At 42.6% G+C, this 72,089-nt stretch overlaps 1 pseudogene; it reads right to left on the bottom strand.

Moving 5' to 3' along the window:
- Positions 1–25,340: 25,340 nt before the first annotated feature.
- On the bottom strand, positions 25,341–64,038 carry LOC143386021 (WAS/WASL-interacting protein family member 3-like; annotated as a pseudogene).
- Positions 64,039–72,089: the final 8,051 nt, after the last annotated feature.

The following is a 72,089-nucleotide window of genomic DNA, read 5'->3' as shown; positions in this document are numbered from 1 at the left end:
CTTTGCCCAACTCTTTCAGTACTTATAGGACAAGAGCAACCTGTGTGGCCCATCAGGTCTCCATCTCTCCCACAGTGCAGGAACCTCATGCACCTTTCTTTAATGTTTTTAGTTATAGATGGACACAATAACTTTATTTTGTTTATTTAGTATTTTTTTGTATGTGGTGTTGGGGATTGAACCCAGTGCCTCACACACACTAAGCAAGCACTCTACCACTGAGCCACAACCCCAGCCCTCAAACTCCTTTCCTAAGAGGAAGTGTTGTGGATAGACACAATACCTTTATTTTATTCATTTTTATGTGGTGCTGAGGATCAAACCCAGGGCCTTGCACATGCTAGGTGAGCGCTCTATTGCTGAGCCACAACCCAGCCCCTGAAGTCTTCCTGTTGAATGGTTCCATTGAAAAGGCTAGTGGCCCGTGCTTCAAAGCCATCATATTGCTTTTAAGTAGAATCAAAGACGTTTTGATCTATAACTTCATTTCAAAAGCCGATCCCCTTCAAAATATAGCTTAAAAAATCCATCTCCACAAAATGAATGTTGTCTTTCACTAAACATTCAAATTAAAAAAAAACACACAATCATTTCTTGGGCTTATCGATTTCTTGTCCTGTGATCCCAGCAGTAGTGTGATTGATGGTAGTAGGGTTAATGCTCTCAGTACTCCAAATGGTGATTCCTAAAAGCAAATGTCGAACATAATTCAGCCCTCTAGGAAAGTAACATCTATGGAGCTGTTTATGAGAACTTAAAAAAAAAAATCCTTAGTATAAATGATATCAAAATCACCAGTTTAGGCTAAAACAATTTTTAAAATTTTTTAAATTGTTTATAATTTGACTCCTGTTGTACGCTCTGAAAAAAATGAATGGAAAAAGACCAGTGCTCATCATCCAGGAGTGCTTATTTTGGAAGTGTAAATCAGTGAAGCAAAACATCCTGGGTGCACTTAGCCCAGCACAGAGCCTGCCTCTAGGGACTGGGTTTTAGGAAGTAATGGCTCTATAGCAGCTTATAGTTTAGGCTGACTTGCTTTCTCCCACTTTATTGTTCAAGGATTTGGAAGCTTAGCATGTTCCTTGGGAACAACACTTGTGAATGGGCCTTGAGCACTAGCCCTGATAGCTTGATGTTTGCACTCTGAACACCACCTCAAGCTTAAAGGCCAAGTTGCTCTCCATGTGTTTGAAGCTCAGCCTGCAAATACAGAAATGGAGGAAACAGGGCTGGAGTTATAGCTCAGTGGCAGAGCACTTGCCTAGCATGTAGAGGCACTGGGCTCAATTCTCAGCACCACATATAAATAAATAAATAAAAGTATTGTGTCCATATTCAACTGAAAAAAAAAAGAAAGAAATTGAAGAAACAGAGCAAGTCTGTCAGCTGAGAGGATTTGTCACCTAATCTTCATTCATTAAGGGAGAGTGTACTCAGAAGGCAGTCCTTTCTGAGTTCATTTAGCTATACATATATTTATGTATATTCATGTATATATATATTTTCCTTATATTTATAAGGAAAATATTTCCGTATATTTTTCACACATACATCTAGACACACATATATTTATAAGTACATTCTCCCCACTTTTTTTGTACCAGGGATTGACCCCAGTCCTTTATTGATTTTTTAAAATTTTGAGGCAGGGTCTCAGTAGATTGCTTATAGTCTCGCTCAATTGCTGAAGCTGGCTTTGAACCTGAGATCTTCCTGCCTCAGCCTCCTGAGCTGCTGGGATTAAAGGCATGTGCCACTGTGTCTGGCGATTCCTTGTTCTGAAATAATTCATTATCATTGCCACGTATTTTTCTAAATGTTGAAAAAATGTTGAACAAAGAAGTATCTGATTTGCATTATAGATTTTGTGTGTCTGTGTGTGTGTGTGTGTGTGTGTGTGTATTTGAGTGAGTCAGGGTGGTATAAAGTGGGCTTCTAGGTGAAAAAGAGTCAGACTGGGGAGGAAGGACCTGTGGTTGCTATAGAGCATTTCTGTGGAGGAATTTCTAAATCTTGTCAGCACTACCTCTTCCAAAGGACGTTTCACTTCTCTTGTAGGTAATGCACATTTGGGGTTATTTAGAATGACGGGCCTGTGTATTTCATTTTGATTGTGAATTTAAGAGCAATAAAGTTATTACACATTTAAAATGTGATGATGCCAGTCAATATTGGTGGAACTAGAAAGGGGACCAAGATTGTGTTTCTTGCTTCAAAATTTGAATTCCTTCCTTCCTATAAAGTCTGTGTTCCAAGGAAGAATTTCCCATGAATTTCCATTTCCTGATTAAGTTTTCCTAAGTGTACTTGCTTTGTACTCTGCAAAGGGAGTAAAGTGCATCTGCAATCAGCTTTCCCTCACTACAAAGATGGATGTGGAGCACCCTGTACTCAGGACTTACGCTCAGAGTCAAGGCTGGTAAACGGGAGAGGATGAGTTCAATTTTTCCCAGATTTTTTCTCCAGCTGATGACCGCTCAGACAACTGTGCAGGCAAAGACAGCTTAGAAAATCAAGAAAGTGAGTTGGACTGTCCTTTAGGATTCTCCTTTTCACACTTTGCTTGTAGCTTTTGCAGAGCACTGGTCTGGATTTGGAAGGATGAAGAGGAGGGGTAGAGAATGGACTTTAGACATAAAGACTCACTTTTACCAAAATTCCCTGGTATCCAGGCAAGGAGACAACTTGTACTTATTTTTACACAATATTTTCTTACCATGGAGGTCCCTTGTTTTTACTGATGTTATTTTTTCTTTAAACATTGATATTATCATGTGTCCTTTGTGATACTTATTGCAAATAAGTATACTCCTCATAGCTCAGTATTTTCTCCTTATAGTTTCCTCTTTTCCACTAGTCTGCTGGGCCTTGAGGGCGGGGGTGTTATCTTTTATTCATCTTAAGATCCTCTTGTGATGCTTGCATAGTCCTTTGTTCCATGAACCTTTGTTGAGTAGAAGTGTCTTGAATTCTCTTCATCAACCCTCTCTCTGCCACCCAGTTACTGACTTAATCAGAATCCATATTTAGGTAAGTGTGTTGATTAGATAGTTTACCATGTTTTGTGCCAGAGAGGAAACTTTTCCACAACACCCACACTGGTCACATTTTATCTTTGCTAGTTGTATATGTATTTTGTAAGTCGAAATTTTTTTTTTTTTTTAACTCAGGGGCATTCAATCACTGAGCCATATCCCCAGCCCGATTTCCAATTTTGTATTTTATTTAGAGACAGGGTCTGAGTTGTTTAGCACCTGGCTTTTTTTTTAATATTTATTTTTTTAAGTTGTAAGTTGGACACAATATCTTTATTTATTTATTTTTATGTGGTGCTGAGGATTGAACCCAGGGCCTCACACATGGTAGGCAAGTGCTCTACGGCTGAGCCACAACCCCAGCCCTAATGCCTCGCTTTTTTGCTGAGATTGGCTTTGAACTCGTAATCCTCTTGCCTCAGCCTCCTGAGCCTCTGGAATTACAAGCATGGTATAAATTAAACTTTTGATCCATTAGAACTGGAGTCAGCAAATTAGATCCTGAAGCAGCTGCCCATTTTATAAATAAAATTTAATTGGAACAGACACACTCTGTTGGTCATCTTTTTATCACTGTGACAAAATACCTGAGATAAACAACTTATAAGAAGGAAAGATATATTTTGGCTCCTAGTTTCAATGGTTTCAGTCCATGGTCGGTTGGCTCCATTGCTTTTGGGTGTGTGATATGGTAGCACATCAACAGGAGAGCACATGGCAAAGACATAGCCCACCTCATGGCAGCTAGGAAATGCTTGTTTGGGAGGGGTGATGGGGAGGGGCCAGGGTCTCAATATCCTCTTCAAGGGCACGCCCTCAAGGATCTAACTTCCTTCTACTAAGCCCCACCTCCTAAAGGTCCACCACCTCCCAGTAGCACTGCAGGGGGGAAAACCAAGCTGACAACACAAGGGCCTTTCAGGATGTTCAGAATCCAAGCTGTAGCACTCACCTGTTATTTATGTGTTGTTTATGTCTGTCTTCATGCTGCACTGGTGAATTTGAGCCATTGCAACAGGGAAGTTAAAATGAGACCATATGGTCCAGAGGCAATACAGATTGAAGCAGCTTTCATTAAGATGTTGTGTTTTAGGGAAGAACTTTTTTCCCCAAATACTTTAGCAAAAAGACAGCATTGCACAGTGGCTAAGAACATAGCCTCTGGAATAACTAGTCAGGATTTGGAATCCCATTTCTGTCACCTAGTAGCTCTCTAAGCTCCCATTCCTATAACTATGCAGTGGGAATAATACCAGCCCCTACCTTTACACGCTTTTTGGGAGGATCACATGAGATGATCCAGGTAAGTACATGGTAGGCTTAACTATTATGACTAATTAATAAATGATTATTATTTTTTTGTGTGGTCCTGGGGATAGAGCCCTGAGCCTTGAGCATACGAGGCAAGCACCCTATACACCGAGCTAAATCCCCAGCCCTTAATTATTATTAATGAGGGCTCTCTCTGACCTACCAAGCAGACAGTTACCCCATCTCCTTTAATGTTCAGCTGTGTATACCATAGGTGACATAATCAGTGGCTTAGAGACGAGCACTCAATGCCTTCATTCAAAATTACAATAACTACATTCACTATTACAATAGCATGGGGGGGAATTTTTGGGCCAAGATGCCTTGACCCAAACCTTTTATATCAGAATCTTCAGGTGGACCTTGAATCTGTCAGGTACGTCTGATCCTCAGTATGAAAAGCCCTAGAAGACTGCCTACATCAATTGGTTCTCAGGTGTTTTTCAGGTGTTCCACTGACCACAAACCATTATGATTTTTGAATATCAATTGTTAAACCTTTGAATTCACTACCAAAGAATCTGCAGCTGTTAAATTTCATTCCTTTAGATGCTGAAAATATTTATTCTCCTCTTGATTCAGGAATATGAGACAAGGATTGTTTTTATCAAAGGACTCTTTTTTTCCCCCTTCCTTCTTAGATGACTCAGGGGGAAAGCCAAGCACTTCTGACCTGATGGCCTCATTTTTAAAACTATTGCCAATATCAGTAGAACTTTCTAACACCATATGAAACTATTGAATTTAGTGTAAACTATTCATTTTCTTTTAATCTTTATTTTATTTATTTATTTTTATGTGGTGCTGAGGATCAAATCCAGGGCCTCATACATGCTAGGCAAGCACTCTATCACTGAGCCACAACCCCCCGCCCAACCATTTTTAACTTTTCATTCACTCAACAAAAACTTACTGTATACCAAATATTGCGCTTGTTCAGTACTAGGGGTGAGGTGTGTGTACAAGAAAGAGGTGGCACAGATGTTGTGGTACAGGGAAGAACTTTGCAGAGGAGAGGTGAGCGCTGTGGGAGAAGTGAGAGTTTATTAGGTACAAAAAGCAGTAATGGCACACTAGGTAGAAGAACTGCGTGTACATAGGCACAGAGGCATGAAGGGTGGCACACAGGTTGATGGGCGAGTTTCCTCTTGTAGATGAGGCTGGGAATCAGGTTTCTATCTCTTCCTCCTCCCACCCTCCATAAACAAGCCCAGCCACCCTCACAGGGTCCCTAAAGGCCAGCTTCAACCACTCTGTGGTGTTCTGGGTTCTCCTTCTTTTTTATTCCAGCTGTTTTTTCTTAGGTTGATCTCTCAGTTCTGAACACTTGGTTCCATGGGCCCACCTTCCACCTACAACTTGGTCCCAGATTTAGGGCTCCTACCACCCTCCCTGCTGATGGACTGTAACTTGTTTTCTCCCCTATCACTGTTGTCTTGGAGGTATCTTGTGAGGACTCTGCTGGTCTGTGGGGTACACAGGGCATTTAGGTTCTATTTTGAAGCGTCTGGAATGTTCTGCTAAGATATTTGGACATTATTCTTTAGGAAACAGGAGTGGGTTGAACTTAATCAACTCTCTTGTTGAAGTCTCAGATACTTGCTTTAACTCTCCTTAGGATCCAGGGCTTTGTGTTGTCAGGAAACGAATAGAAAGGAATTCTGTTTTCCAGCATATTCTGTTTCTTATCATGAAGTTCAGGGCTTAATCTAATTACAGAAATGGGTTGAGAAATAGCCTTCTGATATTTAAAATGGAAAATTTCAAGTAATTCAAAGAGGAAATTATTCATGGTTAAATTAATTGAAAAGACCTTGTAGAAGATTAAGGCCCTTCCGGAAGACATTCATTTTTATCTTCCCTGGTTAAATGGGCTGCGTCTCCTACCATGATTGTAGAACTGTCATAGGTTATTTTTTTCTTATTCAACATTTTGATGTTTCACTGTAATTGGGCATGCTCAACATCGTGCATTTTGTCAGCAGGAAGCATAATTACTTACTCTCAGTTTTTTGGGTATTAACACCGAGGAGGTCTTAGCTGACTCCTGCCAGTGCTGAAAATGTTAGACATTTTGGGGAGATAGTGTCAAAGTATCTTTAGCGGATAGGATACTGGGGATTGATCTCAGGGGCGCTTGACCACTGAGCCACATCCCTAGCCCTATTTTGTTTTTATTTATAGACAGGGTCTCATTGAGTTGCTTAGAGCCTGGCCATTGCTGAGGTTGGCTTTGAACTTGCCATACTCCTGCTTCAGCCTCCTGAGCAGAGCTGCTGGGATAACAGGCATGTGACACTGTGCCTGAGCTCTCCTTCTTCTTCTCATGTACCAATTACCTTGCAAGTTTGGGAGTTGGAAAGAGATAAAAAAAAAAAACTCAGAGTTTGGATGATTGAGGGAAAGAAAGAGTCATTTAATTAGCTTTGTGGAGAAGGCAAATTCCATCATATTCATATTCCCTTGGGTCAGCTTGTACCTTGATCACTGATGCAGTGATATTGATAGACTTCAGTGTACTGGTTCTGACCTTTGGAAGCCATTTTAATGGAAGCTAGTAGTCACCAAAGCTTCTTGATAGGAAGAACTGATAGAGAAAGAATACTTGGAGAGGTGTCTTGCCATTTTGAGACAGGGTAAGATGTAGAGTCTTAGAGAGTGCTCGAGGTAAGGAGAGATGATCAGGGGTCTCTCTGCCTAACTCTATGTTCTGTGATGCCACTATTGTCTTGAAAAGGGCCACAGAGGGAATATTTATACCAAAGAATTCTGCAAATACCATAAATCTGGGCTTATTATTTTTAAAGATGTAGTTGTCAGACCAGTATAGCACCGAGAGGTTCTTATATACTAACCATCAAAGATATAGGATTAGTAAAACAAAAGGGTTAGAGAAGGTAATCTAAGAACCCTGGGTCATGGTGGGTGTCTCTCCTCCCTCTTTTTCTTTCTGAGCTTTCTTTGTTTCACTGTCTTCTCCCAATGCACTACCATTGAGAGGCTAAATTAGATTGGCTAACACTGTGTCATTTGGATCTTTCAAATCTCAGCTGCGGGGGTTACCTTGTTGTTATTGGAAACCTGGGCATCCTAGGTCAGCCTTGGCAGCCACATCAGTCCTGCCTGCAGATATACAGAGCTGAAAGCCCAAGGCAAATGGCTACCTTCCCTCCTTTCATTTTGAACTCTTCCCATACTGCTTCTCTCCACCCTACACTTTGGACTTTCCAAACCTCCCAAGCTTCTGGATCCAAATCTCCATCCCCAAGGTCATCTTATGCTCCAAAATATTCTCTAAAATTCTCTTCACTGACTGGTTTTGCTCTCAGCCAGGTATGACCCTGACAATATGATTCAGGTGACATATTGTCACACTAGAGCTAGAATGGCCCATAGATGAACCACTCAGAAGGACACCTGCCTTTTGAGGGGAACCAGTTATTATAAATGCCTTTCACATTGGTTCATGGTGTAGCAGATTTATCTGAGCAGGGGCTTGTGTTTTTCTTTCATGGACTAATGATCTTCAGTAGATTTGCAGGGATTCTAGGTTACAAGACCAGCCAGCCTGGTTTCATTGCTGGGGAATGTCCAAATCTTCAGCAAGAACAGAGCCACATTTGTGGCTGGAAATTTGTGGCTGGAATGGTTGACTGGCTTCAGATAATAAAATCCCAATTCCCAGAAAACAAAAAAGTCCGTATTTTTTGCAATTTCACAATGTGTATGAAAAATACCAACAGGTTGGGAAGTAGTGGGGAAAATAGACTTTGTATGTAGAAGGTCTGAGTTTAGTTGTAGGTCCACTGTTGGTTAGGAATGTGACTTTGGACAAAGCACTAGGATTCTGTGAGCCTCAGTCATCTCACCTGTAAAATGGGACAGAAGTTTTGCCCTGTGTATTCACTGCTGCCTTCCTAACATCTGTTGGGCACTGAGTCAGACCCAACATGTATTTGCTGAATGAAGGACAAATGAACATGAGAAGAGCAGAGCCTGGAGATGCAAATACAAACACTAAAATTTGTGCTAGGCTGTAAAACTTTATAGAGATTTTCATGATTATTTTTTTGTTCTTCCAAATGAGAAAACAAATTATGGGAAAACAGATTTCTTTTTTGTTTTTAAAAAATTAGTTTGGTGCATCCACCAGAAGGTTCTGGAAAGAAAAATGGGCAGATAAGGCAAAGTTGCCACCAGTGGAACTGTTTTGTGGCTGTGTTCAAAGTGTCATTCAAGGCTAAACTTCCTGCACGTCTCTGAATCAGATCTTGGAAGACCAAGCTGTGCCATGTGTCATGAGGCTGTGTGCCTCAGATCTTAGACCTGTCTCATTGAGAGCTGAAGGTGGCAAGGATATGGCTCCCTGTAGTGTTGTTCATGGTCTTGTTGTCTTCAGTGTCCCTCAGTAGAGTCTCTTTATTTTATTTGTTTATTTTTATGTGGTGCTGAGGGTCAAACCCAGTGCCTCATGCATGCTAGGCAAGTGCTCTACTACTGATCAACAGCCCAGCCCCCTCAGTAGAGTCTCTTAAAGTACTCTTCTGGCACTGTGATGCCCTTGGCCATTGGAAGCACTTCCTCCCTTTGGACCTAACATCTTATATTCATGTCATACTGTGGAGTGGCTGAATGACCACAGAGAGTTCTGTCTAGGTGACCTTTCTGAAGGTCATCCTCAGAATCCAGCCCTGGACTGTCTGGAGCCTCTCTGCTATCTCCCACTTAGAGCCAACTATAGGACTCACTCTGGGTCACTCCACATACACGATGAAGTGAGCCTCTTCCTGGAAAGGTGGTGGAGAGGAGTGGTCACCACCCAGTTTCAGCTTTGACACTAGTTAGATATGTGACCTTGGTCAAGTCATTTAATATTTCTGGGCTATGAGTTGCCATACATTTCTTCAAGTGGTATTGAAGAGGCTGCCATCTGAGGTTCAAATATGGGAACATATCAGGGGAGCTCCTTATCCATTTGGATTTTTTTTTTAAATTATTAATGGTGTCTTTTTTTATATAACTTTATTTTACTTGTTTATTTTTTTTATTCAATGTTGAGGATCAAACCCAGTGCCTGGGTGCTAGGCATGTGTTCTACCACTGAGCCGCACCCCCAGCCCATGAATTTAGATTTTTAATGTGTTTTCAATAAGGATTGGTAAGAAGTCACAGTATTTGGAGTCACCGAGTTAGCTAGGTTCCCCTTTTTGGGATATAGTACATAGGTAAAAATGATCAAACCTGAATTATAGATAATTTCCAAATTCTCATTTAAATTAATATTAATACTATTGCAGTGTATTATCAACAATTATTATATTCCTTATTCTATAAATAATTTTATTTTAAATTTTTTATTATTTATATAATTTATTGAATCTCAAAAATTCTTCCTTTAAACACCTTGACAAATTTCTGCTTTGTGTTTTTAGCAGTCGAGGATGCTGACTTCCTCACAGAGTATGGAAAGAAGTTTTTGGAACTCTTAGGCTGCTTAAAATATTATGGGCACCTGCTCATATTTTTATTTTTAAGATCAAACCGATAGATGGGAGTTCTGAACATACAGTACCTCTTATTTTAGAAAAGCTGCTAGATGCTGTCATGAGTTAAACTAATCTCCATATTCCAGTGAGATTCGACTGGGTTTGAAGTTATATCAAACATAGCATTCTTTACTACCAGTGTCCTGTGTATTGGGTGCAGAAGACTGTGACTGTGGGTTGAAGTGGAGTTACAAGTTCACAGGTCTCAGGACAAAGACATAGAATTGGCAAGATAGCTTTAGAAGCTGGAAGGGACCACATTAATCCAGGTGAGCCCAAGAAAGAGAAAACATCAGCCCCCAGTTGGTCAGAGGCAGAGAGAGTACTCAGGCCCCCATTCCCAGTCCCAGTCTGTTCTTTGTCCCACGTGTCACAAGGCAATTCACTCCAGCAGGTGCTGCCAAGATGTCTCTTTCCAGCCCCTCTGGCAGGCAAGGTTCTCCCTTGGGGTCAGTGTATCAGAAGAGACACCTGGTGAGCAAGGCACTTAGGTTCCAGAAATATAAGGGCAGGTTTCCAATGAGGAGGTAACTCCACTCCAGCTTTAAGTGCTAGAGAACAAAGGTGCTGTGTGGGCCTGTAAGAAGTAGCAGGTGAACATCATCGAGGCCTGGGGCTGGGAGACGGGCCTCCTCTCTAAGGGCTCCCCTTGTAGTCAGGGTGCAGTGGGCTCTGCTGGAACCTGCAACTCCCTGGGCTGCTGGTGCTGGGGCCTGCACCAGTCCCACTACAGAGCCTTACACCATGGGTAGCCATGCTGTCACTGCTCTACCCAATGCATAGCCCTGTGACTGAGTGGGTGTGGACTCAGGAGTGGGCTTGGGCCCTCCAGGCCCCTGTCAGCAGAGGGTCTCTATGTTAGTCACTGGAGCCTGCCGGCCATTGTATGGCAACTCCTGTATGATGTACACTGGCTTTTGGGAAAACTCTTGGCAGGGCTGGGCTCACTGGAAGAGTGTGTGTGTAGTGAGCATGAGGCCCTGGGTTCAGTCCCCAGCACTGGGAAAAAATCAGGAACCCCTCAGAACACCCCTGGTGCTATCTGGTCCTGCAGGATCTGATAGGACTCTTGCTGGTTGGGATGTAGTTGTGTCATTGGAGACCAGAGGGACCCAGAGACAGCTCTGTATGTGGTTCTGTGCTGGGCAAACTCTTTCTCTCCCACTTCCCAGGTAATCAGAATTGGTTTTTACAGTTTGAAGTTTTGTATTAATTCATTTTTTTATATCCAACAGTCAGTAGAAGGGAAAAGGAACAATCGTTTCCAAGAGGCTGTATGGGGTGGAAGTGTGTCTTCCCTCTGTGTAAGTAGCTTCCCTATGTCTTGGGCAACTTCCTTTGATGGTGGCTAAGGAGGGATATGCCTTGATTCCACCCAGGTTGGCCCACCTTGTGTTCCCCAGCAGTAGGGCAGAGGAGGGGACCAGTCTCCCATATGAATGATATGTATCACCTGCAGAGGACAGCAGAGTCCCCAACGGGCATCCTCAATTAGTACCACTCACTCCATCACCATGGGGTGCAAATTCTCATTGCCTTTGACATGCAGGTTAAATTAGATGCTATGACCAGTGTCAGTGCTCTCTCAAGCCCTTTCCTGTGATCACCTCAGGAAACTATCAGAGAGGTTATTTCCCACTACTGTTCTCTATGACTTTGCTTCTCAGACCCAGATGTTATGAATCCCCCAGGATCTTGTTAAAATGCAGATTCTGCTTCAGCAGGACAGGACAGGGAAGAGATACTGATGCTGTAAGTCCAAGGACACAGCTAGGGGAGCAAGGGTGACTGATCACCAGTCCTTTTCAGATCATGGTGCACATGAATGTGTTTTCAGGGCACAATGGCAAGGTTACTGTGGCTGCCTCACATCTTAACACCTCTGGACTGAAAAAGTCAGCATTCAAGCTCACTTCTAACCCAATGGAGTCTCCTTGTGGTGGGACAGGGTACACCCATGGATGGGCAAAGTAAAGTCCAAATCTGATAAATTGAAAACACATGAGATGTGCACGTGGCTGATGCTCTCCTATCTTTACTGCAGGCGCTGCCCCATGGCTTGGCTAACATCAGACCGCAGGTCCAGCAGTGCCCATACCTCCCAGGAGTGCCCCTCTGCCCAGCAGTGTTTTCTCCGGGTGCGGAGAGGGGAGAATAAGTGTCCTTCCCAGTGTTCATCAGCTGTGACACTGGCCTGGAATGCCAGGCCACAGCTCTTGACATGCATGGCTCTCTTGGGGTGTGTGTGTATGTGTGTGTGTGTATGATGATGTGTGCAAGCCATGCACAAGGATATTCACACACGCCTGCCTGCCAGACATCAGTCCCACCAGAAGAGCTGGATCAAAGAATAAAGGGGCATCAGGTCCCTCACTCTGCCCAGCACCTGCTTTCACACAGCCAGATTTCTGCTTCTCTGCAGGTGTCCCCTCTGGGGGTCTCTGGGAATTTATGCTTCATCTGTCTTAATCAGTACCCTCCTTGAGGCTGTGAGAGATCTTACAAAGATTTTCCAATGAGAATCTTAAAACCAAAAGACCCTTCTTTTCTAGGAGAGAAAGAGGTAGACCTTTCATCTCAAAATTGACCATCCATTCCATCCTTTTCCCAGAACACTATGTGTCTTTTTGCCTCACTTTATACAACTTTAAAGAGTTCTCTCGGATGCTCTTTCCAGCACAGAAAAAGTCTGTTTCAGTGTCTCCTCACTGTAAATAGAAGAATTTGCAGCTTGTAAATGGCTGCTGGTTTTATTAAAATAGCTACTAAAACATGCAGTGTGTTTCTCTTGGCACGAACCCACCTGCCACGAGTTGGCTCTGAAAATGATTGATGAATAAAGAGACAGTCTCTGGGTGTCCTCGTGCCCTATGCTCAGTCTGACTGTCCTTTCTTTCCAGGTCCATATTCAAGCCTTTCATCTTTGTTGATGATGTAAAACTCGTTCCCAAAGCACAGTCTCCCTGTTTTGGGGACGATGACCCTGCTAAAAAGGAGCCTCGGTTCCAGGAGAAACCAGACCGCCAGCATGAGCTGTACAAGGCCCACGAGTGGGCACGTGCTGTCATCGAGAGTGACCAGGTGAGCCTGGGTAAGGGTTCAGGGTGAGTAATGAGGTCTGTGAGGAAGGAGTCAGGGAGTCTGTTAGCCTCCTCTACTCTTGGCCAGTCTCCTCCCGGGCAGCCAGGTTCCACAGTCCTTCCTAGAATGCTGGTGCTCATTTTCCTACCCAATCTCCTGAAATCAAGTAAAACAAAGCCTTTACTTCTCATGTTCTGGAACTCAGTGGGCCAAGCTCTCTCTTATTTACTGTTGACTTAGGAGGAATCGAGATGTGCAGTTCTAGAAGGGAGACCCGCTTCTGTGCTTTCTAAAAATTTTTTGCAACCTTTTAGGGCTAAGAAGCTATACTTGATTGACAGAGCTTTATTTAAAGATGCAATCATATGCCATTTCCAAAAAGTAATTCTCCAAAAATGCTCTGGAGATGGATGGTGGTGGTGGTTGCACAACCACTATGTACCAAATTCTATGTTAAGCATGTTTTCCCATACTACCGATATCATTTAGAAAAAGATTCTCACATTACCAGTTTTTCTTTCTTTCTTTTCTTTTCTTTTCTTTTCTTTTCTTTTCTTTTCTTTTCTTTTCTTTTCTTTTCTTTTAGAAAAAGATTCTCACATTCCCAGTTTTCCTTCTCTTTTCTTTTTTGTACCAGGGAATGAACCCAGGGGCACTTAACCACTGAACCACATTTGCAGTCCCGGGTCTCACTGAGTTGCTTAAGGGTTCACTAAATTGCTGAGGCTGTCTTTGAACCTGTGATCCTCCTGCTGCAGCCTCCCAAGCCGCTGGGATTACAGGCACATGTGTTTCACCGTGCCTGGCTAAGTTCACATTTTTTTTTAAGACTGAGTACTTTTTCAATGTCAAACTGCTTCTATGATCGAAGCTTGGTTAATAAAGTTTCTGACAGGGCTTATTTTCTCGGTGTATGACAGAAAGCCCCAGGTAGACTCAAAATGTCACCTACTAGTGTCTGGTTTTGTGGGTATCAAGCAATGAGAATGTAGGCTAGAAAGAGCCCATGGGATCGGTGGGTTTTGAAATTTAGAAATGACTCTTGGGTTGAATCAGGAAGTAGTGGATGACTAAGGAGAGTGGCTTCTCAGTTCTGGGACTAATTGGGTAAATGAAAGCCTTCAGTGTCATCCACTGTAAATGAGCGAGTTCTTCTTGGAGGAAGAGCTCTTACCATCTCCTAAAAAGAGTGCCCAGGAGATAATTATTCATTGATCATTCAGCAAACATCTTTGCCGTACACCTACTATGTCCTAGCCATTGGGTGGCACCATTGCAGTACATCATTGCAGTACACCTACTATGTCCCAGCCATTGGGTGGCAGTTGGGCACAAGTTGCCTAAGTGTTGAGGTGGGGAAGGACCCGCTGGAGGGAAGAGTCACTGTACAATGGGGGAAAGTATCATGAGATGGAGGAGTGCAGGTAATTCAGTCTGGCTGAAGATGAGGAAGAGATGAGGCAAGAGGTCAGGCCCACAGACCTTGCTTCTCATCAGGGCCTTCCCTGAATGCCGCTCAGGAGTCTGGATTGTATCCTGAAGCAGCCACATTCTAGAATGGTCCTCGTGGTAGTTGTTCAGGAACAGATAAGAGTGGGTGGATGGGACTGTGAGCAGGAAGCCAGTGGAACCCCCGAGGCTCAGTGTCCACAGCCACAATCCCACTGTTCTGCTGACTGTGCAAAGGCCATGTCTTTCCTTAGGAGCAGGGTCACGTGCTGAAGAAGACCATGATGGAGCTGGAGAAGCAAGGCCTGGGAGCCATGTAAGGAATCCTGAGCAGCCCTGAGCCCCCAGACCCCGCCGAGGTGGGGGACCTTTTCTATGACTGTGTCGACACGAAGATTAAGTTCTTTAAGTGAAGTGAGCATTCCCTTTCCCCTTCTTATTTAAAACTTCCCACCAGACAAAATGACCATCAAAACAAACACTCTCCTGTTTGAGTAAAATGAGAAAAGTTATCAGGTGGTCTCCTTTTCTGAAGCCAGATCCAACTGTTACCTTGTGTCTCTAAATGTCCCTTTCTCAGCCGTGTAGGTCCCCTTCCTTTGCTATGTAACACGTATCCCTCTGGCCTCTCGCGTGTGACAAATTGTGGATCTGAAGCTGCTATTCTTGTATTTCAGTGACAATGGACACATTAGCCTCTGGCAGGACTAGAGTTCACAGAGGCTTGAAAGACAGGCTCCGAGGTGTTGAGTTGGTGGGAAAAGCAAGCTCTTTTGAAGTCTTAGTCTTTCAGTACCTGTTTCTTCCAGGTTAACAAAAGGCATTTGTTGGCTCACACAGGCTCCTGTGTGTGTGGAGGGCAGGGGGCACCTCCCCAGTTGCTCTTCACCTGGGCTCATGCCTGTGGGTACTGCAGTTTCTACAGGTGTTCCCTGGGGAACGAAGCCAATGGGAGGGAATAAAGGGGCCTCTCAGCTGCCCCAGCTGTGTCCTGGTGTCCATGATCTCCAAGGAACTGATTTCCATGCGCTGTACTCGTGTGGTGGACCCAACCCTGCTTCATATGCAGGAGAGCTGGGCAGCACTGTTAGCCAGAACCTATACACCTTAGAGATTCAGGGAGCCATGCCAGTGACCTCCCAGGATCGCCAAGTGGGTCTCCCATAAGACACGCTGCTATCCCTACAGAGCAGTGCACTGCCACAGTCTCTGGCTGGGCACAAATCACGAGCCACCACACAGCTTGTAGATTCAAGCAGCAATTCTTTATTCCCGAGCTCACACCGGCCGTCTACAAACACGTTCTGGGGGAATCCACGTTCTCTGTCCAAATCCACTCTCTCCCAAATCCACTTCTCCTGGGCTTCTGTCTCCCGAAATATACTGTCTGACCCTAAGAACTCAAGAGGAACTCAGCAGCAGGATACGCCCTATTCTAAAGGGGGAACACCCTAATCTCCTATTATGCTAAACCGCCCTATTCTAAAGGGGGAACACCCTAATCTCCTATTATGCTAATCCAGGAACACCCTAAACACGGATCCGCCCTGGTCCTTGAGCAAGGTCACCTTACATGCAATGTCCTGCAAAATGTCCTATTTCCATGAGTCCTTCCACTAAAGAAACATGGGGGTACGCTGGCAAGGAAATTGTCATACCTACTTGGCTGATGGCTCCCAGCAGTGCACCTACCAAGTAGATGGGGCCGTGGGTAGGGATGACTCCTGGTCTAGTTACCAGCATCTAATCTAGGATTCATTCAGTGGCCCTGCAGCGTAGTTCCACCCCATGCAACTGTGACTCTCAGCTAATGAGGGAAAGAAAAGGAAAAAAAATCTTGACTTTTTAGACTGCAGTTGAAGTTGCTGGGATTCAAGCAGTCGCTACTTTATCTCAACACAGAGACTCCAGCTGAGCTGATCTGCTTCCAATATCATATCCACATAAAGGATTTGACCCACTAATAGAGCATAAGAAAGTAGGCAAGGAAGACCAGGTGGGCTCCATACTGGGCATTCAGAGGGCAAGAAGGTGACAGACAGATACAAGAGGACATCTCTGTGGGGTCACAGTCCAACTCCACCCCTCCTACCCAGCCTGTCAGAACCCACACATGGGTGTCTGAAGCAGCAGACCACCTGGATCTTCCCCCTTAGTCCTCATGCCCTACAGCTGCTTCCAGACTGGTAGTGGAAGTGGGCGGGAAGTGGTGTCATAGCCTATGAGGGCTGAAAGTGACACAGCCACTCATTATGTGGGTGGAATACCAAGGATCAGAGATTTTTAAATGTTTTTCTTTTCCTTTTTTTTTTGTTATTCTGGGGATGAAACCCACAGCCTTGAGTATGCGAGGCAAGCACTCTCAAATGCTCTCTTCCACTGAGCCTTGTCCCCAGCCTCAGAAATTTTATGGGAATGAATATTTTCTTTCTACAACTCTCCTTCAAGAGTGTATGTATAGATTTGCCATGAACTTTCTATTCAGCAGTTTTGTAAATTCTGTATGTAAAATCACTAAGTACAGATGGGAAGACTATTTCAGCTGACAAAGTTTATGGCAGCCAGTAGTGGCAGCCTGTAGTGTAGATTTGACCTGAGCTTTCACTGCTGATGAGTTGAGGGTCTCCTCCTAGATGAAGTGGCCATTCTAAAAGTGTCTATAGCTGCTAAGAGAGAAAAGGATGAAGTTTGAGAATGATGTAGGTACTTACCTTTCAAAGTCTACCTGAGGAGTGGTTATTTAAAATTAGGTGTTGCAGAAATTCTGTCTTTCAATGCATGGTCTCACCTGCACAGGTTAGGAAGCATTTTATCACACCTGACCTGTCTGAGATAGTCAGGGTAATACAGGATTTGATCAGAAGTCTAGTGCAAATAAATCACACCAAGGCCTGCTTTTATTACTATGGCCCAAAACACAGATGACTGTTGTATTTACCCAGCCAGTTGTGCAGTGGGAAACACAGTGGCTACTTCTGTTTGTGGACATTGCAGGCAGAAAAGGGCCAAGTGTACATCAATCACAGCTGTAATGTTGATGTCTTACCACTAGAGGGTGTGCCTGTCCTCTGTGTGGGCCTAGTGCCTCCCAGAAGGCAATGAAGGTGGGGGTCTGTGTACAGTCAAACCTGAATAGCAGTGCTCAGGATTCTTTATGCATTTGGGAAGGGTGGGGAAAGACTACAGAGAGCAAGCAGTCTGCTGATGTGGCTGTACTCATGTTTAGTGACAACAGTCAGAAATATGTTGTTGAATTTTGAGTAGGCTGTTGTAGGGGGAATGTTTGCTTTTAAATGCTCCTAACAGATTTTGCTTTGGAAGAATGCTTATACATGGATAATTTCTTTTTCCAGGGATTGCCTTTCTGAAGGCTATATAGGGAAAATTTATATTCAAGATGAAACATGAAACTAATGTTTAAAGGTCACCATGTGTAAATAGCTTCCTAAATGCCATTTGTATATCTATTAAGAAGGTAGGGTGCCAGTGCATGCTTTGTGCAGAAAGAAGTCATGGCCATAAAGGACAGAATCTCTCCCCCACCTCCCCTGTAACCTATCATAAGCTAGTTAGTCTTGTCTATTAGGTGGGATTTACCATAAGTGAAAATGGTCCTCAGATCAAGGGCAGACACTCCAGTTAAAGTAAGTTAGCAAAGCAGATATAATAGTGCTTTCATTTTTGGAAGTGGCTTGAACCTTAGGTAGAATAAGGACATAATCAAAATTATGGAGATTCATTAGTGCCCTGTAATGTAAGACCTGATGTTATTATTAGGAGCTACCCTACAAGCTAACAGAGCAGGTATATGCCTCTTAGATCTTAGCAACGAAGTTCCTTTACTATTGGATGAATCATTATGTCTAAAAAGTAATTGTTGACTAAGCAAATGACTATGCATCCTAACAGATGTCATCTCACCTCCATACAGGTGACACATAGCTCTGGCTGATAGCAGGGAAGACAGGTGGGACCCTGTGTCTGTCATGAGGTCTCTAATTGCATTCCTGATTGGAGAACCACCCATCCTTTATTGGAGAGGTCTTCAACTGAGCTCTTAGCTTTAGGAAGCACAGGGAGAAGAAAGCAAGGGGACCCACCTTACTGGGCATGCTCTCTGGGAGGGGGAGGAGTGGCAGGTTACACGCCTGGCTGTCCCAGTTCTACTGTATGCTTCCTGTAGCTGTGGCATTTCATTCCACACAGTCTTAAGTCCCCGTTGCCCTCCTTAGGTTTTTGTCAAAATGTGCTTTATCTGATTGACACCATAAATCTTGAAATGTCACATGCAGAATTCTTGTGGGAACCAATATATATATGTTTGCAATCATGTTGTGAGAGTTTAAATGTATTAGCTGGAAAATGCTACTGGCAGCAAATTATAAAAAAGAAAGTCTTCTTTTCCTGCAGTGGGAACTGACCATGTAGTCTTAACAGTCTTTTGTACAACTATCTACAAACCAGGTGATTTCCCTTTATCCAGTTCTTGTCCTTGGGATTGTCTCTAAATGCATCAAACATACAATAAAAAATACTGAAGTTAATGTCCAGTGGCCTCTTCTGTCTTGTGTTTCATGAAAAAATGCTCGCATCAGTCAGCACACAGGAAATGTGTGGAAGGGGATGTGTTTTCTGCTGGAAATCTTCAAAAAAAAACCAATCAACTCAGAAATTTTCTGCATTAGGTACTATTCTTTGGGTAAATTCATTCTTTAAAAGTAAACACAAAACTACAATGAGAAATCTAGTCACATCCATCAGGATTCCAACTTAAAACAAAAAGTAGCCACTGGAATCCTTGTAGACTACTGATGGGAATGTAGATGACACATCCATTGTGCAAAATAGTATGGAGGTTGCTAAAAAATGTTTTAAAAAAGGGCTACCATGTGACCCAGTGATTCCACTTCTAAGTATCTTTAAAAAAGAGTGGAAAGTAGGGCCCCAAAGATATATTTGTACTTACAGGTTCATAGTAGCATTATTTACAACAGCCAAAATGTGTAGACAAGTATCCATAGATGTATGGATGGATAAACAAAATGTAGTATAAGCATACTGTCAGGGAGCTGCTCTGGAAAGGAGCTAGGTACACACCTTTAAGTCCTGAGCGAGGAGGTACTGAACAGGTATTGCACTGCAATGCGTTTGGACCCTACCTCCACTGATAAGAGAGGTGCAGCTCCAGGAGTGTGTGTCACCCGATGGGGTTGGATCACACCCTTGCCTCATTTGAGTGGCTTCTCCCCAATAAAACTCAAGTTCCAGGAGTGCTCCTCCTCTTTTTTGCCTACCTTGCCCCTCCTGTAGGAGCTGTGGCTGAGGAGCGGTCATTGAACCCAAAAAAGTACTTTCTGTGTCTGTGTCTTTATTTAGTCAGACAAAATTCACTTGGAGTGATGTTGACTGGTTTAGCCATGTTCCATGACACCATACAATAGAATTGTCTTCAGCTTTTAAAAATAGAAGAAAATTCTGACTCATGCCACCACATGTATGAACATTCAGGGCGTTATGCTGAGTAAAATAAACAAGTTCCAGGAGGAAGTGTACAATTCTATTTATGTGAAGTACCCAGAGTTGTCAAATCAAGGAGAAGGAAGAGGAAGAGTGGTTGCCACGGGTTGGGAGGAGGGAGAAATAGAGGATTGTAGTTTTATGGGTACAAAGCTGAAGTTCTACAAGATGAAGAGTTCTGAAGTTGGGTGGTAGTGGTGGCTGCTTAACAGTGAAGATGCCCTCCAGTTACACTGGACACTAAAAACAATCAAGATGGCAAATTTTATGTTGTGTATTTAACCACAATTTTTTAAAAGAAAAAAAGAACTAGAATTGGAAGTCTAGAGTCTAGATCATCAGAATTGCTGATGCTATCTATGCTGAGTCTCCTCCTTCTAAAGGTTTAGCAGCTCCATGACACAAGGATGTCTCTTAAGAAAAAAAGTTCTCTCTGCTCTTATGGCATGCAAAATTGATTGTCTGGTTCAGGAAATAGAACTAAGCCACCTGCAACAAGTGACCTGAGTCAAGATTAGATTAGACAATTGCTCCATTGACATAAGGAATTGCTACTTTAAATTTTATTCCCACCTATTTCTTTTTCATTAAAATAACACACTCCTGAAAAGCTCCAAGAGTAGGTATGAGTTTGTATGGTTGCTATAACAAAATACCACAGACTAGATGGTCTAAGCAGGAGAAATTTATTGTTCCATGGCTTTGGAGCCTAGATGTCATGTGTAAGATCATAGTGTCTGTGGGGTTGGTTCCATCTGAGGCTGTGAGAGGCAATCTGTTACATGTCTCCTGACTAGCTTCTGGTGCTTTGCTGGAAATCTTTAGCATCATCCCAACCTCTGCTTTCCTCTTATACCACATTATCCCCGTGTGTATGGCAATACCCAATTTTCCCTTTATATAAGAAACCCAGCCCTATTGAATGTAGGGCCCACTTCAGTATGACTTCATTTAAAATAATTATATCTTCAGTGATCCTCTTTCCAAATAAGGTACCATCCTGAGATATACTGGAGCTAAGGACTTCTATATATGAATTTTGTGGGGACATAATTCAACCCATGACAGAATGGGTTCATGAAGGATGCCAAAGCTTTTGGGGCATAGTCTGAGATTCTGGAACTCCTAGAAATTCTGGAAGAAACTCTGGAACTCCTGGAAGAGCTTCTGGAATCTACAGCTCTTCTCATGAAGTTGTTCCTCTCACCTCTCCCATTCTTAATTTCCTAATGGGTGCCTCAGTGTAAAGGTCCTTCAATGTATAGCTCAGCTCCTTTACCACCTGCCTGGACTTTAGAATTCATCACCTACTTTGTAGATTATCCTGGGCCCTTGCTCTTCTTCCCCACTCAGACTGGCCTTTTTTGGTCACTAAAGAGCTTATTGGTACCTCCATCAATATGGCAGCAAGAAAAAAAAATTCAGCTCCTTAACTCATTAGGATGCAAAGCATGTAGTAGCTAGCTTTCAAATTAGTTTCTAGATGAGATTTATTTTTGGAACATCTATGAATTTTAATTACCCCTCCTGCTTTGTTATCCCACAGCACTGCTAGCAAAGCGTGGTCCCAGCAGCTCAGCCAGCGACTAAAGGGAGCAACTGGGATGCAGCCAGCAGAGCCCTGTTTGTGACTGAGCATGAAATAGGCAAACTGGTGGCTCCTCAGAGGGAGGGGTGTGCCCTTGCCTGACTGAAGTGACCAAAGCGTCAGGGCCTGCTCATGTGACTTCATCTCTATATGCCCAGGTACACATCCATGTAATGCAACTAAAGCACAGGCCAAGTAATTTACTTTCCAACACTCATACGAGATGATAGATACTCAAATCTGTGTGTGTTTTCTAAGCTCTCATCCTGAGCCAGCTCACCTAGCAGATAAGCCAAATCTCCCCCAGAACAGGCTTCAGAGTCTACCTAAAACAGTCTTAATGGAGTCGGAGATGGTTTTGCTTCACACAGGAGGCTCTTTGGAGTGGTTTGCTGAATTAAGGAAGTGGGGGTCCAAGTGCATTTTAGGCTGAAAGTTTTTTCCATTTTAATACAATTTAGCAGAATTTATGAACAATACACTCTGCCTATTCTATATAAATAAAACTAAATAAATATAGTTACCTACTTTATTATTATTATTAGGTACTGGGGATTTAACCCAGGAGCACTTGACCACTGAGCTACATCCCCAGCCTTTTTATTTTTTTAAATTTTGAGACAGGGTCTTGCTGAGTTGCTTAAGCCTCACTAAGTTGCTGAGGCTGGCCTTGAACTTGGGATCCTTCTGCCTCAACCACCCCAGTTGCTGAGATTACAGATATGTATCACCACACTTGGCTAATTTTAGCTACTTTTAAAAACACACCTGAAAAGTACCCCCCAACCCCTAGGCTTGGTTGAACCAAACACTCAGTAAATTAGCTCAAAGAAGAAAGGCTCTGTTTCCATCACTGTATGTTATAGCAAGCACGAGGTCCATGTAAACATCCATTTTGTTGTGGCCTTCTCAGAAGCCCTTCCGATCCTTAAACTTCTAATCCTTGGCTTTCCCGGGCACAGTGGTGCATGCCTATAATCCCAGCGACTTGGGAGGTTGGGGTAGGAGGTTTGCAAGTTCAAAGCCAGCCTCAGCAAAAGCTAAGCAACTCAGTGAGGCCCTGTCTCTAAATAAAATATAAAATAGGACTGGGGATGTGGCTCAGTGGTTGACTGCTCCTGAGTTCAATCCCTGGTGCCCCCTCCCTAAAATGTTTGGCCTTGGTACTCAAATTTCATCATTATACATCGTACATATCAAAATATCACACAGTATCTCATAAATATGATACCATTAAAAATTGGCTTAGATCAGTAGTGGTGACCATAGATGGGTTTTCAACAGGAAATGACCTCAGAAGCATTTCCACTTATTAAAGTTAGTTTATTAGGTACAAGGAAATGAATCTGCAGAGTAAGGCATCAATAAATATAAAATAAAGGTGAAACAGGGGGAGAGTTACAGACAACAGGGTCAGTGAGGATGTGGGAGGTGGCAGGGATGCCTCTCTGATGAGTCCATGGTCAAGGGGCTCAGCCTGTACACTGCCCAAGCTTGGAGGGTGCGCATTCAGTGACAGGTCTCGAGGACACACATGATGCCGGATTCCTGAGGTTGCTCCCTATTTGCCATTTTTTGGTTTCTGCTCCTTCCTTCCCTCTGTTCTTGAATGGTTTTATTATAAATTTTCTATCCCAGCAGAACTTCTGAACGCCTCACCAGGACCGGGAGTCCACTCCAAAGTGGAACTTCCAGTGTCTAGGGCCTTCCCCATTATTCAAATTAAAGCTCTTGTAAATATTTTATGCAACCAGAAGGAAGGCAGAGTGGATACTGTCCCCCACATGAAATCCTGGACTTCTTGGAAAACTTCCAAAACCAATACAATAAATCAATAATGCAAAAGGCCTGTGAAAGCTTCTTTCCCACTGATTTTAGCTGTTATGATTTGGCCTGAGTCGTGCCCCAGAGATGCATACTTGATGCTGACTCAGTTTCTCCCATCTGGAATGAGAAAGCACACACTGATGCAGGACACCAGCTTGATGGGCTCCAGACCACAGAGAGGGGTCTGCAGTCACATTGGCCAAACCTGGCTCACTGTGGCTCACTGTCCCGCATCCTCAAGGTTTGAAGAGATGAGTGGGTTGTTCCAAAGCAAACTTTTCTGCTATCCTGCTCTTCTCCCTCTCCGATTTCCTCAGGGATCTCAAATCTGTTTCCTCCTAGTCTCTCTCCTTTATCCATGTCAGCGTTCCCTGTCCACTTCCATGCCCTTGCTGGCTCAAGGAAAAGGTAAGGGACAGCTCCAGCCCAGCTGGACTCTGCATAATCAGGGAGCTGAATGTGCACCTGCCCCCAGGTACCCATTACAGGGAAAGGGGAAGCTGTGGGCCTGTGACATCTTCCCTCAGCTGGGAAGGGGGCTGAGTGTGGCCTATGGTTGGTTTTCAGATTCTCAGGGTGGGCTGTGGCCAGATAGTTGAGACATATATTTCTTCAGACATTTTGTTTTACACGTTTCTCATATTTTCCATGGAAATCTTTGCAACCTCTTTGGGAGATTGGGAGACTTCTGGGATAGAATTATCAGTTCATGATAATCAGAACCAGCATATGTGAAGAGAGAGCACTCCCCGGGCACTGTGTGCTGGCTAGAGCCCACTGGTTTCTCTGGGCACTGCTTTGTGTCTCACTGCAGTGAAAATGATTGAAGATGATCTCCAGAGATCTCAGTGGGATGTCCAATGAGACTTTTAATCCATCCTTGACTGGACTGTCATGGGCAGAGACAAAAGGCATCAGTCTGGGGTGATTTAGGTTTGTGCCTGTCATGAGACTGGAGACTAGATACTGCATAGTGTCCCACCTAGCCTTGCCCCGTTGATGGTGAGGAAGGCTCTTCTCAGTGATATATAGTGTTAGGAGCACCAGAGGAAGGTCAGAAGGTCTGGGCATGTGACCTTTGACAAACCCATTAGCCTCTGGAGCCTAGTTTTCTCTTTTGTGTAAATGACATTGGGGCTGGGATTGTAGCTCTGTGGTCAGGCACTTGCTTAGCCAAGTGAGTCCCTGGGTTTAATCCCAATTACTGAAAAATAAAATGCATTAGAAGTTTCTCTCCAGTTTGATCACAGGGTGATTAAAAGGATCAAATGAGATACCATGTACAAACCAACTAAAAGCTGTGAACAGCCATATAAATATATGAGACTATAATTATGATGATGATTCTATTTTGCTGATCACAAGAGCAATACCTTCCTTGTAGAAATTATAGAAGTATACTAGGAAGAAAGTAAAAAGCAGTGATCATCTTCTATGGGCAATGTCTACACTGGACCATTTTGCAGGGCTGCATGGAATGTGCAGGAAGGTGATCCAAGAGGCATGAGATTCCTGAAAGCCAGAGACATGGGGCAGGCGAGGGAGAACAGACTCCCTCAGCTTTTGTTATATGTGAATGTCTTAATTTATTCCTTACTTCTAAAGGACAGTTTTGCCAAATATAGGATTCTAGGTTGACAGTTTTTTTTTCTTTTTAATACTTTCAATATATTAGCTTACTTGTCCTCTCCAAAGTTCTGATGAGAAATCTGCCAATAACCTTCCTGAGGATACCTGGTATGTGACAAATCAATTCTCTTGTTGCTTTTGAGATCCTCTGTTCTTCAGAAGTTTTGTTACAGAGTGCCTTGATGTTAGTCTCTTTATGTTCATCTTCTTAGAGTTTAGTAAGCTTTTTGAATGTTTTTATTCATGCCTCTAATCAAATTTGTGAAGTTTCTTCAAACATTCTTTCTGTGCCCCCTCTCGTCTCCCTGAAAACACCTGATGCTGTCCCATAGCTCTGACAGGCTCTGTTCACTTTTAATGTTTTTTCCTTCTGGTCTTCAGACTTAATAATTTTGACTGTCCTTTCTTCTAGTTCACTGATTTTGTTTTTCTGCTGGCTCAAGTCTGCCTTTCATTTTCTCTAGTGAATTTTTCATTTCAGTTGTATTTTTTTCAGCTTCAGAATTTCTATGTTTTCTTTCTCTTTACTGATATTTCCATTTTGTTCATACATCATTTGCTTGAATTTATCCACATCTTCCTTTACTTTTTTGAGCAACTTTAAGTCAGTTGCCTTTTGGGCTGGGGCTGGAGCTCAGGGTAGAGCACTTGCCTAGTATGTGTGAGGCCCTGGGTTCGATCCTCAGCACCACATAAAAATAAAATAAAGGTATTGTGTCCATCTACTATTTAAAATAAGCCAGTTGACATTTATTTATTTATTTACTTACTTTCTGTAGGGGGGATTGAATCTAGGGGCATTTTATCACTGTGCTACATCCCTAACCCTTTTTAAATTTTTTTTTGTTTTGTTTTTTGAGACAGGTTCTCACTAAGCTGCTTAGAGCATCACTAAGTTGCTGAGGCTGGCTTCGAACTTGCTATCCTTCCATCTTAGCCTCCCAAATTGTTGGGATTACAGGGACATGGCACCATGCCCAGCATGAACATTTTTAAGACTGCTGTTTTAAACTGTTTGTCTAATAGATCTGCCATCAACCTTTTTTCAAAGATACTTTTGTTGTTGTTGTTGTTGTTGAATGGTCTTCACTTTTCTACTTCTTTATGTAATTTGTGATTCTTTTTTTTGTTGTTGGGAATGATATCTGAATCAAACAATGCCATAACACTAAAAAGCAGATCCTCTTCCTTCCTCAGAATTTGCTAGAAGTATTTGTTATCATTTTAATTTTTATTCCATTCTATTTTTCTTATTTTAAGTATGTTATCTCTAGGCCAAGAATCAGCTTGAGGTGTAAATTTAAGGTCTTCTCAGGTCTTTCTGGAGCCTATGCCTTTTCTCTTGAACATACGTGGTTACTTCCTAATTTCCCCTACATGTGAAGTTGTTTTCAAACAGCTTGGTCTTTAACGTTTGGCTTCCAAAAGTAGAAACAGTAAAATGAAGGGAAGAAAAAAAATTCTCCTGGAGGTTGCTTCAGCCAGAAGGAGAGAGATCTGCAGTGGTGAAAAGAGGTGTAGGGGGGGATGCCACCTCTTTACCTGTACCCATGTTTTCAGAAGCAACAGTGGGCAATTAAAGCCCAGATCCCCAACGTGTGGAGGATGGGGATATTTTTTTCCCCTTTGCCCTTCTTGGCTCCCCCAAACTGTGTGCAAGTTACTCCAAGAACACATGCATAGCTGCCTGCCATGGGGCTGGTGGGGGGGATGCTCAGCAGCTACTGGTACAAGCTGAAATCACCTAAAATCAATTCTGATTTATTCTCCAAGCATCCCCTGGGTCTTGAAGCCTTCAATGGACCCCAGAGTTCTACACAGTTCCATACAAAATCCAATAGATGGGTTTTGCCAGTGCAATTGTTGTTCAGGTGGGGAGACAGATTCCTGGTGTGTCTTATCCTATCATCCTCTCAGAATCCCCTCCACCTAGTAACAATTCTGTGCATATTCTTCCTCTCTTCTTTCTTTTTTATGTGCATATGCTTCTTTAACTACAGTTGTATTCCTGTTTTGAACCTATGATCATCTGAGAATGAATATTGCTATTCCTGGGTTAGCTGAGGTTAGAGAAGGGAAATGCTTGTTTGCCAGAGGAAGTACCTACCGCCTGTCCCAGGGACTATCCTGGCTTTTGGGAATCGAGGCCCTTCCTTCTTAGGTCACTGTGGGATGGCCCAGTGTACCAGCATGCCAGCCTGTTGTCTGTCACACAGAACCCTGAAACAGGACGAGGCCAGAGTAGGACTGTACATGTTTTCTAAGAAACAAAGGACTTTTAAACCTGAGACTTCATTTTGTACAGTGGGAGATGTCACCTCTGCCCAGGTTACAAGACACTTCTAAGTTGCATGGGGTGCGAGCAAGGGCATTTCTTCCAAGACTGTCTTAGTGCAAAAGCACCCGTGTGGTCTCCCTCTTGGCCTTGTCAATTTCCTGTAGCCAAAGGACTTGGCTTGTGAGTCAATCTGGCCAAAATCAATTATAATATCGATGGAGGAAAAAGCTCTAAGGGCACCAAAAGGAGCCATGTATTCTACAGGTGAGAGAGAACACTGAATTAGATTTTATAAATGCTACAGGGTTTTTCTCACAGGTTTCTCAAACTATGCTACTCAGGGAAGAATGGGCAGGGACTGGGGTGATGACAGCAGAATGAGTCCAAAGGGGGTTCTGAGTGGCTCAACTTGTTTCTGCATGTGGTAGTGATTCTGGGGGCCCCTTCCATGCTTCAGATCTTGAATTCTAAGTGTTCCATTCTGGCTTGAAACAAAGCCACACCAAAATGGCTTTCCACAAAGAAAACGAGTGTGAGGAAGGCTGCCAAGCTGTTGAGCCTTTCCGTGCTCCCCAGGAGAATCTCTTTGAGGGCTATTTCTGAGCATTTCTGCCTTTGATGTCATCCGGGCTCTGTCCAGCTGCCTCTGTCTGGAGCCAGGGACAAGGTGTGCGGCCTGAGAGAAACAAGGAAGATCTCATCATTGATTGGACCGGGGAAGGTTGGGCCCACTCCACCAAGAAACCCGCTCAGCCAGCACTTCCACACCAGAAAGAAACCCAGGGCAAGGTGAGCCTGGAAACCTGAGACCACTAGGCTCCTGGCCCTGGACTGTGCTTCCGCCCCATGCTTAAAACCACAGACCACAGACACAGGGTCGTCATGTCCATGATGCAAGGACAGCACCTTGTGAGGCCCATCATCTTTAAGCTTGTTAGCGCTTCCTGACTCATGGCTCACCACAACCTTCAGCTACACCCTTCTACAGTGTACCAGGCACCATGCCAGGGTCAGTTAGATCCATGTCCCAAAGTCCCCAGGACAGTCCAGGTTGCTGTGCTACCTAAAAAACAGCATGAAATAAAGAAACAATGATCATGAATTATTTATAGTATTAAAAAACTGATAATAACCTGTGTTCAACCAAAGGTTCTAGGTAATCTAGAGTTCAGTATCATATAATGGTGTATGAAGCAGATGTCTTTTTAAAAAGTCTTGATTTGGAGGAACTAAATCGTATAAAATAGAACAGTGTTGATTATTTTTAAAATTCACTAAAAACACAGTTAATAATTGGAAATGTTTCCTCTTGAGGAGAATTATTATTTTTTAAAATTCCTGTGAATAAATACTTCTGAAGTTTTCTACCATGAGCATATATAAACCATTGGGACAACTTTGTATGGTACAGTTTTAAAAATGAACTATCACTCAGAAGGGTCTCTGAAACTTAACAAAACATTAATAAATGGGCACTGTAACTTTCATTAAAACATTTTTTTAAATTAATGAGTGCACTGAGTTTAGAATAAAGATATTTTGGAGCAAATGATGCAGGGAATCTAGGATTTTTTAGACAGTTTGAGTAAAAGTAAAAAGGTACTGACAGCCCCTGATCTGATTCCCTGTGAGAAGACAGCCTTGGGAATGACTATTTTTAAATTTCAGAAACTCCTGTCCACTACAGAAAAATCTTCTAGGTCTGGGTTTCACAATTCAGGCTTTATTAACATTTTGGGCTCTACGATTCCTTGTGGTGAGGCCATCCTCTGTGCTGTAGGACATTTAACAGCAGAACTGGTCTCTCTGTTACTAGGTGCCAGTCACACTCCTGTCCCAGGCCCATGCCCAATTGTTAACTCAAACCTGGACTCTAGACATGGTTGACTGGTCCCTGGGGGCCAACATCTCCCCATTTAAAGACCATTAGGTAATAAAACAGGCTTCCCCAGGTAAACAGCTTTCCCTAGTTTTGTTACAGATGCCTGGAAACAAGAGCAGAGAGGTTAAAGGATAATCAGTGAGTTCTCCATAAAATAGAAAGGACAACTCTGGCCTTAGTGCAAAGAGAAATTTCACTGGTGCCAGAAGTGAGTGGTGGGGACATCGACAGGGTTAGAGAGAGTGCTTTGGATTTAAAAATGGCTTTGAAGGGATTTCCCCTTATAAAATGTCACTAGAACCTTCTGGAATTCATCAAATGGGGCCGTTCTGCAGAAACCGTCTATCACACCAGCTATTCCCCTTGGAAAGGTATTTCATATTCATCCAAACTACAGTTTTCAAACTTTTGGTACAGGAGCTCAGAGTAAGAAATCTTTTTACACCTCTTCCCCATCTCCATCCAGCCCCTACTGCACTGGCAGAGCCCACAGAGTGAACGCTGCTGCCTTTGCTGCGATCTCCTGCAAACCGAGGGCTCTGCTTCCCTGCTAATGCAGCTATGTCCCTGAGGAACACTTGAACAGCAGTCCTGGTGCACACTCCTCTGCATTATGAGATTGAAAAAGGAATGTCTATGCTGGGGCTGACAGAGCAGGACCCAGGGCCAAGCTGGCTTTCAGCCTTGTTTTTCTTCATGAGCAAACCAAGCTCACCTTGTATCTTTCTCCAGCCATAGCCACATTTTCATATTAGGAAAAAGAAAATCCATTCTGTAGCTAAGTGACATGAGGATGGATATGTAGGACTTGGAGAGTGTTTAGAAAGGATTTAGAAATTTGGCTGGCCATTAAGGCAGGGCCTCCTGGGGATTCTTCTACCAGCCTTAGAGTGTAATTCATGGGAGTTGGAAGGTGGGCTTGGGAAAGGCAGACTCGTGTGAAGAGCAGACCTAACCATCAGTGCAGGGCCAACAGTCTGCCCAACTTCAGTCCACCATGGCAGGAAAGTGAGGAGGCAGTGGGCCGAGATGCAAAGATTACTCTGGATGTGGAGCAGAGACCTGAACTAGCCCTGACCAGGGCAGAAGAGGCAGGCCACTGTACTCTGCCTTGGTTTCTCCAGCTGTACATGAAGCCAGATGACCGACAAAAGGCCTTCTCGTAATCTCTAAGTGAAGGGAATGACAGGTTCCATTGGATCTAAACCTTCCATCTGTTTTTTTCTCTCCTTCCACTGTCACTGCCATCATAGAACTGGTGGGCACAGGAGACTCATCATCCCTTTGAGCACATCTCCTCTGGACTAAGCCCAAGCTAAGAGAGGTCACCCTACATGCCATATGCCTCCCTTCCGTCACAGGTACATGAACCTATGGGTGGGATAATCTTCTTCTCTCTCCCCAAAATTTGCAATCTAAAAGTTTCAATGATTACTAAAAGCAGTATTCCTTTACCAAAAGAATTTAGACAACACAGACAAGCACTGAGTGACAATCACTTCATATTTTGGTGTATTTATAATCTCTTCCTCTAATTGATGAAATTCTCTTTTTCTCCCTCAACACACAAGTTAATTTAATTTATTTTTAATTTAAATCATAAACAGGACTCAGAGCCACACAATGGTAATCCCAGTAGTTCAGGAGGCTGAGGCAGGAGGATCCCAAGTTCAAAGCCACAGCAATTTAGTGAGGCCCTAAGCAACTCAGAGAGACCCTGTCTCAAAATTAAAAAAAAAAAGGCTGGGGACGTGGCAGCTCAGTGGTTAAGCATCCCTGGGTTTAATCCCAGAACAACAACAACAACAACAACAACAACAAAATAAATCGTATTTATTTTTTGTGTACTTTTTTGGTATTATTTTATTCATTCAAGAGGGTGTTGAGGGTTGGGGATGTGGCTCAAGCGGTAGTGTGCTCGCCTGGCGTGCGTGCGGCCCGGGTTCGATCCTCAGCACCACATACAAACAAAGATGTTGTGCCTGCTGATAACTAAAAAATAAATATTAAAATTCTCTCTTTCTCTCTCTACCTCTCTCTCTCTAAAAAAAAAGAAAGAAAAAGAAAAAAAAAAGAGGGTGTTGAATTTTCTCAATGTGCTAAATAATTGGTAACATTGTTTTAATGTTTTCATGGTGTTCCATCTTGTGACTCTGCTTTAATTTTTAAACTCCATTGAAGGAGATTTGTGATATATCCAATTTTTTTTTATTCTGTAAATGGTTGAGCAATGTATACATGAGTGAGCCTTTTTATTCAACAAGTATTTACTGAGTGCATGCCTGACTCCATTCTGAGAGCTGGAGATGGGCTAGTGCATAAAATTGGTGCCTTCTCTGCCATTCAAGTCTTCAAGTATGGGGGAAGACAGACAAGGGGCAGGTAAACACATCACATGTCAGCAGGTGATAAATACCTTGAAGACTATTAAAAAACAGTGTGAAAAGAATAAAAATTGATGGGCCAGAGAGACCTACTATTTTACATCAGTCAAGGATTGTCTGATAAGGTACTGCTGTGGACTGAACTGTGTCCCCCCTTCTCAAATTCACATGTGGAAATCTCAATACTAGTGTGATGGTATTGGCAGATGTGCTTTTGGGAGGTTATCAGGGTTATATGAGGTCATGTGGGTGGGTCCCCTGATGGGGATTAGTGTCCTCATACTAGAAAGTGGTTCTTCCTCTTTGCCATGTCAGTACAGTGAGAAGGTGGCTCTCAAACTCTTTGACAGAGTTTCCTCTGTCAAAGCAGGAAACTGAATCAGACACCACTTAATCTTTTCAGCTTCTAGACTGTGAGAAAATACACAGCTGTTAAGCCAGCCAGTCTATGGTATTTTGTTTTGGCAGCCTGAGCTGATAGACAGGTACCATTTGATCCACAGGAAGTAGAGAATGAGTCTGTGGCTATCTGTGGAAAATGTCTCATACCTAAGGAAAAGCAGATGCAAAGAACCCAGAGGCAGAATTGTGCTTTGAATGTTCTAGAAATTGAGGTGGTGTTAGAGCAAGTAAGGTGGCAGGAGAGTGGTTCAAGAGGAGAGGGACAGTTTATGTAGGTCTTATAAACCATGATAAAAAGTTCTCATTGATTTGGAGCAAGATGAGAATTTACTGGAGGCTCTGGGGCAGAGGGCAGCTTGGTTGGGCTTGGGCTTTACCCACATTACTTGTGCTACATTGGGAAGCAGGGAAGCCTATTAACAGGTTCCTGAGGTAATTTGGGAAAGAAATGCTTAGGTCAGGGTTGGGGTGGAAGAAGAGGTGAGAGAGATCAGATTCTAGATGCATTTCACTGGAAGATGCCCTAGAGTTTACTGCTAAGTTGAATGTGGGAGAAGAGAAAGAAGCTGAAGATGATTCTGAGGTTTTTGGTATTAAAAAAATAATGGAGGAGCCTCAGAGTTCAGGGGAAGTAGAAAGGAGAAGGAGAGCTGTTGAAAAATCTTAAGTGGGAGAAGAGCTTTGGAAGACGGGGTTGTACACTACCCTGATGCCTCTGATTTGGCAAGGGGGAGGTCCACTGGTGGCCTTGATAGCAGCTCTTGCCATGGTAGGGAGGGGAGAAGGACTGAGAGGACTCAGCAGGAGAGAGAACAGGAGGAGAGGAAGTGAGACAGGGAGACATGCTGGCTCTAAGAAGAGCAGAGAAGGCTCAGGGAAAGAGTAGATCAAGGGACAGATTTTACAGACATCAAAGCACCTTTGCAGATTTAGAGAAATAAAGAAATGCCCAGGAAAGGCAGAAGTTGTGGTGAAGGAGAAGGAGGCTGGAAGACAGTTTATGAAGGGCTGTGGTTGACAGTAACTAAAAAAGCTCACTGGGGCAGAGGGTCCTGCCCAACCTCCCACCACAAAGGCAGAAATAATTACTCTCCCCCTGAGGTGTGCTTTTTCTATGAATTCTCTCAGCTTTGGAACATCTCATCCTTTAATTTCTGTGACATGATCCACCCTATACTGTTAAAGTCATTGCAGTGCCTAGCGGAGAAGTTGCACAGCTCCTGGAATTAATGGTGGCCAAGTTTTACTTTAAACATAAAATAATTCTTTTCAAAGAGGAGTTGGACTTCAATGAGATACCACTTTGCACTCACTAGACTGTCTACTATGAAATGAAATTAAAATTTAAAACTGAAAAATCAGGGTTGATAAGGACAGAGAAAAACTGGAACCCTTATGTGCTTTTGGTGAAAATGTAAACTAGTGGAGCTGCTATGGGAACTGGTATGGAGGTTCGTGAACCAATTAAAAATAGAAATTACCATACAACCCAGCCATTCTACTTTAAGATATGTACCCTCAGAGAATTTGAAATCAGGTGTTGGGAGCTGCCACATAGGAGCTGAGCGCCCCCTAGCTTTGATTGATAGGAATGTAGAGAGATGTGGCAAGTGGCCATGGGCTGTGTGTATGAGCTGTGAGCATTTTCAACACACAAGCAGACTGGACTGACGATGCAGCTCTGTCTGGGCTGTGCACAGATGTGTCCCTTTCACTTGTTCTGCCTTTGATCATCACACAGCACATGAGATAGGTGTGGTCTTTCAAGATGTCAGTCAACCTGCTGACCTGGGAGACGTCGCAAAGCTAGATTAAGCCCCCTGAAACCTGACCCCTTGCTTCATTTGAATGGATTCTTCCCAATAAAACTGGGTTCAAGGTGTGCTCTTTCTCTTTCTTGCCAGCCTTGCCTCCTTTGTGGGAACTAGGTCAGAAGAGTCATCATAAAACCCAAAGAAAAAGGTATTTCTGTGTCATTATTTTATGCCAGCCCAATTCACGTGGAGTGACCCTGACTGGTTTAGTTGTATGCCATGACAATCAGAGTCTTAAGGAGACATTTGTATACCTCTGTTCATAGCAGTAAATATTTTCAATAGCTAAAATGTGTCAGAACCCAATCATCCAGTGAATAGATAAATAAAATGTGGTATTTGTGTTTGTATGTGTGTGTATGTACACATACATACATCATGGAACATTATTCTGCCTTAAAAAGGAAGGACATTCTGACATAAATTACATAGATGAAATTTGAGGACATCATGCTAAGTGAAATCAGCCTGTAACAAAAAGCAAATTGTGTATGGTTCTGCTTATAGGAAGTACTTAGAGTATTCAAAATCATAGAGACAGAAAGTAGAATGGTGCTTGCCAGGAGCCAGGGGGAGAGGGAAACATGGAGTTATTAATCCATGGGTGTAGAGTTTTGGTTTTACAAGATGAAAAGTATCCTGGAGTTTGAAACATCTTCACCACCTCAAAAGGAAACTCCACACCCATTAGCCATCATTCCCCATTTTCCAACACTCAGTCCCTGCAATGCCTAATCTAACTTTATGACTCTATGGATTTGCCTATTTTGGACATTTCATATAAATGGTATCCTACAACTGTGATTGTCCTATTTGGTTTCTTTAACTTAGCATGATGTTTTCAAGCATCATTCATGCCCCAGCAGGTCTCTGTACTTCATTCCTTTTTATTGCTAAATCATATCTCATTACAGGATGATCATGCATTGTCCATGAATTCATCAGTAATTTCCACTTTTTGGTGATTGTGAATTATGCCACTATGAATGTTTCTGCACAGCATTCATAGTGTAGTGTTTTGTTTGAAGACTAGCTTAAAATTCTTTTGGGTCTATATCCAGGAGAGGAATTGATGGGTCATGCTATAGGTTGGATCTGGAAAGTCCCCCAAAGGCCCATGTCTTCAAGGCTTGGTCTGTGGTGCTCTTATGGTTTGGTGGAGACCTTTAAGGGGTAGAATCTAGTGGGAAGTCTTAGGTCATGGGGGTGTACCCTTAAAGGGGACTATGGACCCTAGTCTTGTTCTCTCTTTTCATCCCTGGCTGCCCCAAGATTTGCTCCACCATCTGCACAACATACTGCCTTACCACGAACCCAAAAGCACTGGGCCAGTCAACAACCATGGGCTGAAACCTCTGAAAATGTAAGCCAAATAATCTTTTCTCTCTTTAATCGATTATTTTGGTTATTGTATTACAGTAAAGGAAGAGTGACTAACACAGGTCATATGTTTTATATTTAAATCATTGAAGAACCTAATGCATCACTAAAATATTTAAATAACTAGACAAAATCATCTTAACAATGGGAAAAAATAATCATTAATTGCAGAACAGAGACAGCAAATACAGCCATTGGAAAAGCTAAATATTAGGGCAGTTGTGTACTCTGGTATGTGTGTACTTTAGCATGCATGTGTTCTAGAAGAAAGGGGAGAGAAAACAAGCAGGATGAGACAGAGTGAGCACTGCCACTCCTGAGCATGAGAATCCATGTGTCTCATAGAAACAACACTGACTCCTGGACCATGAAGACTCCCATATCTTGGGGAACCAGTTCAATAGTGAGGAGAGGAAAACTGTATGGAGAAATGTGATCACACTAACATCATTAACAAGGCTCTCCCCTGTGATTCACAAGAATGGCAAGAATATGCTCATTTAATTTTGAGAGAATCTCCTGAAGTATTTCATGTCTACTGATGCCACGTCAATCGAAAATAGTTACCTTATTTTTGAAATTGCAATTTCACTTTCTTGTCTGTAAGATGTCAGTTCATTTAGCAGACATTTTTTTTTCTGTTCCTTTCTGAGCAGCAGGGGATTACTTTTGAGGTGGGCACTTATGCAAACATTTCTCTTGCAATGGGGCATAGAGCACAGACTGTCAGCTGTGCCCTGCTGGGCAGGGTGAGTGGGGCCCAGGACTGTAGCTCTCCAATTCTCAGGCACCATGGGCAGTATGAAGTCTACCATTGCCAACTTCCTAAGTCATGCCCAACAAGAAAGGGAATCCCTAAGTCTTCATCTGATACCTTTTTTTCCCCACCAGATTATTATGCTTATTTTACAAATGAGCAAAGGGATATTACTGAGTGACACTTCCCAACTTGTCACCTATGGCAGCCTGTGTAGCCTTACTCAATCAGGCACCTTATGCCTAAAGTACCATGGGGGACTTATGGTTCCTAAATGCACCATGCTATCATGCTCTCTCCTGGGCATATGTAAACAGTGTCCTCTCTCTAGGCCACTGTGACCACACCTTCTACTCCTTCCCCTTAATGCCCCTAACACTCCAATCATTAAGACATTGTCATGTACAGCGGCTAACTTCTCACTCATCTTTCAGGAGTGTGCATGGTGGAGGGTGGTGTGGGGACCTTGCTTCTTACTCTGCAGCCTTTGGTGTCTGCAGGGTGCCTGCGGTGCAAGGGCAGTGTGGACACATTTGCTGAACTTAGCAGGAACGTGAGACCACTGCAGCACCTGCCTCCTCCAAATGCTGGCTCTTCAGTCTTTTTTTTTTTTAAGAGAGAGAGAGAATTTCAATTTTTATATTTTAGTTTTTTCGGCAGACACAACATCTTTGTTTGTATGTGGTGCTGAGGATCGAACCCGGGCCACACGCATGCCAGGTGAGCCCCTCTTCAGTCTTTTTAAAACCTAAAGGGATGTGATTTCTCCCCCATCCGCCTTTATAACAATCCACTCCCTTTCTCTCAAGTCAGAAAAATGGTATTTACCTGTGATTAAAAGAGGACACAAGGCCCCTCTCTCTGACAGGCAGTCCCACAGAAAAGTCCTTTTTCACAGAAAAGGGAACTCTGTCCTGGCTGGAGCTGAGAGCCCTCTGCCCTGACTAGAGCAGGCTGAGCACCTCTGCTCCTCTGCAGAAGGGACCTCACCAAGGCCCCTCTGAGAGGACAGGGCCACTGAACCTGGTCCCCGATTCCTGGTCTCAAGCTAGCCTTGGACTCTGATGACTTTTCATTAGGGTGCTCAGGTGAGTGGGACAGGGTCCTTACTTAGGCAACAGGGTAGGCACACATCAACTCTCACCCCATACTGTTGAATCTGCTGCCTCTTGCCACCCCTCGTCCAGTCCAGCTGGCTCAGCACCACACAAGAATTGGCTCAGTTTAACCAGCAAGCAGCGACAGTGTGGTAGTACCCCACCCTTGCTTTTCTCTCACTTTCCTGCTGTTTCAGCCTCAGTCTCCTCCTCTCTTCTCATGGCTGAACAGGTGAGCTGAGTTAAAGCCTCTCTTGGAGCCTGACCACACTGTTCAGTCAGCAGGAGGCCTTCTCCTGGCTGAGTCTCAACCTAGACTGTACACCAGAATCACCTGGCAGCTTTCAAAAATAGTGACATCTGGGTCCCACCCTGGCTATTTTGATGAAAGGCAGCGTGGAGTTCAGGACTTTTAAAAACTCCTAGGTCATTCCAGTAGGTAGCCAGCCATGGTTGAGAACCACTGGCCTAAGGATATTTTCCATTGCATGATTTGTCAGAATTCTGAATTGGGGGGAATTCTATTTCTTTCCCAGTTCAGTCCCTGTATCCCATTTCAGTGTTCTTTCCGGGCGTTCAGCTCCCTAGCCAAAAGTCCCAGGAGGAAAGGGATATGTGGTAAATTTAGGCATCCAAATCTGATGCCAGTTAACCCTGGGGTTGTGCAAAAAATAAAAATAAAAACAAAATCTCCAAATGAACTCTTATGTGCAAGGACAAATACATGTTCTGATTAAGTATAAACACACTGTATCCTTGCAGCAGGACAGTAAAATCGTGATGTCACCCTTCAGGCAGTTTCTGGTCAATCAATGCACACTGAGCACCTACTTTAGGAGTGTCAGGAAAAGCCAGAAGTCTTGTCAAGGTAGTACTTACTTCGGGGGACCTTGCTTGGGTAAATCTTCTGGCATGGTTTGTATTCATTCAGAGGGGGAAAATCTTCCACAGAATGGAACATGAATTTAGACTTGAAGTCATCTGCACATGTGGGAAATGGTAAAGTTTAGTTGGGTTACGGCAGGTCCCACGTTGGATCGCTCCAGGAGAACACATGTCACTCAAAGCAAATGCACTGTGTTCTGCTTGCCTGCTCTGTGCAAAGGTGTTGATGGAAGGGCTATTCCCCCCAAGACATCCATCCACCTTTCAAGTTTTACTGCTTGGCTGGGAGGAGGGGAAGTAGAGTGAGATGAGCAGTGATTTCCCATCACCCGCCAAACTACTCCAACCAACATCTTAAGGAAGCTCCTAAGGGAGCAGAAGTGAGCTCCTGGGAAGAAAAGAGGAGTGTTCCTGTCTCCCTTTCCTGGGCTGACTCCTGTCTTTTGAGCTGGGTCTTATGTCTGACCATAGCCTAGCACACAGAAGGGGGGCAGAGGTGTTGCAGTCACATCCAACTTCAGGTGCCTTTAACTTCCTACCTCCATAGTCCATAGTTTTGCTCCAATTGTCCCCCTACCTCGTGGGCCTTCCACCCACTCCTTGCCCTTATCCAAATCACTCTGGTCTCTCTGGCACTCTGGTCTCCATGGAGAGAGACAGACATACACACAAAGAGAGAATTTAAATACTGGTTTTCTTTTGGTTCTCTAGTCTGAGTCAGAAGTCTAAGAGTAGGCCCTGGAACTATCCAGAAAGTGGTGAAAGAAACCCTATTTCACAGGCTCTGTAGGCTGTCCTGTATTTGTGTGAGCCAACAGTTCACTGGGAAGCATGTAAGCTCTCTCCAGGAGCCAGGAGAAATCACCTCCTCACTGGCACAGTCCCCCATGTGTGCACCTGCTTACCAGTGATGTGCATGCTTGCATTCCGCAGCTGACCTCCGGGCTGCTGGGTGGGGGTCCAGGCAGGGTTCTGCTGGCTCTTGCTTGAAATCTCTGTGGTGGGTGATCTTGCAGGAGGTGCTGGAAGGTGGATTTAGTTTTCCCCCACTGGTCCCTTATGGGGAAGATGACAGGGCATTCAGAGTTAGGAATGGGGACAGTGACGTTATAACTCTATGTGAGAGATTAGACGTTTAGATTTCTGGATATAATATGATATAGTGATTAAAAGGGCAACTGCTTCAGCCAAACTGAGAATGAATCACATTTCTTTCATTGGGACAAATAACAGGTTCTTTGTGCCTTAGTTTTCTTACCCCAAAATGGGAATAATAGGACACATACCTCCTAGGGTTGAGAGGACTAAATGAGTTGATTTCAGTAAAGTGGAACACAGTAAGTGCTTGACAGTTGTGATAATATTAATGATGACCCTCATTACAAGATGGTATAGCTCTCTGGGCATGGTAGGGCATGCCTGTAATCCCAGTGGCTTGAGAGACTGAGTCAGGAGGATTGTGTGTTCAAAGCCAGCCTCAGGAAAAGCAATATGTTAAGCAACTCAGCAAGACCCTGTTTCTAAATAAAATACAAAATAGGACTGGAGATGTGGCTCAGTGGTTGAGTGCCTCTGAGTTCAATCCCAAGTAACTCCCCTCAAGAAAGATGGTACAGCTCAAGGAATAGCCCCACTGCAGAGTGATAGGAACAGCAAAGGTAGTTGCTAGGTGAGGGCCCAGAGGGAGGCCAGAGGAATGGGTCGTAGGAGCATGTTCCTACCCTCAAATTCTGCTCCCACTGAGTTCTGCTCCCACCAGCTCTTCTGCATTGCAATCTGATTATTCTCCTTCAGTTCCAACTTAGATCCTTCCTGACCACCAAGGCCCAACTCAAATCCAACCTACACCCTCAAGCCTTCCCTGGTCAATGGCCAGAGGCTCCTCCCTCCTCTCCCTGTGCTATTCTGTGTGACCCTTGGCAGTCGACAGCCCAGTGTCCTGGCTCCTCACTACAGGTACCACACTGCTGCTTATTCCTCAATGACATTGCCTCCATCACTCTGCCAGTACAACTTCTTTCCCTTCTCCCAAGTTGAGCTGAAGTAGAAGTTACCCCTATTTTATATGTGAAATCAAGTTTCACATCCAAAGACACCAAGGGAGAGGCCAGGTAAGCCTTCTGGAGCAGGTGGGGGTTCCAGCAGCAGCAGCAGCAGAGTGGTGCCCTCTGAGCTCCTGCTTTCCCTGCAGGGTCTGCCCAAAGAGACTGTCCCAGGCTTCTTTCTCTCACTCTTCTCTTTCTCGGCACCTAGGAGTTATTTGATCACACAAGGAGACTAAAGGGCTAAAGAGACTGCTGATCCTCCTCTTGATGGGAACTTGCCCCTCCTTGTGGGAAAGGAGAAGGAAGGAAGGAAAATACAGGCTCCTGCCCCAGCCACGCACAGGCCCTCACCGCATAGTCACAGCAATGCCTGTGAAAGGTGCTGTCGTTATTCCTATTTGTCAGAGTAAATTTAAAAAAAATAAAAACAAGATAAAACAAAACAAAACAAAAAAGCAAACAAGCAACTGGCATCAGATTACACAGGAGTATTCAGGGAACACAGGATCTGAACTCAAATCTCTCAAAATCCAAAATGTGCTTTTCTTTCCACTCCATCATGGACATTTAATATCACAGATACCAGAGGTGCTCACCACTCACAATGTCGGGCCTCCTGGTGACCAGTCAGTTGAAAGAAGAATGATTAAAACCTTATCTCTTCTGATCAACAGTCTTAAAAATACCCTTGCCCTCTGTGCTAGGAATTCTCTCTTAGGAACCTATCATTTAAAAAATATCCAAAGTAGGGCTGGGGTTGTGGCTTAGTGGTAGAGTGCTTGCCTTGCTTGTGTGAACCACTGGCTTTAATCGTCAGCACCACATAAGAAAAAAAATAAATTAATTAAAAAAATAAAAAATATCCAAAGTATGGACTAAAATCTCTATAAAAGTATTTCCTACACTGTTATTCATAATAACAAAAACAGGGAATCAAATATATGTACATATTATCATTTTAATTTACTTATACATTTTAATAATTTGACAAAACTGCTTTTAGTATAGTATTAAATAAAAATACAAAACTGTAAATACAAAATGGTATTAAGCATGTAAATGTACATGTATTCAGAAAAAAAAATGAAAATGACATCCAAATGACAGTTTTCATCTCTAGGCGATATTATTTCTATTTGCTCCACAATAAGCTGGCATTGTTTTTAATTTAAGGAAATACATTTAAGAAACTTTCTGCATCAAAAGATTTACTGACAGAACAAAAAATATGTGCATGGATATGTGTGTGGGGGAGTTGTATATGTGTTAAGTGTGTATGTATACGGGTGTGTGTATGGAGTAGCATTTATTAGGGTGTTTGTGTGTAAGGCTGAGAGAGTGCTTGTAATTGTGTTTGAGCTGTGTGTGTAAATGCAGGTGTGTGTGTGTGTGTATGTGTGGTGGTACCTTTTGTGTAAAGGTGTCAACAGTGCATGAAGTCTACCACTACAGGGACCAGTGAAGTAAGTCATGACCCATCAACACTCAATTCACAATCCTCTCTGCTCTGTAAGTGAAGAATTATTTTTGCTTTTTGGCTAAAGATACAGGCCCTGTTTTCTCCAGTCAGCTGAGAACCTGCCAAAAGGCAGCATGTTAATCCAATCTGCTGAGGGCCAGTGAAGATTCAGGCTGGGAGCCAGACTGGAATAATTCAGGAGAAGACTAAACCAGAGACCTGGGCTGGGAAACAAGCCCCACCCGAGGAGTAGATCTGGAGACAGAAAGTCCATAGTAAAAACAAAACTCTTCTCTAGAGCTCACTTGCTATTCCCTGTTCTAAGCACATCCACGTACATCTTTACAACAACTCCAGGAGGTAGAAAGATTGCTGTCCTCATCTTACAGAGAAGGACGCACAGACAGTTAAGTGGCTGTCCAGGGTCCCAGCCAGTGATGGCAAGAGGATCATGGCCAGAATCCCTCCCTTACCTTCTGCAGGATCTGGGACAAGTCTCCCAGTTCCCCCTGGCCCTTGGTTTGTGTCTCTAAAATGAAAACTTCCATCAATAAAGTCCCATAGAGGGACAAGGTTCTACCCAGAGGCACTGAGTAGCTCTGGACTAAAACCACATTCTGAGACTGGAGCCATCCCACGGTTTGCACGGGGTTCCGCGGTCTGGGCTGCTTTACCTTGGCCTCTGCAGATTCTCCTCTTCTGCAGGAGCGGCTGAGATCCCAGAGGGCCAGGTGGTGCGGGCAAGCCCTGCACGCTGGCCTTCTGCTGTTGGGCCTGGAAGTTGGGGGGAAGCGGGGGAGGGGTTTCGCTGCAGTTGTTAGCGCCTGGCAAGGGAGGCGCTGGCACCGAAGCCCTGGGCGAACAGGAAGCATACAGGGGGAGTGGGGGCGGCGGAGGTGGCGGTGGCGGTGGGGCGGGGGGCTCTGGCACCTCTTGCGCGGGGCTGGCAGGCTCCTCATTGAGTCCTGGATACCCACAGGGTGGGAGGAGAGGGAGAGGGGGCGGATGGGCGAGAGGTGCAAGGGGGCCAGCTGAGGCCTCACTGCCTTGTCACTGAGTAGGGAGGCCAGGGGCAGAGGGGGTGGGGTCGGAGGAAGTGGCGGAGGTGGAGGCGGAGGAGGGCAGGGAACAGTGGGTGCAATGGCAGGAGAGCTCCCTTTGGTCGGTAGGCCCGGTGGGGACACCAGTGAGGCCTTGGTGGGGAAAGAAGATGGTAGAGGTGGAGGTAGGGGGTGAGGAAGTGGAGGTGGGGCGGGCACATTGGGGCGAAGAGGGACTATCCTGGCAGCGCCTTGGGCCTCAGAGGCATTGCCTAGCCTGGAAGATGCAGGGGGGTTAAGCGGGCCACTAATGGTTTTGGTGGGAAGACGGGGAGAAGGTGCTCTTGAACCAGAGGCCTGCCCTGTCTTGCCACCTAGAAATGAAACAAATTCTGGGTTAGCTCAACAACAGAGAAAGGAAGAAGCTAAAGCGCATGGGTGGCACTTGGGACCAGCTGGATGAGCGCCAAGGTCCTTCTTAGCATCAAGGAGCTGTCCTTCCAGACAAGCCCAGGTCAGACCCTAATCTTACTATTCTGTTCTCACCTGCCAATAGCCTTCTCACGTCCAGCCCAGGATGCAGGACTGCTCTGACCTGTGCCCTTCCTCATCTCAAGACCCCTCACATTCATCCACCTTTACCTGCCAGGTGCAGTTGCCCTTATGCTCTGGTTTGGATCCTTAGGTATACCAAGCCCAAACACCTGGCTAGGGAGGTTTTTCTCACTGCTAGCCTTTTATGAACAAGGACATCCTTTGTTTCTATATTGCAAACATAAAATTCATGATTCCCTGAATACATAAGGGAAATCAGCAGGGAAACACTTGTCCTCCACATTCCAGGTCCAATGACCTTGAACCTCCTAGTTACATGGCCTCTAGAAGTTCAAAGCCCTCTTTCCCAAAAACTTACTCTAATTTTCAAAGGGCTGGCTTTTTCCTGATCTCTGAATTTCTCATCCTCTATGTGTCTCCTTCACCACATCATTAAAAATATATATATATTTTTTAGTTATAGTTGGACACAGTACTTTTATTTTATTTATTTATTTTCATGTGGTGCCTAGGATCAAACCCAGGACCTCATACATGCTATGCAAACGCTCTACCACTGAGCCACAACCCCAGCCCAACCACATCACTGAAATCCAATAACTCTTAAACTCAGGGGTAACAACAAATTGCTCGTTTGTGTTTGCTGGACTTTATGGAGGACTGGGGTGAATATGGGGTCCTTGGAGGGAGCTCTGACTCTTGATACAACCTTGCACCACAGTGTTGATTCTCTTCTTCCCCCTCTCTTGCCTCTTGCTAAGGAGAAAAAAGTTTCTCTTCCTGCTTAATGCACTGAAGTTCTGCAATCATTGTTTAAATACGATTTTAAGAGAGGTCACTGTCAGAGGGACTGTCACTGTCTTTTCAGTTCTCCCTTAAAGGAGTTCTGGGGAACACACTTTCCCCTATTTCACTACCCCTATATGTTATATGGCAATATGTGGAAAACACTTGGAAAAATGCTTGCTTCTCATATATACAACTTCCTGGGTGCTGCAGCATAGGGGCAGCTTTTGTTTCAGATTATAAACCCCAGTGTCTATTGAGGGGTTCTGGAGTTTTTCATCCCATATGAATCTCCAGTGTTTCCCCAAACTGGGTACAAATAATTCCTGAAGGACTTGATGTCAAAAGCCAGGCCAAAGGCATAGAAGAAGTGCCTCTGGGGGAAGAAGATAAGTGGGCAGGAGTATGGTGTCTGGGTTTTCGCACTGGTGGCACTCTGGCTATGATGTGACAGTCACCTGGGCAAGAGTACTACAGCTTGGTTGTATCCCTCTATTGAAGATTTTCTTTGAGGAGATTCTGGAAGACATATCTTTGTCGTGAGGAATTAACATAATTTCAGGGGCCAGAACAGCTGGCTGCCTATGCCCAGGAGTAGAAAGCCCTACCTGGTCTTTCCAGGGACAAGATCTATATTTTATATGATGTCTAGGGCAGGGATCATCACAGAGAATCCAGCCTAAAAGTTCTGAAACCTGTTCCCATAGTACACAGAGATGGTGACAGAAAACCCAGGCAGCTCCCTAAATAAGTCAGTGTCTACCTAGATGCCCAGTTGCCAAGTGAAATTTAAAAGAATCATAAACTTCAAAAGCAGAACAGAGCCTACTCTTGAATAACCAATCCAAACTTTTTAAATGATTGAAAATATCATGAATCCAAGATTCAAAAACCCTGAAAGTGAGTCTGTTAAGAGTACAAAATCCTCTGCTTCCTGCTCATGTGGTGGAAGATCAGGTACCAGGAATATTTGGAGCTTGACAGTCCCTGGGTCAGTGATATACCTGGAGTTTATTCATCTTGTTGGCTAAAGAGCACAATAGTAGGAAAACACTTTTTTTTTCTTATGAGATATATATATATATATATATATACCCAATTTGAATGCAAATTTTTAAAACATCCATTGCCCGCTAAAGCACACATAACTGCAATGGACTGATTGTAGTAATGGCCTCAATTACCCTCTCATGCCTAATTCTGTAATCTTTGAATATGATTGACTATTCACATAACCTTTTAATATGATTGAATATGATATCAAGAGATGAAGTCTATTTCCACATCTTTGTCACTTGCTTTGGATGTGATAGGAATCAAAACTTCCTAGCCTGTCAAGTTACTTCTCAGTAGCTTCCAAGACTAAGCCTCAAGGGACTTTATACACATCTTCCATTTATTTTGGAGCCTTGCCACCACCATGATAACAAGCCCTTGAGCAGCCTGCTGGAGACTGAGAGACACGTGGACCTGAGGTAGGTCAAGCCAGTGGTTACAGCCGAGGCCTCAGAGACAGGAAAAACAGGAGAAATCTAAGATAAAGGAAAGCCACCTACCTAACCTCCAGGTTTGCAGATGCTGAGGGAGTAGAGCTGAGATCATTCCACATTGCTAACCCACAGAATCATAGGCTAAATAATAAATGATCATTTAAAACTCTTAAGTTTCTGTGTTCTGTTACATAGCAATGCCTAATTGATACAATGAGTGAAAACCATTACAACTCATGCATCTCTAGTGAGTCCATAGTGATGTCATTATGATGATCTATTATGATTTGCACCTTCTGTTTGGGCAATGCTAAATAATACAAATTGCTCTTCAATTATTAATTGAATAATTTAGTTAGGATGATGATTTGAAAGATTCCTCATGAACAATTCTGTGCTTTAGAAAGTTCCAGTGTTTAACTTTCCAAATACATGATCTCTAATATGACTGTTTATAAAACACATGTCCCTGGGCACATGTGGAACCTACTAGTCACATGTGGATTTCCCAGTTGGTTCCATGAGTTAAGGAGATTTAGACTATGATGTAGCTAGTCCAAATTTTTCCTTACCTGCTACACCCTCTGGCCTGCTGGTCACAACACAGGAAAGCCACCAGCAAAGAGATCTCCCAGGACTGGGGGTGTGTTTCCTCCTCGGGAGTTGGCAGAGCCTCCTCCTTCTTTGTTGCTTGCTTTTGAACCTTCAAAGAGAAGAGCAAGTGGTGAAGATGTGTGAGCAGAGCTGAGCAGTTTCTTCTCACTCTGGGGTTTGACACCATCTCATCAGTGTCCCATTGTCCTCTTTCCAGTGTCGCCCTTGCACTCAGCATCTTCCCCAGGTGCCCTCTGCCTTGATACTCCGCAGACTCATGTGCCTATATATGTCTTCTTCCCTCTACAGCCCTGTCAAAGAGCTAACCATTTGTGGCCAACCACCCTGAAAGGCGACCAAACAAAGGAACCTGAATTCTACCCATTTGCTGGATGCTGATGGGGAATCAGAAGTACACTGCAAATTAGAAAACCTGAACATGGCAGGTGTAGAGTTGGTTGTATTCGCAGCTTGGCATTGGGAAGACTAAACAAAGAAAACCTATGGATTTGATTCAGTCCACCATCTTAACTTGCTGTCCACAGGGGGTTGACCAGGACTACAAGCAGGAAGTAATGGTCTGCAATGATTTCTGCTTCAGAATTTTCCTTCCCCTGGGTTCTTAGACACTGGGCCCACCCAATGATTCCCTATACTCCTTTCTTCAAAACAGGAAGCCTGAAAGCTTGGACATCACTAACTCTAGCCTTTGAGATGTGTGTGATTACCAATTGCAGAACCTGAAAAGATATTCAGCGGAGGCAAAAATCACTGACAGAATGCATTTATAGCCTGAAGCTTTTATGCAGGGAGAAATTAGGACACAGTGCCCACTGATGGCTGAAAGTAGACAGATTATTCTGAGTATTAATGTACATTAATTACTGGAGTCATTATGAAGTGAGTGTTCCAAAAAAAATGGATTAATTTGTTAATTAAGCATAGCCAAGTAGACAGTGGGTCTAAATGGAAACTAATTTATATTATAATCAATTTTGAAAACCCTTTTTTAAAAACATGTCTTTGGCTGGGTGTGGTGCCCCATGCCTGTAATCCCAGCTTCTCAGGAGGCTAAGGCAGGAGGATCGTGTGTTCTAAGCCAGCCACAGCAAAAGTGAGGTACTACACAACTCATAGAGTCCCTGTCTCTAAATAATTAAATACACAATAGGGCTGGAGATGTGGCTCAGTGGTTGAGTGACCCTGAGTTCAGTCCCCAGTACTGCCCCCCTCAAAAAAAGTGTCTTTGTGTGTTATCATATGAGATACAATTATGTTTTTAGGACTAGCTTTAGGACTATCATGCACATCATTGCAAAATATATAAAGACCCAATAATTTACATTATTAAATAATTCAATCTTCCATAATCTGAACACTACCCCACCATAGAAAAAAGAGCAGGTATTATTATCTCCTTCATTTTGCAGATGAGCTAACTGAGCCTCAAAGAAGTTCCCTGGGGCTTGGGGTGTATAGGAGCGTAGTCCAGTGGCAGAGCCTGTGTTTCATTCCTAGTACCAAAACAACAAACAAACAACAACAACAACAAAAAAAAAAAAGAGGCTCCTTGATTTGCCTGGTGGCAGAAGCAGAATTCAACATGAGTTATCTGACCTGCACACAGGCTCCTATTATGTTCTGGAAGACAGAAGGCTGCAGTCATATGATCCTGTGAGATAAAATTTTGAATACATCTTCTTCCTTGTGAAAAACAAAAACTCTTTTTTTTTTTTAATTTGAGAGCTTTATTGTCTATAGTTAAGTTTGAGGACTATGTTGGCACAGGGTAAGGGATCTTTATTTACCCCATGATGGACACACAAAATATGGTACATCCATAAGATGAAACTGTGTGAGAGGGCTGAAGTACTGACACATACTGTATTATGGATGGAGCTTGAAAATGCTGGCCTGAGAGAAGCCAGTCACCAAATGCCACAGAGGACATTATTCCATTCCTATGAAATAACCGGAATAAGCACATCCATAGAGACAGAAAGTAGGTTAGTGGCTGCCAGGGGCTGGGCTGGGAGGAGTGGAGTGACTGTTAATGTGTGTGGGATTTTCTTTTTGGGGTAATAAAAATGTTCTGGAACTAGATAGAGGGAATGGTTCCAACAACATTGTGGATATAGTAAATGCCGCTGAAGGTTTTAAAATGGTAAAAATGGTAAATTGTGTTATATGTGTTTTATACAATGAATAAAAACGTCAACCTACCATGGAGTTGTTTTTGTTTTGTTTTGTTTTTTAACTTTTAGCCTTCGAAAAGTGATGGAAGATACACTCTAAACCATCTCTGACTCTCTTGCCCAGATATCTGCCTGTCCACTGAGCAGGTCTGAGATGGCCTGGTGTGTCTTGCGTCACAAATGCAACCCAGCCAGGGGACTGTGGCTGTGCCCTGCCCTTGCCCCTGCCCTGAGCTTGCGGTAGGCCTGATTGGACTGCTTGCTTACTCTCAATCTGTGGGGCACTGCGGTCATTGATCTGTGTGACTTTTCGCAGGCGAATTCCTTGCTGGATATTGGCCAATAGGCCACTCCAACCTTTCGGATCTGGCTTCCTCAAGCCTGAAGTGTCAGTGCTGATCTGTAAAAGAAGAAGAGGTTTGACTATAATTGCATGTAACATTCACAGAGGAGCAGAACAGCCTGACTCTGGGAGCTCTCCTACTTACATACTCCCTCCCCAAAGCTGACCTCGTCCAGGTAGTTACCTGCAGCTATCACTGGAGACTGCCTCAGTCCTGACCACACCTCTCTTCCTGAAGCCTAGAATGGACTCTTTCTTTTAGAGGCCTCAAGCCAAGTGCCCATCTTGTGCATAAAGTCCTGGAGGCCTCAAGGAGCCCTCAATCATAGCCCCTTTCCCCCCTTACTGGTAAGCTGCACCCACACACTTAGGCTTCCACCTGTGCATCCCTACTTCCTGCTTCCAGGTTCTGAATGATCGCTCTGCCTGGTGTCCCTAGGTTACCCGTGGACCAAATCCTAGACTGCCCCTACCTTGTGGATGGGAGATACTCCTGCTCCAATTGACTCTAGACTACTCTGAGCAGTACTGAGGTGTTGCTCAGTCCTTTGGTGGTCACATCCTTCCAAGGTTAGGGCCCAGGTGGCCCATCTTGGGCCTGTTACGTCTCTTAACTGAAGCCAATTTGGACTCTGGGAGCCGGTTTTGAGGGAAGTGATAGCAATCTTCATGTGATTTTTGGAGCAGAGAGAAGAACCATGGGGTTCCACAGAAATTGGGGCCCAGAAGGTTCAGAGAAAGGTGGGGCAGGGCTATAGTGGCTGAGTGACTGCTAGCTCTGTGCCTGGATGTGTCACATCAGTCTTCATGAATCCTTGTGAGTTTCAAGAGACCTTGTCCTCCCCTTCACAGAGGAAGAAACTGAGTCTATGAAATCATCTCTTGGAGGTCATGGGATTGGGATTCAACTCTAAATGGGCTGAATCCTGAAGGCCACATACTTTTTACTTTGCAGCACTAGTGATCAAGGTCACATGCCATCTTGAGTTTACGGGTCCTAGAGACTGCTGAAATGCTTCATAAGTATCTTAGCAAGAACAACTTTGTCCTAATTCTGCAAGTAGTCCTGAGATCCAACTGCTTTCCTTCCAGATAAAAGGTGTGGGAGGTTGGCAAAAGGGGAGGGAGAGGCTGCACTGGGAGACACAGCCATGGAGATTTGCTGCACTTAGGATGTTAATGCCATGCGACTTTAGAGACCATTAAACACTTTTCAAGGCAAGAAATAATTCCTAGTCCCTACTGAAGAAAAGACTATGTTTCTTTGGGTTTCAGTTTAAATATTATCATTTTGGAGTCTTTTCTGCTCCCAAATTTAAATAAGATCATGAACTCTTCTGTCTTAGAGTGTTATATTTCATTTTCCTCTGTCATATTTATCAGGGCATACAAGTTTATAGTTATCTTTCTATGGTTCTGGCTATGAGTTTTATGTTCATTAACCCCAAGGACTCTCTATTAGTATATACTCAAAGAGTAGAACAGGACCTGGCCTCAGATAGGTTCAAAAACTATTTTCTGTGCAGATGAATGAATAGAGGCGTGAACTACACTTAGGAGGTGTAAGACATTGTCCTTGCTCTAAAGGGCATGCACATGTGCCAGGGTCACGGACACACAGGGAGTTTAGCCAACCTATTACACGATAGAGCACCCATTGAGTCCCATAGAGAGGAAGACCACAGAGGGTTCAGATATGGCCACATGTATGAGCCCAGCACTCTTCAGAGAAGATGTGAGATCTAGGAGGGCCCCTGACATGTACCTGGAATTTATAAATCCTTGCTGTCACTATTTTCTCTTCAACAAAGGGCAAAGTAGGCTTGCTGACTAGAAACTCAGGGGCCCTGTAGTGTCTCAGACTAGAAGTGAAGGCCACTGTGGTTTGGGCTTAAATATGCTGAGTTCGTATTTTCACTGGCTGACTAAGCTCAGGTTATGAATCTTATGCTGGCTTTGACAGGTATGAGCTTCACTGTCTGGATCTTATTTCCTACAAACATGATTTTTGAGATGGGCTTATAAATGATAGTCATTAAGGCACCTGTGAGCAAGTGGCCCAACCCTAATTGGTTGGCTAGATTTAGATATACACATAGATATGTATACTATGAATATCTAACTGCACACAGACAGCAGGATATTTCCCATACAACATGTTCTAAAAATATCCTCTAAAACCATTGATTTCAGAAGTCATTTTGCACTGCAAAGTTTAAGATTTTTAAACTCTTCTTTCATTTTATTTATAAGTAAGGGATCAAGTAAGGGATCAACAGAAATACTAAAACCCTTGCCAAGAGGGTATTATTATTATTATTATTTTTGGTATAAATTTGGTATTACAATCTTATGTGTATTATGGTCAGGGACACAGGAGAGGAAGTGCTTCATCAATTTCTTCCTGGGCACAAGATAAAAAGCAGTGAGTTATAATGATATTCATGGCCTAACTCAGGTCAGGGTTTATAAGGCACATTTTTCCATTTAAAGAAGCACCTGGAATGCAGAGAAAACCCTACTTGTCACTACTGCTGGGAGAGGGGTCCCCTCATTCAACTCACCCTCAATTTCCTATTTATTACCACAATGCACCCCACTTCCTGACCTTGCCTATCCCAGGTGTTGCAGGTCAGGGCTGTGAATTACGATGAGTGGAAAGAATGATTTTTATTTTAGTACCTACTTAGCACATGCATCAATAAATCCCTGATGATGCTATATGACCGATTTGTTAATAAATATGTTCTACATTGTGGCAGGAAATGAGGGTCAGGACACCAAGAACTGGCAGCAACACTTTATTAGTTGCACCAGAGCCCAGAGGGATAATTCCCAAAGTCTGAGCTCTGAGTGCAGCATGGTTTTACTCTGGTATATAAGCAAGTTTGGTTTACTTTTTTTTTTTAATGTGGTGCTGGGGATTAAACCCAGGGCCTCACACATTCGAGACAATGAGCTACAACCTCAGCCCCTTATAAGCAAGTTTGGGGTACATCAAGGCAAGGGAGTTAGTGCAATTCTATTGGAGGGTGCAGTCTACATTTTGAATATGGGTGCAAGCTTGTCAACAGCCTAGGGACTCTTAGCTCATACACTTAGGGACTTTTACTGTACTAAGGGGATTGTTCTGTCCCTGTTGCTTTGTTTCCTGCTTCTGCTGCTGTGGTTTTCTGTGACAGGTACCCGCTATCCGCTGCAAGCTTCTACGGTTAAATGTCACTATGTAGAGCTGCTGTGGGTCAGCGTGCAAACCACAGCCTGGCAGCTCTTAAACTGCTAAAGTCACCATTTTGCTCCACCACAACATCAGCAGAAGCACATGGCAAGTCACATTACATTTACACCATCAGTTCAGATCTGCCCTAAATTTAACATTCCTTCTCCTTTGCTTCTAGTTTTTTTCTGCTCCAGTGTCTGCTTTAGTGATTGTCTTCTAGAGGGCTCCCCCTCACCTGGTATCCTTCCACCCTCTCCTCTCCAGTGAGGCACAGAAGAATTATGAACTGTATAACTAAGGTGTCCATATATATCTGGACTTAATAGGTTTTCTACAAGAGGATGACTTCATTCTCACATTGAAGATCATAGTACCCAATGAGATATGTTCTTACTCCATCCTTAATATTTATACATAATTTCTTTTTCAAAAAAATCTTCTACAACTCTAAGAATTCTTGTTACTGTGGTTACGGGATGCAGTAACAGGAGGGAAGATTCCTGGCTGTTTTATTCTCTGCAAATCCTGATCACTGGTAACTATACTAAAAATATCATAAAGAGAAAGAAAGCCACGCCTGGACACTTTTCCCACTGCAACTATTTACACCAAAAAACGAAATCAAGCCATCATTTCAAAGATAACTAATGTTAACAACATTATTGAGTATGAAGATTGACTGGTTCCACAGGAAGCTTTGGTTCACTCAGTTTCCCTACAACAAGTTTCAAAAGAAATAGCCCAGGATCTGAAAAGATGCAAAATATGCACATTAGCTCATCCCCTTCGGTGTAAAGATGGAAAACCTGAAGTGAGCCAGTAAGAAGATTAGAAGCACCGAACTCGAATGACAGCACTAACAGAGCCAAGGGTCGGATGAAATTGGAGAGGGGCCTTTCTTCTTATCTTGATAAGTTATAAGGTCTTTGCATTTATAAGGGCTTGTCATTCCAACAAATGAGTCAGCCATGATACTGTTTGAAATGCACATCCCCTGTTATTTGCCACCTTGTCACCATATGCCATTCCTGCATCTGTCTGATCCTGGTTTTTGTGACAAATGCTAATAATAATCTAGCCAGCTGATCCAAATCAAGCACGTTATTGCTCTCAAAGGTGATCTAAACCCAGTCAGCCTAACACGGTTTCAGTCTCGCAGTCTCCGTGGTGGCTGTTAAACTAATAGCAGTGCCCGGTTTCCTGGCACGTGGCCTGCTCATCAACCAGCCCTCAGCCTACCCCTTCTCACACTTGACACAGACCCGTGTCAGCAGCCAGGCCACTTGCAATTCATTCCCAAGTCTAAATCACAAGAACATGCCAGAATGGTGGAGTCTCCTGCCTGCTGCTACCGTCTTTATGTAGAACACAGGGAACCCAGGATCCAGAATAGAGATTGAAATATTTTCAGAAAAAAAAAATGAACTCTCTTGTGTGGGACCTGACAGAATGTTCCCTATGTCCCAAATGCACAGAAATCAAGCTGTTCAAGAATGAGGCATTTTGGGATCTGACAGTTCACTGTCTCATTTTTAGAACTTCAAATTGCAATTCAAATCCATGAACAAAAAGAATGAACCTTTTAACCTCCTCTTCTAAAGCCTGATGTCTTAAACCAAAGTGTCTACAGGCCCGTGAGTAGAGCTACCTCATGCTGTGTTGCTACTCTTATCTGTAGGTAAAGCAGAATTAGGAACTTTTCACTGGGGCTGCAGGCTGTAGGTGAGTCTGATCCTGTTCTTTACACCCATAAAAAAAAGCCCACCCATTAAGTTTATCTCAACCTCTGGCACAACTTGGATTGTTACGTGTGGCACAACCTCCTTGCTATCTCGTTCCCAGCAGGCAGCCCATTCCAACCTCCAGTTCTTTTTTCATGAGTGATTTCTCTGGAATCTGGCCCCTCTTCTCCATCCCCGTGATGCTGCCTTAAGGAAGCCCACCAATCCCTCTGCAGTCCACCACTTGCTCTTCCTGCCTCTTGTCTTGCCCTCCTCCACAGCAGCCAGAGTGATCCTTTTAAGGGACATATCATTTAATGTGTCACTCTTTGCTGGCTCCCCACTGCTCTGAGGAACTAATTCAAATCCCCTCTGCTGCATAGGCCTTTTGTCCCACACTTTCCATTTTACACTGGAGTTCACCTACAGAACTTGACTTGAACAAGCTGTGATCTTTGCTCTGTTCACACTTATCTTTTGGCAGTCTTCCAAGGAATTGGTGGATCCAAGAAGGCCAGGTAAGAGCCCTGTCTATGCTCTGGGAGGAACTCTTGCCCCCAGCAGAGCATCTGCTCTCTGGGTCATGTCACTCCACTCATGCCCTGCAATGGCTCTCCAACTCACTCAGAATAGCACAAGCAAAGTCCTCCTTAACATCACTGGCTGGACTTGACCCCCATTTCCTCTTGCTACCCTGCGTGTACCTATGAATGATAGCATTTTTTCAACTAGTGTTATAAAGTAGTGTTATAAAGAATTTGCCGATCCTTTTCTAGATACAAACTACACTTATGGTGATAAATTTAATCACTAATTTTTAGCAATTAAAATTCCAATATGAGTTCAAGGTCCCTTCAATAGGGAATAATTAGAAAAGTAGGAGAATAAATGTCAGGGATGAGAAAAGTAGAAATGAAGGAGTGTGGAAAGAGAGGGATTTGAGAAGTATATACTAGGCCAGCAAGGTCAGGTTTAGAGGCAGGGATTAGAGATTCAACTATCGCAGAGCTATAGATTCAGTAAGGCAATAAACATATAGGTGGTGGGTTGGATACCAGACAAAAACACTTCTTTAAATTCATGTGGTGGTTGTTAGTTTTAAATGATGAAATGAATTTATAAATAGTTCATGGAGACTTCTGGAGAGAGGGGACTTGAATGATGGTTAATAGAAATCAAGAGAAAACTACTTAGTTATTGATGTAACCCAATAATATTTAAGATATGAGTGTTGACTGGACCAGGGGCCGTAGGGGTTAGACTGCCAGGATCTTGTTTTCAGAGAGTATATGTACATATGTGTGTACAAATGTGTATGTGTGCTATTCCATATGTGTGTGTTTATATGGTATATAGACATATACACATTTATATATATATATTTGTGGGTATATATAGGTTTGTGTATGTGTGTGTGTTTTATAATTTATTTTCTAGATCCAAGCTTCTTAGCTGGCCTCCAAAACTAGAATCTCAATCCACCTTTGAGATTACCTTCAGAGGGTCATCTTTAAAGCACTAATCACCTGATTTCCCTTCACAAAATGTCCTTGTGGCTCTCCACTCTTAAGTGAAAGGAGGAATCCAGTCATACTGCCCCAGGTAGCCTTCCCAGGCTGTGATTGGCATCCATTCTAGATTGTTCCAGTGTTTCTTGTTTCCTGCTTTGCAGCCTGTGCTCAGGCTCCTGTCTCTTCTGGGAATGCCCTCACCATAGCCCTGCAATATTTCACAAACTTTTTACCTCCCTTGTAGGCTACACAGCAAGAACAGTTTACAAAGACTTTTTTTTTAACTTCCTCAATTAGACTTTTCCTACTGCCAAACCACATGATTTGTAACTTTCTATGACACTATTTATATCTTGTCCAATATTACAGCCTTTACATATATTTGTCTCTTGTTTTTGAGAGTAGGATCTAAGCCACTTTCTATTACAAAGGCAGACAGATTTTCTTTTCTTTTCTTTTAACTACATACATAAGCAATCTATCTGTATTTGTTAACTTGAATTCCATGTAGGCCTTAACCCTGGATCTTTGGCTCTGACAACCAACGGCTCCCACACAACATGCAGGTGTGGGAGGAGAATCTACTGTCCTGGGAGGGCATCTCACAGCCCAGGTTCTTCCAGAGGGTCCTCTCACTTTCTATTCCTTGGCCACTCTATCCCTGCAAGTGAGAATTCAATTTGTCATCACTCTCGTTTTCAATGGTGGCAATGTTCCCAGGTTTTTAAGTCTAAATTTTAAATTATGAGTAAAGTTTGGTTTAAAAAAAAACCCATACTGGACCTGCAAAGAACAACCTCATTAATTCAAAAATTAAAAAAAAAATTTAAAAAAAAGCCTGAGGCTAGGAGTCAAGGTACAATATGAGGAAGAGATAATAAATAATTCATAGTTTGAACAGTATCTCAATAACTGGGGAGGTTTCTTTTATATTTTCTTTTTACTTTAGACAAAAAGTGCTACCCCCCTCCAAAAAAAAGAGAAAGAAAAAAGAAAAAGAAAGAAAGAAACGTGCCCAACTCCCAGCTGATTAATTTGCAAATTAATGAAATAACACCACTGTCCTTAATTCCAGCTGATGGCACCAGCATTCCCATTTTTGCTAAATGCCTTCCTCATTCATCCAAGTTTGAACCCTCAAAGATACCTATGGCTCTGTCCCCTCTTTCATTTGAAGTAAAAAAGCTTTTGGGAGGACCCATCTCCTCCTCTACTTTAGTATGCATACAGAGGTAGTTTTGGAGTCTGAGGAAGGGAATTAACAAGGGTCTGTGTTATGGATTGGGTGTGAGGAGTACCCCAAAAGCTCATGTGTGAGAAAGTGCAAGAGGTTTAGAGGAGAAATGCTTGGGTTACGGGAGCCTTAAATTAATAAATTAATGCCATGATGAGATTGACTGAGTGGAAACTGAAAGAGGGTAGGGTGTGGAGAGAGGAGGTAGATCACTGGGGACCTGGCTTTGGGGTATATATTTTGTATCTGGCAAGTGGAGTGTCTCTCTGCTTTCTAATAATCACATGAGGCACTTCCCTTCACCACACTCTTCCACCATGATGTCCCTGCCTCACCTGTAGCCCTGAGGAATGGAATCTGTTGTCTATAGACTGAGACCTCTGAAACTGTGAGCCCCCAAATAAACTTTCTCTCCTCTATAGTTCTCTGGTGGGGTCCTTTAGTCACAGCAACGAGAAAGCTGACTAAACAGGCAGCAACATGCAATGAGGTGACAATAACAACATCACAATAACAAAAAGTAATGTGCCAGGCCTTGTCCCAAGTAACCTGAGAGAATTAATTCATTACAAGGGCCCTTGAGCAACCCTTGGATGTAGGTCCTGGTTATGAGGATTCTGTCCACTTGACAGATGAGGCACAGAGGTGAAGCAGACCACCTACTGCCAGAAAGTGTAGAGCTGAGAGGTAATCCCAGGTCAGTCTGGCACTCATAACCACTAAGCTGCAAGCCTCTTCCATAATGTCATCACCCAGGAAATGCAGGGCAGGCCTGCAGCTGGGGGTGGGGGTGGGGCGGGGGAAAACTGCCCTCTGGCCTAGAACCAGGATAGATGCTGCTTCACAAGGAACCAGAGCAGGAAGGAGCAGGCAGGGAAAGGGCATCAGAGAAGGAAAAGGAAGGGCTGTGGGGTGTGCGTGCACGTGTGTGTGTGTGTGTGTGTGTGTGTGTAAGACAAAAGCTTTCAGAAAAGGCTAGTACTATAGAAGCTAAGTGCTAGGCCTCTGCCAGGACCAGAAAGGATGGCCAAGGTGGAAGAAGAAGAACCGGTTAGTGCATTAAATGTGAGCCAGCACCTGCCTTGGCAAGGGAGGACCAGGGGCATTTCAAGTGGAAACTGCACAGAGTAACCCTACGCTGTGCGGCTGATATCTCAACTGTAAACTACTTGTTCCTGAAACTCCCTTGTCAGGTAACACAGATCCTCTTATGCACCAATCTTACTGCTCCACCTCTTTCCAGAGTTGAGTCCCAGTTCTCCTTTCATGCCTCTCTACTGATTGAAGGTAAAATGCAGGGTTTTCAGCAAATGGCTTCCTCATGTTGATTCTGAAATAATAGGGATTATGAACACAGCCCACATATAAAAGGAGACAAAAGTAACAAAAATAGCTAAGGGAGAAATTTCAAAATTCATGGCAAGTGTGAGATGTTTTCAGAGTATTGCCAGTTACGATGATAATGTAAGTGGATTTAGACTTCTTTTTCTCACTGTCATTTTTCTAGGCCTTTTGCATGGAGAATTCAATAGCAGTCTCTGAGTCTGGGCTTGGATTGGATCCTAGAAAAACAATGATCTCCAGCTTTGCCTAAGAAGAGCACCCATGGGATTCTCATCCATTTCAAAGTCTGCTTCCAGACCTCTCTGGGCTGGTCCCCTGGAGCAGCAGATCTGGGATGCCTGACATACGTGCTTCAAAATTCTGTCATCACCCTTGGCTCTCACTCCAGTTCTGGGCACGGCTGATGAAGAATGGAGGGTTTTCCCACCTAGAAACTCAATACAATCTCCTTCAAAATACCAATGACATTCTTCACAAAACTAGAAAAAAAAAAGTCCTAAAATTCATTTGAAAGAATAAAGGACCCAGAATAGCCAAAGCAATTCTCAGTCCAAAAAGCAATGCTGGACGCATGACAAAACCTGACTTCAAATTATACTACAGAACTATAGCAACAAAAAACTGCATGGTACCAGCATAAAACAGACACATGGACCAGTGGTTCAGAATAGAAGACATAGAGACAAACCCACACACATCTACAGTCCTCTGATCATTGACAAAGTTGCCAAAAACACACACTGGAAAAAAGACAGCCTATTGAACAACTGTTGGTGCTGGGAAAACTAGTTATCTATATGTGTAAAAATGAAACTAGACCCTTATCTCTTACCCTGCACAAATATCAACTCAAAATTGATCAAAGACTGAGGAATTAGACCAGAAACTATGCAACTCCTAGGAAAAAACATAGGGTCAACACTCCAGCATATAGGCACAGGCAGTGACTTTCTTAGTAGGATACCTAAAGCTCAGAAAATAATGACAAGAGTTAATAAATAGAATGGCATATAATTAAAAAAACTTCTGTTCAGCAAAGGAAACAATTAGGAATGTGAAGAGATAAACCATAAGATGGAGAAAATATTTGCTAGCTATTTTTTTTCTGACAGAGGATTAATATCCAGAGTATATAAAGAACTAAAAAAACACCCAAAAAAACCCTTCAATTAATAACTGGGTTAATGAATTAAACAGACACATCTCAAAAGAAGAAATACAGATGGTCAACAAATATGTGAAAAAATATTCAGCATCATTAGCTTTTAGGGAAATGTAAAATTGAAACTACAGTGACATTTCATCTTACATCAATCAGAATGGCCATCATTGAGAATACAAATAATAATAAATACTGGAGAAAAAGGAACTTTTATATAGTTGGTGGATTTGCAAATTAGTACAACCACTATGGAAATCAGTGTGGAGGTTCCTCAAAAGACTAGGCACAGAACTACCACATGACCCAGCTATTTTCCTTGGTATTTATTCTAAAAATTTAAAGTCATTGTAATATAGTAATACATGCAAACCATGTTTATAGTGGCGTAATTCACAATAGCCAAAATGTGGGATGTGACGAGGTGTCCACTAATGAATAAATGGATAAAGAAAATGTGGTATACAGACACAATAGAATTTTATTCAGGCATAAAGAAGAATAAAATTGTGTTATTGTTATTTATAGGAAAATGGATGGAACTTGAGAACATTATATTAAAGGTCAAGGTTGTATGTATTCTCTCATTTGTGGAAGGCAGAGTGGAAAAAAGAAAAGAAAGGTGACGGGGGATTCAGTTGAAGAAAGAGACCAGGGATGGGAAAACGGGAGACAGGGATAAGTGCTGGGAAGTGATATTGGCCAAATTATATTGTTATATTGTGTGCATGTACGAATATGTAACAACAAATTCCACCATCATGTACAACTATAATGCACCAGTAAAAATATGTGGAAAGACAAGGAAAAAAAAAAGAATGGAGGCTTGCTTCCTTTCCTATCTGGCCCCAAACCATCCTTTTGTTTTCAGGAGATCCTCCACACCCCTTCAGGTGTCTCTGTGATCCACGCCCTTGCCCTTGACTTCCTCAGTTCTTCCTGAGCCACTGCTTTTGTTGCTTTCTGGCCTGCCAACAACATATTTGCTGGCCTGTAGTTAAGCAGGCAGTGTTGTTGTATAGGGGAAGAGCAGAGCCCAGGTCCCTTATTACTATTCTAGCTGAGTTTTCACTTAAGGAAGCAACTGTTTGCCAGTGGCCAAGTGTTCTTGGTAGATTAAGAACTCTTTCTATGGCTGGTGCCACGGTGCGTGCCCGTAATTCCAGCAACTCAGGAGGCTGTGGCAACTGGTTCACAAGTTCAAAGCCAGCCTCAGCCATTCAATGAGACCCAAGGCAATTTAGTGAGACCCTATCTCAAAATAAAAAAATAAAAAGGGCTGGGGATATGGCTCAGTAGTTAAGCGCCCCTGATTTTAATCACCAGTACCAAAAGGAACTAACAAACAAAAACAACCTTTTCCATCAGTTTTCCATGAGTAAACACAGTCCTTCTTTGCATTGAAAATGTGGGCTCTGGAGTCCCACCATCTTGAATGGGATCCTGGATCTACTATTTATTAGTAGCATAATTTAAGGTAAGTTACCTGACCTCTGGAGGCCTCCATTTTTCTCATCTGTAAAATTGGAAAGAGAATAACAATAGCCACATAAACTGTGGTAAGAAATAAATGAGATAATCTATATATTGAGTTTAAAACAGTGCTTGGCACCTAGTAATTAATAAATGTGAGCTATTAATACCAGCTCTCTCTAATAGTTTCTGATGCACTCCCACCTTTTTCTGTTTTAAAGCTCATATTCCCTGGAATAAAGACAGGGATTTAAAAAAAGAAAAAAGAAATCACTGGATGACAGTTGTGTCACAGGCCTAGGAAACAGCCAGTTCAGATTGGGAAAGAATTGAATAGATTCTAAGCAAGAGACTGTGGATAAAAGATGGATGATATTAGGTATCAAAGGAAAAAAGACTGTCTCCTCTCCTTTCCTCTTCACCCCTATTGAAAACAAAGAGAATCTGTGATTCCATTGAAAAGAGGAGACTGTCCAGGAAAAGTTTCATATGAATAATATTTTTACTTCGTAATTCTGAAAATATTGTTTTTCAGGAATGTTCAACTTTTATTGACAAAGCAAGAAATACTAAACTATGATAGAAGACACATGTTATTATCCTTAACTATAAAGAAGTTGATGGATCTGGGAATATTTAGAAAAAACAATAGACTACAACTAAGTGGGGTTTATTCTGGGAATGCATATAGGAATATCTGGTTCCACAAAGGACAATCAAAAATCTCATTGATTGCATTAACCAATGCAAAAAAAGCATCTGACGAAATCCAACATCCGTTCATAATTAAAAACTCTTACTGAACAAGAAATGGAGGGGAACTTGATCATCCTGATAGAGGGCATTGTCAAAAACACTATAACATCATACTTGAAGGAAGAATATTTTCCTCTTAAAACTAGGAACAAAGCAAGAATGTTCCCTCTCATTAATCTTATTTGACATCATATTGTAAATCCTAGTAAGTGAAATAAGATAATACAAAGAAATAAACAGCATGCAGATTGAAAAGGAAGATGTCAACACTGCATTTGTGGGCTGGGGTTTTGGCTCAGTGGTAGAGCACTTGCCTCACATGTGCAAGGCCCTGGATTTGATCCCCAGCATTGCATAAATAAAATAAACAAAATTGAGGTATATGTCCATTTACAGCATATATATATATAAATAAATATATATATATATTTAAATAAAAAGCTGCATCAGGGAGCATGGTTTTCTATTTAGGAAACTTCTAGCGAGTTAGTAAGGTCAGAATAGATATAAAGTCAATCAAAAAAATCCATCATATTTCTATATACTAGCAATAAATAACTGGAAATCAAAAAAAATTTTTAAAAGCCCAGACATGGATTTTTAAAACCACAGAATGTCAATGAAAGGAAGAATTTTTAAATATGGTAAAGATGCTAATTCTCCCCAGGTTGATCTATAAATTCAATGCAATTCAATTCAAAATCCCAGATTTTAAAATAGACATAGGTGTATTGATTTTAAAATGTATACGGAAAAGCAAAAAAAAAAAAAAAAAAAACCAGCTTGCAAAAGAAGAGTGAAGCTGGAGGACATGGATACCTCATTTTAGGATTAACTATAAACTACAGTAATCAAGATGGTCTGATGCTGTCCAGGGGACACACACATATCAATGGGATGGGTGGATGGATTAGAGAGTTCAGAAATAGGGCCACCTGAGTGTGGTTAATGGATTTTTGAGAAAAATGTGAAGTAGTTTCATGAAAAAAGGGTAGACTTTAGAACAAATGTTGGAACAACTGGACACTTGTATGCAAAAAGTTATGAGCCTAAGCCTCATACCTTGTAGAAATTACCCTAAAATGGATCACGATTGATCCACAAGAGGATCATAAAATGTAAAATTGTAGTATTTTTAAGAAGAAAACAAAGGAGAATTCTTTGTGATTTGGAGTTAAACAAAGAGTTCTTAGATAAGACACAAAAACCACAACCAAACAAAAGAAAAATTACAAAGTTAGACTCCATAAAACACTTAAATTGTTGTTTTGGGAAAAATTGTTAACAGGATGAAAAGTAAGTTACAGACTAGAAGAAAAAAATTGTGTGCAATAAAGGACTTATATTTAGAATATATAAAGAACTCTCAAAACTCAACAATAAGAAAACAAAAACCCCAGTTAACATAAAGGACAAAAGACTTAAACAGATATTTCACCAAAAAGAATATACAGAAGGTAGAAAAGAACAGGAATAGATGTTTGCTATCATTAGTCATTAGAGAAATGCAAATTAAATCATGATGGGAGACTACTACACACCTGTACAATGGCTAACCTGCAAAAACCAAACCAACAAGCCAAAACAACAAAGAAACAGAAAAGTACCTACAATATCACATACTGAAAACAACAGAGCACAACTGGAACCCTCACACATCGTTTGTGGGACTGTGAAGCACCACAGTTTGACATTTTGTTATAAAGTCAGACATACACTTAACATATGACCCAGTAATCTCACAGCTAGGTATTTACCCTGGAAAAACAAAGTCTTAGGTTCATTCAAAATCCTATACACAAATATTTATAGCAGCTTTATTCATAATCACCAAAACCTGGAAGTTACCTGAATAAATTGAGCCAGTGAATGGATTAACAAACTGTGGAGAATGCCCAGCATTGGAATACTCATGAGAAAATAAAAAGAAAGACAAGTGGCCACCAGGGATTACAGATGGAAGAAGGGTGTGACTTCAAAGGGGTGGCACCAGAGAGCTTTGAGGGTGATGGATCTATACTGTATTCTTACAGTGCACAAATCCATGCATACGTTATAATTCACAGACCCATCACCCTCCCTGAGAATAAAAGTCAATCTTACAATATGCAAATTTGAAAAATGAAAACAAAATTTAAAATACTAAGAAAATTTGGCAAATGAAAGACAGAAAAGAGATGGAGCAAAGAGTAGGGGCACTGGTGACCCCATTTCATATAAGAGAGGGTCAGAGCACACTGTCAAATGCTGACCACAACCAATGGAGGCTCAAGTGTATTATTTAAAGATCAAAGGCAACCACAAAAGGAAGTCAAAATAGCACAGTAAGAACCAAAAGTAAGGAGGAAGACAGGGAGGAGAAGGTGAGAGGTGATATAAGGGAGTTCAATCCCCATCTCTCATAGCAGCAAGTCAATAAATGATGACTCAGTGTGATAAAGAAAGAAATAACAGTGTTGTCATATTATTTAGAGATTAAAATTTAAACTCACCCCTCACCCTCTTCAAGTTTATCATCTCTTCTATTCCGAAAGCCAAAAAGAGCAAGCACCTAACTCACTCAACCAGGGCTCACCTACAGACTGTTTTCTCCTTCATTACCACTTTGTGCACTACTTCGTTTTTTAAACCATGGCATTTATTTGCCATTTCCACTGGGCCACTCACTAAGTTCTAATCTCCGTTCATTTGCAGAACAGTAAAAATATATCTCAGGCCAACAAATGGTCAGGTTCTTCCCATCCCAAGTGACCATGCTTATTGTGTCCCAGGGTCAGGGAGATCCATTATCCAAACATTTCAACATCCAAAACAACAATGCCTCTTATTTTCTTAAGGACAAGGACAGTCTCTCCTGAGGTTTCATCTTGAATTCAAACTCAGTTGTCTAAAGGCCTAGTCTGTGTGCACATGGGGCTTTCATGGAATAGGTTAATGGGCCAGGAGTTACCACTGGCCAAGAAGCTAATATGAACAGGCTCTGGGAAGAATAAGTCTCCTGGGATTATGTCCCTCAGGGCTGCTGTAGGGTGCCAGGATGACATCTTGTTCCCATCCTGCAACTACCAGACCCTTCAATCACTACATGGCACAATTATTGCAAAACACCTAGATAAATCTTCCATGAATGTCATCAGTCCCTCCTCTGGTTAAGAATGTACAATATCTCTGTCTGGCTCAAATATACCATCTCCACGAAGTGCTTTCTGAAAACTCACCTGCTGATTCTCCCCAAACAACAGCGACATAGTCCGATAATTGCAAACATTTGCAGCTTACAAGTCTTTCTGTATATTTATGATATATGGGTTTCACAGCAGCGTGGAGGGGCAAATGTCATTTCCTTTGTTTTCCACTCCAGAAGCCCAGAGACTGCTACACACCAGGAATTCAGTATATATTTATTTGACTTTCTGGATTTATTAAGCACAACATTTTGTCCTAATGTTCTCTATAAAAACAGCCTCAAGTTGTTGTTTTTAGGATGGAAATATCTATAAAAATACACAACAAATGAACAATATCTAAAATTAACAAATATATGACAAATAGCAGGTAGCACAAACTTATGCTTATAGGTCAAAACAAAAAAAGAAAGGACAACCTGCAGAAAAGCAGGTTTAAGGTTTAAATACCCCCCATCCTTTTTCCTTATGTATGTTTTTCAAACCTATTTTGCAAAGTTGTATTTATTTTCTTAGAAAAATAGTCGGTACATCCATATGCATAAGGACGAAAGGTCAAATGCAAGTAAATACAGTAAATTAGATAGCTCCATGCATAATTTGCAAGAAAAGTACAAACTCTCCTGTTCCTCTTAGCATTGCCAAACTGAGGTTACTGCTCTTTGAGCATCTTCTTTGGGCAGAGACAAGAGAAAGGGCAGCCAGACACTTCTGCACACTACTTTCTGGTTAAGGATTGGAAATACATCAGCAGAATAGAAACAACTGAAGTCTACATCCACCATCTTTGGGCCTCAATGGCATTTATGTAACACAGACAGATCATTTCAGAAGGAGCTGAATTTGCAGCTTCTGGGTTTATGTTTCCAACTGGCTGCTGAACATCTCCAAGAAAATGTCCTTAAACTCAACACTTCCAAAATAAACACATTATCTCCACCACACGACCCACCAAACACACATGTATGTGTGCGTGCACACACATGCATGCACACACACACACATGCACACATTCTTGCCACCTGTTATTTCTCTTGTAATATGGATCTAAGCAATATCCCTCAAGTCAACCACACTTGAAACCAAAAACTCCTTCTATCAATAATTCATCAGTTTTACCTGCTATCAACACTCTCCAAAACACATCTCCAATTCCTACTGCCCTTTCCAGTCCCACTACAGCTTCTTGTGTTCACACTCTCTCCACTTCTCACCCACACTCCTTAAACCACAGCTCTGATCTCAGTAGGCCACCCTCCAGGGGTGTAGGTAGAAGTGAGAAGGCTGGGAGTCCTAGATCAGTCATCCACAGAATTGGGTAAAACTCACTTGGCATAGTGTTTAAGGGCTTCCAGGATCTGATCAGGGCCTAACCGCCCCAACATGCTACATCCCAGCCACACACTCATTCCCTGTGCTGCTCACACACATGGTGCCTCACAGTCAATCCCCTGCACCTCCTCAGTCTGATACAGCCTCCTCTTCCAACTCTGTCTCTTGAAATCACCTGCATCTTCCCAGGCCCGGCTACAGAGGCTCTTTCAGAGACCACAACAGTAATTCAAGAGTTAGAATTATTTCCTTCTTGGCATCTCCACTCTTATTCTTTTATATTCCTACTTATTTTACGAGTTTAATCCAGTAGAGCAGATGGAGCTGGAATTCCCTGATCCTGAGATGTAGAGAAGACTTGTTCAGAGGCCCTACTGGAATCTCTCATGAAGCCCAAATTCTCCAGAGATTTCTGCAAGGTCAGGGAACTTACATTCTGGGGTTATGTTTGGTTCCAGGTTCCTACTTTCAAACAGCTGTCTTTGTTCTACTCCTTGTGGTCTCACAAACATGGCCTGAGCTGTCAGTGATACCCCCTCACCATATCAAACCCAATGAAACACCTCCCCCCACAAAAAAATCCACATGAAACATAGCAGATTTACTGCTATATGGGTGGAGAAGAGAAAAGCTTTCTATCTCAGGCATCAAAAACAATTTCCCACTGAGTGAGGGGCATCCCTGACCCTCAAATGACCTTTGACCACCATCCCAACACAGGAAAATTTCATCTGGCCCAGCATCCTCTCAGTCACCATCTTCAAACCAGTGTTAGGACTCCTCTCTCTTATTCCCTTCTTCACTATTGTCACCTCTCACGTACATAGAACCAATTCTTGCCCTTGACTTAGGAGGTGCAGATAAGCTGTCATTATTGTTGCCTGCTCTAGCCAGGTTACAACTGTTCCCTCCTGCAGATTTTATTAATATATTTCTCCAAAGGCAGCCCCCCCAAGCGATTCTGTGCAGCTGCAGAGAACATCTATTTCCCAACTTGACATGCATCTGGCTCCCCCAAGTAGGCTCCATGAAGTAGAAATGATGTCTCAATCCATCCTTCCAGTACTCAGCACAATGTCTTGTACATATTAAGCCCTTAAAAACTGAGTAAAATGAAACTCATTCTTCAATATGAAAAGTAGAGTGCAAATTAAAAGTAAAAACAAATTTTTTTCCCCCTGAGAATGGCAGGAGTGTGACTTATACAACACACTCTCATCAATGGCACCCCTGGTATATTTTTAATAAAATAAGGCTGGTGCAAACCCTCCCTGGAAAACACAGAAGCAGCTGTTCAATTGGATCCAGCAATTCTGGAGGGGAGTAGAAGAAAACTGAAGGTCGAGACATCTGCAGTGACTCAGGATGGGGCTTTCACTGTTCTCCATAACCATGGAATGTCTGCATGCCCACTATAGCAGGGAGAGAACTTAGCTTCCTGGGAACATGCCAAACCTCTGAGGAAGTGGATGGTAACAGGGAAAGGGGGCCTATTTTTAGTTCACTCCTCTCCACTGTATTTTTGTCTTGCACCTCCTAAAATTAGACTTGCTGACTGAGGCTGTATGTAACCAGGGTGGCATGCTGATGAAACCATCACTTCCCCAAAGGAGACCTGTCTTCTCTGGCAGTCCTTCCAAAGGCTCTCTGCCTCCTTGATGTCTTGGCGAGCTTAACCCTACCCTGGAAGGAAGAAGGTATAGCCCCGCGTGGGCAGAGCATCACTAAAGCCTCTAATGTCTCAAGACTCTTTATGTATTAGAACATCAGACTCAACATCAACTGCCTTTGATGTGCCAGCTATTATTCTGATCACTAGTATATTTAATTTCAATAATCAAAAATATTTCTACTGGCAGGAAATATGACAGTGTTTTAGAAATGTAAGGCAGTGATTATAGAAAAAGTAACACACACACACATTTAAAAAAACACATTTTAAAGATCCTAATAATCTTTGATACTTTTGCTGTTCATATGAGTAATAACACCATCAAAGGAATGGTTTTAAAGTTGATGAATCTTAAACAAAACACAGAATTTACATTTCAATAACAATTCTGATGTTCATAGTGGGGGAGGCTCTGCATGGGTACGGGAGTACATGGAAATTCTGCACTTTATGTTCAATTTTGCTGTCAACTAAAACTGTTCTAAAAATAAAGTATACCAAAATGAAATCACATGCATACAGGTACATTCTAATGTGTGCATGGAAATACTTTAAAGAAAAGTATAACATGAAAGCATCCTGTTACTGAAGTCACTGGGTGGGGGGAATGGTGGAAACCCCAGGTAATACCAATGGCCAAAAGCTGGTCCATGAGAATTGGAAATCTGGAAAGTGTACTTGTCCCTGAACTGATGGATACCTGATTAATGTTATTAAAAAGCAACACAGCTGGCTATCCCTATCAATACATTTATCATGCCAATCAAATCTTTTGCATGGTCTAGGTCTCCCTCAAGACCAATCAACATAACTAACAGAATGCACATGTTTGTGTAGATAAGACTCTTATTAATATTAGCATTAAAATCATCTGGGATGAGTTTGATAGACCTTCCTTGTCTTAGTTCCAGTGTCTGCCATGTTTAATAGTGTGTGAGAGGACCGAATTTAAATTTGTGGGGAAATATGAAAGATGGCCAGTGAGAACTTTTTTCCTGAACCTTTCCAGATTCAAAGTAACTAGAATACTGTGCAGGGTGCTATCTGAAAATAAGTAAGTACATATGGCTTGATATGGGAGGTGGTACATTTGCACCTCCAAGCAGTCCTGGGCTTGGTCCTAATCAGAGAAGCTTGGAAGGCCACTGACGCTTTGTGTCACAGTCACATGCTGTGTGACTCTGTGTGTCAGCCTAGCGCCTAGCGTGCTGTGGATTGCTGCTGCCACTCTCCACACACATGAGCCCCACCGGGCTGCTACTTCTGAGACCCACTGGTACATGTGGAAAATCTTGTGAGGTTTCTCTGCAACATGTGAAATAGAGATGGTTTTGCCTATAGCGGAGCGGGGGAAGCAAGTATGCTGAATGCTTTTGTACACTATGGCCCAGTCGGAAAGCCTGCTGGGAAGGCTCCTAAAAGCACTCTGTTGTGAGTAAACCTATGGACCTACTAGTTAAACTGGAGGACTAACACAAAGCCTGTACATTTTCATGCATTTCATTCAAAATCATTGGCACTCTAAAGTCAGATTATTCACCTTCAGAAGCTTTAAAGTCTTATAATGACTGAAAACTGAGCCTACAAATAAATTGAAATTTATCTCTGCCAAAAACAAAAAGAAAATAAATGTACTCTATGAAAAGAGCATAAACTTTATTTAAAAAAACTAATTTTGAAATGTATAATTGTACTTTGGGATACTTGAACTTGTGGGGAGAATCTTTTGATCGAACTGCTGCTTCTAATTGGAAAAAAACTATATTTGGGGCTGGGGATGTGGCTTAGTGGTAGGATGAATGCTAGCACACAGGAGGCCACAGCTTCCATCCCTAGTACTGCAACAACAAAAACAAACTATATTTTGTACATAAATGTACTAAAATTGAGATGTCAATCTGTGCAGTCTACAAATTTGCTTAAGATCATCAAAGCAAACAAATTTAAAATATATGTTGAGCTTCCTCCTTTAAAAATATATGTTGACGCCTGTAGCTCTAAGTGGATTTTAAAAAGACAATTTCTAGGGAAAGATTTAAGCTGAACATTTTGTTCTTCTTAGTATAAAGAAACCAGAATGGAGAATATATTAAGCAGAGTTTGCTTTGAACGTAGTAGATACCTTCCTACAAACGGAGAAAATTTTTGATTTAAGATTCTATAGAGAAGCAGTAATTGAAGGTGTCAGTAACTTCAAATTTATGCAGTTGTGAAGATAATTTCAGGAAATCTTATAAAGAAAAATAAGAAAACCATATGAAAAAAAAGGCATTTTTCAGAAAATGCCAGTACCTACTATTGGAGAAAATGATGGCTAAGAAACTGATTAAACAATGTGAATAGTAGCAGGAGTAAGAACTCTGCTCATGCTATTTTTGGCATGCAGGTAATTAACAAAAAGAAGTATTATAAAATTGTTATTATTAAAGCTTTTCTATTGAGGAAAGCAAAAAGCAATAAAAAATGAAATAAACTATTTGTATATGTAATAAACTTTATGTATTTATTTATTTTTAAAAAAATATTTACTTTTTAGGTGTAGATGGACACAACACAATGCCTTTATTTTTATGTTGTGCTGAGGATCGAACCCAGGTCCCGCCCGTGCTAGGCAGCACTCTACCGCTGAGCCACGATCCCAGCCCCTGTTTTTTGATATATACATTTTTTTTTAGCTGTAGATGGACAGGATACCTTTATTTATTTATTTATTTTTATGTGGTGCTGAGGATTGAACCCAGGGCTTTACACATGCGAGGTGAGTGCACTACCACTGAGCCACAATCTCAGCCCTGAAATAAAATTTATTTAAAGTAAAAAATTAAAATTCTAGATGGCCTGAAGATTATTAACAGCTTAGATGTAGCTGATGTTAGTATAAACTGTATTCCATGCTGGGGGATAGTTATTATAAAGGCCCACCAAAACAAGTTTCTGGAATTTCCCCGTCAGGTAGAAATTATTTTAATTATTGCACTAGCAAGTAGCTTAATGGAAATGAAATGTGATATACATGTTTCTCATTTAAAATTTTCAGTAAACATATAAATTGACAACTGTAAAACTGGAGTCAATCAGTGTTGCATGGCAAACTAAGTCATGATTAAAACTGTTCCATTTACGTATGAGGTGCCAAAATGCATCCTGCTATCATGTACAACTAATTAGAACAAATAATATATTTTTAAAAACTGCTTAAGCAAGCAAAACTACACTGAAATTTCGCTTTACTCCAGTTAGAACATCAGCCATTAAGAGTAAAAACAATGTGTGAGTCGAGGAGACTATTGTTCCTCGATTTCCCGAGTCCTCTGGGGCATCCCCCAGGGATGTGGCCTGTGGCTCTGTGACACGTCTTTCAGCCACCATCAAAGAGAACTTACGCTCTTCACCGACAGCCACTTTGCCAGCCCTAACCTGAATCCTGAATCCTGAAACCTGAAACCAGAAATCTGAAACCTGAAACCAGAAATCTGAAACCTGAAACCAGAGACCAGAAAACAAAAACCAGAAAGCAGAAACCAGAAAGAGGCGCCTTACTGACCCCGAGAGGAGCCCGTTGGGGTCTTTCGTCCGCCACTGCCAGATCTCACTGGGGCCTCCAGATGTAGAGGTCAGGCAAGCATCGGAGGAAGAGACCACCATGAGACTGTCTCATGCAACAGCAAAGAGTTTATTGGGGGTCCAGCATGCTGGGGCTCAGAGCTCACCTGAATAGAGCAAAGAGCCCTGAGACAGCTTAAGCAGAGCTTATATACTTTCCTTGGAGAGGGCAGGGAGGGAAGTTACATTCTGCAGTTTGGCAGTTGGGGACAGCACATTCTGGGAACAAGATTAGCAAACAGTTTGCATTGGGGACAGCACATTTTGGGGACAAGATTAGCAAACAGTTCTTAAGATTTCAATAGTGTTTTGTTAAGCAAGTACCTATTTTATTAACCTTTCAAGTTAATTGGTTCCCTTGCTCTGGGTCCTCACAGCAGCTTATTATGGGAGGAAATGTATCAACAGATGGGGGTCAGAAAACTGAGACAGGAAAGGGCCACAGGAAGAACACCTCCAGGATCGACTCCCATTGACTCACCTCCTCCAAACGTGTCCCACTGCTTACTGTTACTATCCAGTCAGTTCATTCAAACTAGGGTGAATTCATGAGGTTTTAGCTCTCACAATCTACTCCTCTTAACTTTGAATATTTTGGCATTAACAAGAGCTTATGATGGACACCTCACATCCAAAATATAGTATTCTGCCCCTGTCTCTAAATAGCTCCTATCCTTCTCACAGAGCAAGATGCAGGGCGTTTGTCTCTAAGAGTCTCAGAGTGTCCATAGCTCTGGTACTTCCCAAAAGTTCAGGCCAAGTCCAAGTCTCCTCTGAGACCTCAGACTAACTCTGGGTTTTGATGCCTTGGAAAAGTCAAAGAGAAGTTTCATATATCCTAAATACAGCTGCACACAATAATCATTCCCATTTCAAAATGAGGGACTAGGACACAGCAGAAGTGCTGAGGCCAAAATAAGACCAAGACCCAGCTGGGCAGAGAGGTCCCCTGAGTTCACCTACAGTCACCAGGACACTTGACGGTGAGCTGTGACTTCCCAGAGCTTGGTTGCAGGGATCATGGGCTGTCTTTTAGCCTGGCAGTCTCTGCAGCCCCCAGCTTGGCTGTCTGGCATTTCATAATTCCTGGGGTCTCCACCACAGCTTCACTTTACATTTACTACATGAAAGATTGGTCTCTCAGGGACACCTACAGGGACTTTGCCCAGCAACACTTTGCCTGGCTCCAGGTCTTCCTTTGAAATCTTGGTGAAGGCTTCATGACCCCGTAAGTATTTGTCAACAAAGAGACATGAGTTTAAGCAGACCTAAATAAATAAATAAAGAAACAAATAAACAACAACAAAAACATGTGCACTCACGCATGAACGTGTGCGCGCACACACACACACACACACTCACTTTATGTAATAGTAGAACAAAGCCAATAAATAGCTATCTGACCTAAAAGAACCTCAGCTCATTGGGATCTGTCAGTTTCATGAGATGTTTCCCAAATATATGTCTCTATTTCCATTCATTAAGATAGTATTTACAGTGTGCCAGA

The sequence above is a fragment of the Callospermophilus lateralis genome (genome assembly GCF_048772815.1).
Source record: "Callospermophilus lateralis isolate mCalLat2 chromosome 11 unlocalized genomic scaffold, mCalLat2.hap1 SUPER_11_unloc_3, whole genome shotgun sequence".
Lineage (NCBI taxonomy): Eukaryota > Metazoa > Chordata > Mammalia > Rodentia > Sciuridae > Callospermophilus > Callospermophilus lateralis.
Note: the sequence above shows the minus strand (reverse complement) of the source record. Positions and strands in the feature narration are given on the sequence as shown.